Source organism: Gavia stellata, chromosome 28 (assembly GCF_030936135.1).
Source record: "Gavia stellata isolate bGavSte3 chromosome 28, bGavSte3.hap2, whole genome shotgun sequence".
Lineage (NCBI taxonomy): Eukaryota > Metazoa > Chordata > Aves > Gaviiformes > Gaviidae > Gavia > Gavia stellata.
This window is the reverse complement of record NC_082621.1, coordinates 1,450,567-1,506,921: the sequence shown is the minus strand read 5'-3', so window position 1 is coordinate 1,506,921 and position 56,355 is coordinate 1,450,567. Positions and strand designations below refer to the sequence as shown.

At 55.9% G+C, this 56,355-nt stretch overlaps 7 protein-coding genes across 7 annotated transcripts in view; 5 read left to right on the top strand and 2 right to left on the bottom strand.

Annotated features, from left to right (window-relative positions):
- Positions 1 to 5,610, top strand: part of ZPBP2 (zona pellucida binding protein 2) — a 6,161-nt gene extending 551 nt beyond the window's left edge. Inside the window, exons 2-8 of the mRNA XM_059830448.1 lie at positions 313 to 393; positions 937 to 1,062; positions 1,625 to 1,786; positions 2,730 to 2,948; positions 4,132 to 4,217; positions 4,803 to 4,980; positions 5,513 to 5,610. Coding sequence (XP_059686431.1) covers positions 313 to 393; positions 937 to 1,062; positions 1,625 to 1,786; positions 2,730 to 2,948; positions 4,132 to 4,217; positions 4,803 to 4,980; positions 5,513 to 5,610 — 950 coding nt within the window. The remainder of the gene's footprint in view (positions 1 to 312; positions 394 to 936; positions 1,063 to 1,624; positions 1,787 to 2,729; positions 2,949 to 4,131; positions 4,218 to 4,802; positions 4,981 to 5,512) is intronic.
- An 8,808-nt stretch (positions 5,611 to 14,418) lies between these two features.
- On the bottom strand, positions 14,419 to 15,201 carry LRRC3C (leucine rich repeat containing 3C). Its single transcript, XM_009818330.2, has one exon. The coding sequence runs from the start codon at positions 15,199 to 15,201 to the stop codon at positions 14,419 to 14,421; it is 783 nt and encodes a 260-aa protein (XP_009816632.2).
- A 10,582-nt stretch (positions 15,202 to 25,783) lies between these two features.
- Positions 25,784 to 28,348, top strand: ORMDL3 (ORMDL sphingolipid biosynthesis regulator 3). Its single transcript, XM_009809901.2, has 3 exons — positions 25,784 to 25,968; positions 27,428 to 27,579; positions 27,718 to 28,348. Exons 1-3 carry the CDS (start codon positions 25,795 to 25,797, stop codon positions 27,851 to 27,853), a joined length of 462 nt encoding a protein of 153 aa, XP_009808203.1. The 5' UTR covers positions 25,784 to 25,794; the 3' UTR covers positions 27,854 to 28,348.
- A 6,045-nt stretch (positions 28,349 to 34,393) lies between these two features.
- Positions 34,394 to 39,281, top strand: GSDMA (gasdermin A). Its single transcript, XM_059830446.1, has 9 exons — positions 34,394 to 34,607; positions 34,766 to 34,976; positions 35,534 to 35,699; positions 35,799 to 35,892; positions 36,727 to 36,774; positions 37,052 to 37,206; positions 37,633 to 37,783; positions 38,411 to 38,484; positions 39,045 to 39,281. Exons 1-9 carry the CDS (start codon positions 34,394 to 34,396, stop codon positions 39,279 to 39,281), a joined length of 1,350 nt encoding a protein of 449 aa, XP_059686429.1.
- A 1,200-nt stretch (positions 39,282 to 40,481) lies between these two features.
- PSMD3 (proteasome 26S subunit, non-ATPase 3) lies at positions 40,482 to 45,163 on the top strand. Its single transcript, XM_059830441.1, has 12 exons — positions 40,482 to 40,647; positions 41,376 to 41,566; positions 41,945 to 42,082; positions 42,312 to 42,448; positions 42,557 to 42,747; positions 42,942 to 43,045; positions 43,151 to 43,265; positions 43,529 to 43,648; positions 43,760 to 43,863; positions 44,181 to 44,336; positions 44,453 to 44,503; positions 44,637 to 45,163. The coding sequence occupies exons 1-12, from the start codon at positions 40,482 to 40,484 to the stop codon at positions 44,712 to 44,714; spliced, it is 1,551 nt and encodes a 516-aa protein (XP_059686424.1). The 3' UTR covers positions 44,715 to 45,163.
- A 2,675-nt stretch (positions 45,164 to 47,838) lies between these two features.
- Positions 47,839 to 49,577, top strand: CSF3 (colony stimulating factor 3). The gene is made up of 5 exons (XM_059830453.1): positions 47,839 to 47,854; positions 48,215 to 48,384; positions 48,814 to 48,921; positions 49,073 to 49,219; positions 49,407 to 49,577. The coding sequence occupies exons 1-5, from the start codon at positions 47,839 to 47,841 to the stop codon at positions 49,575 to 49,577; spliced, it is 612 nt and encodes a 203-aa protein (XP_059686436.1).
- Positions 49,578 to 53,299: 3,722 nt separating this feature from the next.
- MED24 (mediator complex subunit 24) overlaps positions 53,300 to 56,355 on the bottom strand; it is a 19,214-nt gene continuing 16,158 nt past the window's right edge. Inside the window, exons 23-26 of the mRNA XM_059830438.1 lie at positions 56,100 to 56,199; positions 54,151 to 54,228; positions 53,832 to 53,980; positions 53,300 to 53,672 (exon numbers count right to left, since the gene is read on the bottom strand). Coding sequence (XP_059686421.1) covers positions 53,556 to 53,672; positions 53,832 to 53,980; positions 54,151 to 54,228; positions 56,100 to 56,199 — 444 coding nt within the window. The 3' untranslated portion in view covers positions 53,300 to 53,555. The remainder of the gene's footprint in view (positions 53,673 to 53,831; positions 53,981 to 54,150; positions 54,229 to 56,099; positions 56,200 to 56,355) is intronic.

Below are 56,355 nucleotides of genomic sequence, written 5' to 3'. Positions count from 1 at the left end.
CTGGTTCTCCCTGGGTCACTGTGAAGAGCCTTAGCCTTCTGGTTAGGTTTTCTAACTGTTTTATTGGCTTTTTGTAAGGAGAAAGGCTCAGCTGGGTTGGAACCTGCTATATGAAGTCAGATGTGCAACCTGGGCACTAAAGCAACAAAAACTGGCAAGTCAGCAACAAGTGAGAGCCCTTGTTTTTAAGAAAGGGTGTGGGGAGAAAGAAGAAGTAAGGCAAGGGACAGAAACTTGCTAGGACAAAATAAAAGGTTAACAATCACGCATTCAGATTTCTCTCTGTAACATTCTAAGTCCTTTTCCCTACAGTGAGAGCTGCACCTAAGGAAGAGCAACATTCTGTTGATTTAATAGAAAAGAATTATGTTTATGGCAATATCAAACATGAAGGTAAACTTGTCTTTTTTATCTTTTTTTTTTTTTTAGGTCTTACGAGACTTTTAAAATGGAGTTTTAAGTACAATGATCATTATGTAGACAACGCTACACATGGAAGTGACACCACCAAGCGTAGCTACACACAGTGCTGGAGACTCCACAATACGATCCTGATAGCATACAGTAACAAGGGGGGGTAGGTTTAGAAATACATTTGTCCCCTGGCACTACTATGAGCGCTTCTGAAAATTTAACGTCTAAATGAGGGTCCCACTCTGCAAATGGCTCAAAATCTGGTGGTTTTTGTGACCCTGCAACAGGATTTGTGTGGGACTCAAGCGTCTCCTGCGCACAGTCAGCACCAAGCACGCTGTGGACAGTTCCGTGATATTAATAAGAGCAACTGGAGACAAAAGATTAACCTTACACTTTTTCAAGTCCCAACATGAAAGATAAACCTAGCATTACATTAAATACATTTTTGAAATTAGTATTTTGGTGATTTCATTCAATATAAGCATTTCACGTCATTTACCTTATTCTCTTGTGTTGCAGTTAACGTGTATGTTAAGGTGTTTACAAATAGCCCGTTTCTAGTATGCATGGATTTGGCTCGTTCTCAAGAAGAAGTAATAGATCCCAAGTATTTGTGGATTGGTCCAGATGGAAAAAATTTAGAAGGTTAGTCCCTTTGTTCGGACTGCAAAGGATTTCCACTCTGCCCGCCTTAGCCATTTTTTCCCCAGTCACTAATAGAATAGGCTTTGTACAGTCCTTTTTCACAAACTTAGAAACAGCCTCTTGCCTCGGGGGGTGGGGAGCCAATCAGGAAAATATGCTGAGATAGAGAAATAGTTTCTGTTTTCTATTTACAAGGGGAAAAGTCAACCACAAATGGCTAAGTAGATTACTGTACATGAAATCACATATTTTCCTTGTTTCTGTTGATGCCACCCTGCAATAGGATGGTGCGTCCAAATAGTCACTTGGTCCTTTGTCAAATTTTTCCACGAGATCTGACATTAGACTGCGTTTCTCTTCTCCCTCTAAAATTCTCTAATGTTTGAGACAGAAGGAAACTTGCAATACGTCCTAAAGGTCACAAATTTTAGACTGTCTCAGACTATCGTGAATCAGTGTCATTATGTACAAGAGCGAGATCCCATCTTCAAATGTTCTAAATCATCAGAGCATCAGAAACCGAACATTTCCAGTAATCAAGTATTTCCTGTTTCTATTCTAGGACGAATGTATGTGAATCTTACAGAAACAGGAGAGCTGATGGTGATGGGTTTTAAGGAGTCTATGTCTGGAGCCTACACTTGCACTCTTTCTCACAAAATCATAGAAACCACGACACAAGAAGAAAGAGAAATGTTTGAGGCATATAAATTTATGGTGTACGGTAAGATTGCTAACTTACTGGTAAGCTAATGCACATAGGCTTTGTAGTTTGGTGGGTTTGTGAAGTGCATGTTTACTGCAAGGCTTGAAAAAGAGAAATAGTTGACATTTTCTCCCAGAATAGAAAATATATTTTTTATATTTATACACACACACACCCCCTCCCAGTTTTGGGAGAAGTTTTACATAACTGCTACCAAGAATATATGACCACTCAAAGAATAAAATAAGCTCTACCTTTAATAAGAACAAAGCAAACTACAACAATTCCAGTGATATCCAAGATCTGAAAGGGAAGCTCGTGTCTGAGTGCAGTCTCCCACGAGAGAGATTACTAAACCGAACATACGCCGATGCAGAATGAGCCCTCTGCCCCAACTGCTCGAGCTGCACACTCAAGCCTTCTGCCACCGTCTGTAACCACCGTTCACCAATATCACCTCCCCACCTGCAAAATAACATTCCAAAAACGCTGGAGAAACACTTACTTTTAAAAGAATTTTAGAAAATATTCACTCCTACCCCATAATTGCATAGAATGTTTTTGCATAATCCCAATCCATTTTGGTTACACAACTTTGTAGACATGCTAGTTCTGTGTTATTTTACTGTTTGCCCCCTTTTTTGTTTTAATATTTGGGAGCAGAGCCTCGTAACATAAGCACATACATTCCTGTACATTTCAAACTAAAATGTCTCCTACTAACATAAGCACATACATTCCTGTACATTTCAAACTAAAATGTCTCCTACTATTTGAGTCAGCTCTGGCAAGGATGAATTTGTTCTGTTATGGTTAATAAGTAAGCTTTATTTATTTGTTTACTTTTGAATAAGAGCCCCTATTTCAGATACAAAGTACACTGATACAGACGATAAGGTTCTGTATAAGATTCAATCTGTGATTACACTGCAGAACTCACACACAAACTATTTTCTTAAAGCATACAGGGAAGCTGACCATACGTATCAGGTATTTGTTCGCTTTACCACAAAGGAATGCAAGCTAGCAGCTAACGGCCAGTTCTTTGAGGAACTAAAGAAAGTCTTAAATAACGTCATCTCTGATCTGACGTGTCACATCATAGAGTCATCCTACAAATGCCATTCTGTCAAGATACCAAAACAAGGCCTCCTGCATGAACTATTTGTTAGTTTTCAAGGTAACAGATTTCAGTGTTAGTTTGGGAGGGACCATTTATTTTTATAAACAACCTGAGAGTGCTATAAACAACATCTGAAATACATTAAAGTCGAGTATACCTTCAGAAGTAGTTTCCCTGCTTTCTTTCTGAGTCCCTGTATTTTTTCTTACCAGCCCACAGATGGAGCTAAAATGCAGTTTATATGTTGAATTTGTAGTATCGTACTTCTTACAACCTTAGCAAGAAATGTTACTTTTCAAGGTCTGCAGTTGGAAGGATTGTTGAAAAGAGAAAGCTGAAAAGATGCCATAATGATTTTTTTTTAAAAAAAAAAAGGAAAATGATCGTATTTGGTTTTCATAATTTGATTTTTAATAAGTCTGTGACCTCTGTGGTTTCGCTTGGTTCTAGGAAACTGCACAGAGGTTAAAAGCAAGAGCCTCACAGTTCCCTTACGGTAATACTGATGTGGCTGTATTGCCTTGCAAAACAGGTTAAATCAACCCTGATGGCTGCCCTAATTTAGAGATGTTTTATCACTGAGGAGAGGAAGTTATTCATTAATGCTTTGACCACATTCTCTCCTGTATCTGTTCTCATCATCTGCCAAGCGGGACCATCCAACAGGTTATGGAACAGTTTTGTGGCCATTTTCCCCTCAGTGAAGTCAAGAAACATTCAGAACAAACTGAGGACCCAAAGGTTTTAAGTTTACGTAAAACTTTAGTCCTTTCTGTAACCTGAGGGTACTGTGTGAGAATTTGGTTCCATTCTTCCTGTCAGCTTAGCATATTTTTCCCCCCATTATTTTATTGGTTGACCTCCAACTCTTACTGGAACAAAGCGATTTAAGTAACTGGGTAGAAACCACCAGGACCGAATCTGGTTTTTCCCCTTTTATCGGTCACTCATTTTTCATCATCCACGCGTGCCCAATCAAAAGAACTGTTTCCAAACATGATCTTGACTGCAGACAGTGACAGGTGAAAGAAAAAAACCCCACATCATTCTTCACAAATTAGAGGCAAAATTAAGAGGGTATGATAGGATGAAGTGAGCACCGTAAGATGCTAAAAGCAGTAATGCATTTTATTTGTCGATGTTTTCTGAAATGAACCTGGAGATACCTGCTGGAGATATTTGAGTTCACTGTAATATATTCAACATGTGTACATGTATCTTTTTTTCCCCCCACCCACAGTAAATCCTTTTGCACCAGGATGGGAAGAAGTTTGCCACCAGGTTCCTTACGATTGTGAAGATGCAACAAACATGAGAGTTCAAGAGGTTCTGTGTCAGCCACCCCTGGGTCTTCTCTGCGTATTTAACACAAATCTCTGCCTTAGCATCTACAGATTTGACTGGTAGTAATCCAGCTTCACCCAGATTTCATGGGATTAGTATCATTGTAAATGACAATTCGTGGATTTCAAGTGATTCAGTTCAGGATGGAAAACCGTTTTTAAAAGTCAAATTGATCCAAACAGTTTTAAAAAATAATAATCAGGCTCATTGTTTCCTTTATATTTACTTCTAAGAATAAAGAATTATACACATTAATATTCATGTTAGTATACTGAACTGCCAGTTCTCCAAGTCTTTGATTTATGATTTGGTAGATGGAATACAATACAAAGTCTACCATAGCTGATTTTGAAGATCTGTTCTCTCTGGCTTCTTAATGTTAAAAGACGCTATCAGATTGCATGCTGGGTCTGATCCCAGGCCCCCTGAAGCCAAAGGAAGACTCCCAGTTAAGGTGACAGGTCAGTGGGGGCGAGGAAATAGGGACTGTGAAGTATTTACTGACATTTTTAAATCAAGAAAAAACAACTGACTATTTTTTATTCTTCTGATGTTTCTGAATTTTAGGCAAGAAATCGCATTGGAGAGTTTTTCAATAAACAGATGTATGCTTTGAAGCATGAGTTTCAAACTGTTCCTACAATCCACTATGTGGACAACAGTTTCTCAGTTACTCGCATTGACAGTTGTCGACCAGGTTTTGGGAAAAACGATATCACCCACAAGAACTGCGCTAGTTGCTGCGGTAAATATAAAATACATTGATTTAAATATAGTTTATTAGCTCTGATCACAGGTTTCTCTGAAGAGTATTTGTTAAACATCGGTGTCAAAAGTAACGATAGTTCCATTCATCTTTTGGAAAGACATTAACATCGCAGATTTAAAAAATCAGGTAGGAACAGAAAACAAGCTGGCAGTGTTTGTTAGCGTGCTCGTAGGTGTAACTATTTCCAAACAGAGTAAGCGGAAAAGTGTTTTTTTTTTCTTCCAGGTCGCTGGTGAGTGACTGCTCAGGATATAGAGCGAATAAGAAAGAATTACCTCAATGGTAGTGCTGCTAGGAAACACACAGCTGTTTTAAAAGGTGTTTTGCCAGCAGCACCTACTGCTAGTTCTGGAGTTGGGGGTATTTAGGGAGAGGGAGGCTCAGCGAGCTTGGGAAGGACGAGATCTCACTTACGGCGTCGGGAAGGCATGTGGTGGTGTGCAACGGATCTGGTGCTGGCTGAGGCAGAGGGGAGCTGGATGAAACACTGACTGTGTTCTCTTTGCAGTGGTTTGTGATCCTGGAACTTACAGTCCTAACAACGAAGTGACCTGCCAGATTTGTACAAGGCCTCGAGTCAAAAAGTACGGAGCAAGGTCTTGCTAATAAACTGACGACAGAAATTGGAAAACCGAAGAGCAGCTGTGAAATCATTATTGGTTTTGTGATGTTCTTTTCATTTTTAGCTACTAATTCTGGAATCCTACATTCGTCTTTGAACAATAGCAAAACATCATCGTTCATGCACCCCTACATTTTCTGTATTCAGGGACCACTTAGACTGTAAAAATGATGCATAAAATGAAGTGTTCACCCAAGGTAAAGTAATTCAATGAAACAAAAAAGGATGTTTGTCATATGGCTGTTAGTGCAAAGAGTTTGTTTCTTGGTGGTGCCACCAGACACACGACAGCTTTGTGCTGCAGTTTCCTCAGAGAACGTAAAGGAGCTATGAACAATTTAGGGAAAGATGGCAGATAGTTGTAGTGGAATTATGTGCCGTAATGATATATGCCAGAGTCTCTATGAGCAATTTCTAGCAGATATTAATAGAAGTATTTAATCTTTGTGATTTAAAAGCATTAAATGCCCTTCCCTTTGTTTCTCCCTGTTTCTTTCTCTGTGTCCGAAATGTTTCAGCCTGCCCTGTGCAAAATTGTACAATGCACCAGTTAACGGACTTTGATGCGCTCAGGGCTTTCCGTGTTGCTCCCCCAGTGGAAGCTCTGCTGATAGGCAGACACCAGCAGAGCGGAAAGTGAAATCGCGTCTCTGAGACAAGAGAGAAGGTTAATAGCAAATTCTACAGCCCAGCAGTCAGAAGAATTAAGGACCCAGCTTTTAGGGTTCTCTTCTTGTCCGCTGCTCCCCAGAAAGAAGCGGGTATGTCCTGGGGAGGGAAGTGGAGAGGCTGCAGACCCTCCTCCGCCTGCTTGCTGCTGCATCTTTGCCTTCAGCTGCATCAAATCCTCATGGCAGAGCTCTGCTGGCCCCAGGTGCTGTGCTGGACGAGCAGATGATCCTCTTACACCAGCTGTAAACTCCCGTCAAGTTCACCGGATGAGTAACAAGTCAAAACACAAATTGCCAAAGCGCTGAGATAATGGGAAAGGTTTCTTTCCAGAAAGACTTACTCCGATCTGCTTTTGAAGGAAAGCTGCTGGATCTGCAGCAATTGATCATTTTGCTCATAAAGCACTATTAGTAAAGATGATTTTACTACTTTCAAGAGCTTGACAAAAACCCTGACTTCTCACCAGCCTCTGTAAGGTGTAGAGCACGGGCTGCATGAGCCCACCAGAGCAGCCAGTCTGCTGCAGGCTTCTGAGGCCACAGTGGAGCTACCAGAACATGGGCTTTTTAAAAAAAAAAAAAACACCTTTGTTTTAAGCTTTGCAAGCTGTTCCCTGATGGGAGCTGCTCCTTCCAGACTTGGTCACTTTGTCGAGGGACACCAGAGAACTCTCACCCTGCTTTCCCTTCAGCGCAACCGGCCGGCCAGCGCAATCCCTTTTGCAGCCGCTTACGCAACGGTGGTGTAACCCCCCGCAATTCGAGCAAAGGGGACTCTGTGCCCTGCTGCCTGCGCACACACAGAGCCACAGAAAGCCGTGCCCGGCTTCCCGGCGCAGAGCCATTCCTTTCTTTTTTGTGCTATGTAGGACTAAGTCAAGCAAAAGAGCACCTCCTACTCAATAACTGCAACTTCTTATGGCATCTAGAAAGTCCTTGGTGGGTATTCATCCAAAAATCGACCAGATTCAACCCAGTTTAACTTATCCATTTTGACAGGAACACAGCAGGAGACGGTACAGGCACAGACCACGCTCCGAGCTTTTCAGAATCATTACTTATTAAATACTGACGAATAAAATGTACTGTAACGAGCATTTAAACTGCCTGTAGGCTGATGATCTTAGCTGCCAACTGGACACTGTGTGCACGGTGCAGGCTTATACAGATTAAACAGACGGGCTCAGTGATTGCTGCCTGCGTCTCTCGGCCTATTTCACAACAGAGGAATGCCACATGCATGAATTATTAGGGAGAAAAAAAGCAGTAAGTAGGTACGAAGTGCAGTGGCAATCGAGTCACAAATGAGCACTTACTCCCTCCTCCTTCTAAAAACTGGAGGTATAGGAAGCTCTTATAGTGCCTCAACTTTTTCAGTGGGCCTTAAAAGTAGAAAAATAGGTCAAATATTTCAGTATTGCATTGCAAAGGAGTTTGTGTCATTAATTCTGTGGAGACTTTCATGAAAAACTGATGTGAAAAGGCTTTGCTCTGACCTTTCCTGTGTAAGTTCTCTCCACCCAGCTGGAGCTCCCCCCCTTCGCTGCCTGTGACAACCCACATGCAGCTGAATCTTTTATTTATGACGCACCATCCCTTGCAGCTCGCTCCCTTCCCTTCTCCCGAGCCGCTGAATCGCTGTCACACTTCAGATTTTACAAATCGCTGCCATCAGCTCCCGCTTCGCCTCACCTTTACTTTTTATGATCACTCTCTACCTCCCCCAGCTGCAATAGCTCACAAGGAATTGCAAGAGCCTTCCTCGCCGCTTTAAATCCTCTTTTTTTGCTCCACTCTGTTTTTACACACCTTCCTCTTGGAAATGTGGGCTGTAGCCAACGCTCTCGGCGCAGCGGGGGAAACCCCTGGTTACTCCTGTGAGGCTCAGCCCTTTAAGGCACTGCTTTCACCTGCCCCGACCACGCAGCTCTAATCCTGCTTTCTGCAAAGGACGGTTACAGCACCTCAAGAGCAGTGAGGAATTCTCACAAATAATAAATTCAGAGCTTAAAACTTCCTGTCCCCTTCTCCGCACAGGCCTCCGCTAACGCAGCCCTTCCCACAGGCTGCGTACCGACAGCACACCAGCACTTTTAAACATCCACGAATGACAAAAATAATCTGCCAACTGGAAGCCGCAGCCCATTGTTTTAACATCAGAGCTGCCTTTTCCCAGCCTGGAACAAACCACTTGAGAAACACTTAACAAACACGTGTTAAAGCACTCACTGCAGAGCTGCCGCGCCAGCTAGCCGGTTACGGGACCACGTCCGCTGCCAGGGTGATGGTGACACCTCCGCTCCGGTGGGAAGGTTGTCTCATAGCTCCCCGCAGCATCTCTACAAACCCGCGAGTGAGCTGTTCCTCTAAATTTAAGTCAACAGGAGCTGAACGGGTCACAGGGCTGCCCGAGACACCAGCACCACAAGCTGCAGCTTGCAGCTCGCTTTGAGGTGCCGGAGAACATCAGCCTGAGGGCATGTGATGAGGAGAGGGGCTGTGGGGAGGGAGGGCAGGGAGGAGCAGGACCAGGTGCCCTGGGATTGGCACATCCTGGGAACTCATCGCACCTGGGACAGGGCAAGGGGCGAGTTCTGAGCCAAGGAAATGCTGGGTGGAGCCCTGGCTAATCCATCCTCCAGGAATTCCCCCAAGGACCCGGTCCGAGAGTCGCTTTTGTGGAAAGTGGCTTGAAAACGAAGCCTGGCCAAGAGTCAAGGGTGTCATTTCTGTCCCCAAGAACCCCCAGCTGACACTGCAGGTGCTCTGGGCTGGGTGGCATGGGGACGTCCCGGGATGCAGCTCTGGGCCTCGGGGAGGACGTGTGTTAGGAGAGATGAAATCCCACGTGCAGCTGTGCTCTCGAGGAGGCCGGAGGAGGACCACGACATTGCGCTCGAAGGATCGGCTGTTTTGCTGAGTCAAAGCCAACGGCTGGGAGCCGAGGGGCTCGTGTGCAAGGCAAAGTCTATTTAGGCACAGCAGCCACCGTGAATTCCTCGATGCAACCGATCGTTTATATAAAATTATGCGTATTTTCAAGTGCTCTGCTGAACTGGAACTGGGAAAAAAAAAAAAAAAAAAGAGCTTGTGCTGCTTTCTGGCACCTAAATCCTGGCCTGGAGCGAGGCCGTGGGCAGGCAGTGGGTGCCACAGCCACAGTGCCCAGCCCACCGGTGCTCCCATGGGAAGGACAGGACGGACACGAGCACCAGCCCCAGCCCGCGGATGCTGATGGCCCCACGTCTCCCGCCGAGGCAGGAAAGGTGTCCGGAAAAACGATGTTTCCCTCTGAGAGGGAAAGCTTTGCAGGTCCCCATCTTTTATTACCAGGCACAACCTCGTCTTAAAAAAATGGCAATCGGAGGAATGAGCCCTCTGCCCAGCGATGCCCAGCTTGCACGGGGGACAGGAGGGAAAATCAACGGCAAATCCGAAGGGGAGCCTGCGGCCGGCTTAAACGCTGAGCTCTTAACCACACACATGGGAAGAAATGTTGTGATTTTTAGCTCTGCTTCAGTTTCCTCTCCACTGAAATTAAATTTCCTCTTGCCGAAGTCCAGTGACCACATTTTCTGCACAGCACCGTTCCTATAACAAGCAACATCACCGGATTAATGAGTCCTTTGCAGGCAGTGAATAAGTATGATTCATTATTGGCAGCAATGCCACTGTAAATGGATTTTTTGTGGTGAAAATAAATAAATAAGGCTACATAACTGAGGGGCCGTTGATGAAGTGTAGACCAGCTTTAATCACAGTGTAATTGCTGCCATCAGTTCTAATTATTTATAAATATTTTTATAATTGTGGAAATTAAACAATTAGACATCCTTCCTTCCCTCTTCTAAATCTAATCAGTTAAAAGTTCAGGATGTGGTCTGGGGCCGCGACTGCTGAACACGCTTCATTCACGGGCTGAGAAAAAAACATTGCTTTACCTTTCTTCTAAAGCACAAACCCCTGCAAAAGCAAACGCTGGCCCCTGGCATGGAGCAGAGCCTCCCTCACGGCTGCTGAAAGCACAGACCAGCAGCCAGACTGCCCGCCAGCGAGCTCAATAAATGGTCGAATATCCAGCGGAGCCGGGAGCAACGCGGAGCCTGGCTTCCCGGGGAGCATCGCTCTGTCCCCGAGCTCCCGGGGGCTTTCAGGGCCAGGCGGGCAGAAGAGGCGTCACCGCCAGCGAGGACACGGTTCTTAAATCTTGCCCCAGTGACACATTTTCCTCCATCACCGAGAGGAAGAACAGCCCTCCCCGGGCAGGCCAGTTAATTACCCACTTGGCGCGGGTGGGCAGAGCACCTTGGAAATTAATAACAGAGATTTACAGGCGTGCTGGAAAGGTACGGAAGGAGGTCACGCTGCTAATTCTCCCGTTGCTGATCCCAGCAGATAAATCTACAGTACACCAAGAAACGAATTACCCAGAAATGCAGTATTAAAATTGACAATTATATTTCCTCGCTTAAGGAAAAGCGTTGACTTTAACGCTGAGCACCCCATAGCCACCACCGCCGAGCGCCGGCTCCCAGCTCCCCGGCAGGAGCTTGCCCGCAGCAACTTGCTGCTGGAGAGTAAATAGCGAGATGAGGAAAATCCCTCCTTGGGATGGAGCCGTCTGAGGTGCCTGGCAGGCTGCCGACGCAGACCTCCTCCTGGGCTCGGCCAGATCCCCCTGAGACCCCTCCGACACCCCGGCTCGACCGCAGGCACCTGCTAGAAATATTCCCGTAATCCCAGTTTTCTGCTCTTCCCCATTCCCTGCAACACCTGATTAAATACCCAATGATACTAACGGCATAAATCCAGTGCAATTCAGCCTGTCCCAGAACAAATTATCTTCCCGAAGCTTATTGCGGATTTTTATGACGCAAGAAGGAACAGAACTGGGGACGAGACCTGCCAGGACACCAGGCAGTGCTGGCCCTGCCACGAGCCCTCGCTGGCGTCCCGGGGAGCAGCCACCTGCGTTGGGGTCGGTCTCGGGGGACCTCATGCAATTTCCCAGCCATGGGGCTGCAATCGCCCCCGGGGACGGCTGTGGTTGTCCCCTCCCCAGCCAACTCAAGGCTCTGAGCGGCTCGGAGACACCTCCCTGGAGTCCCTGGGGGCTCGGTGTTATCCAGCTCCGGGGGGGGACACCGGCAGGACCCTGGGGAGCCACAGCCCTGCAGATGGGGTGGCAGCCGGGGCCGCCCGTCCTGCTGCACCCCCCAGCCCTCCCCAGCTGCTCCCGGGGCTGCGGGAGGAGAGTCCCCGGGGAGCGAACCGGGGCGGGGGACGGCAGCCATCTGCTCGAGAGCCCGGGGTCTGCAGGCTGTCGTGGCCGCGCTGTGCTGCGCTGCATCTGGAGACAGCCAAGTGACAAACGAGGTTAATGTCCCGCGAGTGGAAGCTGTCACTCTGTGTTAGGTCCCGGGTTTCACCCTTCGCGGCACCACGCTTCAGCATGCACTGCGCAGGGAAAGGTGCCGGCAAACCGGCACGGGGCTGCTGCAGATGCCGTGACTGAAGAGGCAGCTCGTGGGGACCAGGGGGACCACGGGCATCGGGAAGGGCTTGTCCCTCCCGGCCGTCATGGCCCCTGCCCCATGTGCCACGCAATGCCCAGGTCTGGTCCGGTCCGCTGGGGACAGGAGGGCAGGGAGCGGAGCCAGGCCCCGGCAAACTGCTCCACAGGGTCCCGGCACGACGCGGCTCAGGGACCGGCACAGCGCCAGTGACCTGAGCTGCGCTCACAGGAGCTGAGCCACCGGGTGTTCATTTATTGAAGGCGAAGGCAGGGTTACCGGAGGGACCAAGTGTCGTGTTTCTGAAAGCGCCAGCCCGGGAGCACCCGGCAGAGCCGGACGTGGCTCTGGGAAGACATGGAGTGTTGCAGACGCCCTTCGTCCTTCCCTCGTGGCCAGGATGTCACCGAGGACCAGGGTGGCCCCGGCACAAGGGGATGCCACCCGCCTCGGCCCAAAGCTGCAGCTGCCACTGGAGCAGCGCCCTGTGCCCCCCGCAGACGCACACACAGCACACGCCGGGCACGGGCTCCAAAGTAAAAGCCAACTTTATTGTCGTATAAAGAACGTAAAAGGTCCCTTAAACAAAACACATATTGGGTCAGATGGTCCCGGGTGTCCCCACACGCTGCAGGCACGAGAGTGGCTGCCCGGGGGTGCCCACGGGGGAGCAGCACCCGGGGCCACGGTGCAGCCGCTCGCTGTGGCTCGGTCCGGTCCCCCCAGCCCCTTTTCTCCTCAGCTGGTTGAGGGGGGGGAGCTGCCGTGGGGCTGCGGGTGCGGGGGATGCCTGGATTGGAGCTGGGGCTGAGGCGCTTGTGCGTTGCAGAGCCCCTGGTCTGCGCTGGGGAAGTAGGCACTTGTGGAAGGGCGCGGGCGCCGCTCCCGGCCAGCTCCGTCCCACGGCTCCCACCGGCACCGGGGTGTGGGAGGACGGGCAGCAGCCAGGGGCCGGAGCCCTGCCTGCGCCAAAACGCGCTGCCTGTACCAGGGTCCGAGGTCAGTCCTGGCAATAAGCCCCGGCTGCACTGGGGCAGCCGGAGATGGGTCTGGCCCGGCACAGAGGGTGTTCAAGCAGCTTTGGTTGGTGCTCTTGGTGAATTAAGGCAATTTAGCTTCAGTTGGTTAAAAAGAGGGCAAAACCGGCAAAACCAGCTCTCTCAGGGGCCAGACACTCAGTTGGAAGAGTCTGGGTCTGCTCTGGCTTTGCTCTGAGTCGCCACTTGGACCCTGCGCGCCCAAAGGTGGGCACTGACCCCCACCCACGCTGGCCCCCGGCACCCCGGCCTCGCCTCTACCTACCGACACCAGGAACCCGCAGCCCAATACTGGAAGTGTGAAGAAGGGACTTTGGGGCATTTTAGGGGAGATTCAGGCTCCTGCCAGCGGCGCGGGAGTGGGGAGAGGGCGGAGGAGCCGCGGTGGCTCGCTCCATCCCCGCTTCCCGTCACAGTGACCGGTCGGCAGCCTTGTGAGTCCTCGAGTGGGAGCTCTCCTCTGGCAGCAGATCGGAGCAGGCTGGTGAGGGGTGCTACCCGGCTGCAAACACCCACCCGCGCAGTCCCCGGGGAGCACCGAGGGGAAACCTGCTCCCCCCAACATGCCGGCAGGGCTGGACCCACTGCCTGGACCCCACAGTTCCCCTCCATTAGCACCCGCATCCCTTGGCGGCCCCGGAGGGCTCAGCCCCGGGGGAGCTCATCTCCCATTTGCTTCTTATCCCCCATTTGCTCATTACAGGAACGGTGCGCTCCGAGGGGAAGGTGCTGGGGGTGCCCACCAGCCGCCCCGTCCCCGAGCAGGGACCCCCACACCCCTCGCTCCGCCTGGCCCAGGGGTGCCGGGAAAGGAGCGGGGAGCAGCGGGAGCTGAGACGGGAGATGGGGCGGCACCATCCAGCACGAGAGCTGGAGCAGGGCACTCCCGGACCTGCCTCCTGCCTTTCCCAACCGATGTGTCCCCACCTTCCACCCCGTCCTTCGGTCCCGCCGGGCTGGGGGTCACAGCCCGTGACCCCCCCGGGGCCGGCGACCCGGCAGGGCACTGGCCTCACGGCCGTACCACTCCTCCCTGCGGCCCAGCGCTGCCCGCTGCCCGTCCAGGCAGGGAGCCAGGCCCAGGCTGCCCCGCGCTGCCGGGAACATCCCTCGGGCAGCCGGGGGTAAGCCGGGGAGGGATTAAAACACTGATTTCGTTAATGCCCCAAGGGATCTCTGCAAAGGAAATATAAAAGTTTTAAATGAAGTCTGAATGTCCAGGTCGGTCGGAGCAATAGCCGCGTGCCGGGGGGATGCTCGGGGTCTCTCCGGTCCTTCGTAACGCAGAGGCAGCGGGCAGATGCAGTGGGCAGATGCCGCGGCCGCTCTGTGCTTGTCACCGATAACTGCCCCCGACCGCAGCCGCTTCGCCCCTCGCTGTGCCAGAGCCAGGCACTCACTGGCCGCGGCTCCTGCTGCCAGATGCTGCTTCCCCAAGGAGAACAGAACAAATCCATGACTATTTCTGTGCAATGACGGTGGCTCGTGACAGCTCCTGCAGCCATGGCAAGCCTGCGGAGCGGCCGATCCCCAGCTCCGCGGGTCCCCGTGTCCTGCAGGATGCCGGTGCCTCACACCACGGTGCTGATGGTGGACGACTCCTCCGACCTCCGCTGCTTGCTGGGCAGGGACTTGAGATACTCCAGGTGCCGCCGGGCGTCCTCCTGGTTCTGCCGCACGTAGTAGACCAGGTAGGAGATCACCATGGCGAACCAGCCGAACATGGTGACCAGCATGGCGATGTCTGTGGTCTTTTTGTACACGTTGCAGAAGTCCGTGTTGGCGATCACCTGCAGGAAAGCTTTGCCGATGTGCTCCTCCTGCGCGGAGGAGTCGCACACGATGCCGCCCGAGGAGCCAGCCGCCAGGTCCACCGTGCGGATCAGCTCCTGCAGCCGACAGTCACACAGCCAGGGGTTGTTGGAGAGGTTGACCTTGGCCTTCAGGTTGCTAAAGGCATCTTTGCTGACCGACACCAGCCTGTTGGAAGACAAGTCCAGAGAGTGCAGGTGCTCTGCCAGGCCCCGGAAAGCCCCGCTCTCGACGCTGGCAATGGCATTGTGGGACAGATCCAGCTCCAGCAGGAGCGGCAGGTCCTGGAAGGCGTCACGGGGCAGGAAGGGGATTCGGTTGGAGTCCAGGTAGAGCTTGTTGGTGTCGTTGGGTATGTCTCTGGGGACCTCGGTCAGCCGAGCGTTGCTGCAGCGGAAGGTCTTCAGCCCCTCCTCTTCCGAGGGGTAGCAGCCCTTGGGGAACGCAGCAGCCGAGCGGAGGCAGGAGGCCAGGAGGAGGAGGCTCTGCAGGAGCAGCCACATGGTCACCGAGCGGAGGAGGACCCGCTCTGCCACAGGCATGGTGCTGCGCTGGCTCTATCACACGGCCGCCAGCCGGGTGGCTCTTGCTCGGGGTGGTTTCTGTTGGACTCGGCGCATCTGAGACGGAGAAGGCAAGGGGACAGCGTCAGACCAGGGGTGCCGAGAGGCAGAACCGCCGCTGTGCCAGCTGCGAGCATCACGCCTGCCCCGGCGCAGCCTGGCCGTGGGACGGGGACGGGGACAGGGGTGCGGACAGAGATGGGGACAGAGCCAGCTGGCAGGGCTCACGCATCCCCCCATCCCCTGCCATCAGAGGCCTCGCTCAGCGTTCCTGCACGGCAGGATCAGGCCCCAAGGGGCCGAGCAAAGGCACGTCTCCTGCGTGCCGGCAGCTGGGCTGTAACAAACGGAGACGGCTCCGGCTGAGCCAGAGGCGGGGGTGAGCTCCCGCCCTGCCAAGGTCACCGGCGGTTTGCTCACTCACTCGCAGGCGGCCAACACATCCTGCAGCGGCGGCCGGCGGGACGCACCAGCAGGCAAGCCCTGGCTCCAGGCGAGCAGCCGCTGCAGGCAGCCCCTGGGGAAGGCGATGGAAAACACGTGTGGGCAGAGGCAGAGCAGGTTCCCACTCCCCGGCAGCGCCCGGGGCACACACAGACACACGCCGGGTTTTCCCCTTTCGAGGGGGCCGGTGCAGGCGGGTGGCTGGGCACCGCTGTCCCCTGCCTGGTGCCACCCCGGCCACGGGGCCTGGCTGCCCACACCACCCCGTAACCATGGTCCCCAACCAGCCCTTTATTCTGGAGGGGAAAAACGTCAGCAGGAAAGAAACAAAAACAGAAAAAGGAAATTCACTGGAGCTGAGCGTGTAGCGAGTTCCCAGGGTGGTGGCAGCAGATAAGAGCCACGTCCGAGCCCTCCGAGCGCGCTGCCCGGCTTTCTCAGCCGTGGGTCCCACCACGTCCAGGAGCCCCAGACCGTCCCTGGCAGGGCCGCGGTGGCGGAGCCGTCAAGGCAGGATGCAGGAGCTCTCCCACCATCCCACGATTAAAGACACCAGTGTAAAAGGACACCCCGCAGCACCCCGTCAGGCAAAGCTTCGTGCTGCGGAAAGCCCCGTGCTGTGCCGCCCGGGCACCTCCTGGGCAAGCCTGCCCGCTGGTCCCATCACCCAGCTCCCCGGAGCACCCTGCCACCGGCAAACCCGCTTCGGGGTGCCGACCGGGACTCCCCAGCGAGGGGCAGAGGTGCCACCCTAGGGTGGCCCTGGTAGCGCAGCCTGGGCGAGCGCCCTGACTGCTGGGCACCGTAACGCAGCCCAACCGTGCCAAAACACCCCAAGGTCGTGCCGCTGCGGGGCCAACCCTTGCGCTCCTCCAGGTCCCCGCGTGGGGACCGGGGCTCAGAGCGGCCGAAGGGCACCAGGAACCCCAGCCCCACGCCGGCACATCAGTGTGGTGGGGGGACCGGCCCCCCAAGTCTGCTAGAAGTAACCTGGGGCAAACACTGCCCCTCGGGCACCCTCCCGCTGCCGGGGGCGAGCGCAGAGCCGCCGGGCTGAGCCGGGAGCCGCTGGCCCGGGACGGGGGGTGCTTCGTCCGCGGGACGCGGGGGGCCCGGGGACCCCCGCGGGCGGGATGCGGCTCTCCAGGGCCCCGCCGTGGGCTCGGCCGCTCCCCGGCCACGGTGCTCCGGACCACGCACCAGAGCGAGGACGGGCACAACCGGTCCCCTGCCCCAACGGCGGGGTCCCCTGCCCACCGCAGGGCAGGGGGTCCCCCCGCCCGAGCCCGGGGGTCGCCGCCGGCCCCGGGGAGGGCGGTTGAGGGGCCGGGTCAGGAGGGGCTGCCCGCGGCGGGGCTGTGCGGGCGCCGGGACCCGCCGTGCGCCCAGCGCAGCCGGGGATGCCCGGGGTTCCCCCGGCCCCGCTCCAGCGCCGGCTCCGCTCGGCACCGGGGGCGTTGCGGGCGAGGGAAGCCCCGGTGCTTCCCCGGGGGAAGCTCGGCTCGGCGCGGCGCTGCCGGGGACCCCCCCCTCCCCGCCGCCTCCCGCCCTGCCCGCTCCCGGCGCCGGGGGCCGGGGGGGTCCCGGTGCGGACTCACCTGCCGTGTGCAGCCCCGCGGCGGCGGAGCGGCCCCGCGCCCCGGGCCGGAGCGGCCGCGCCCCGCGCAGCGCGGCGGGCCCGGAGCCGGCGGCGGCGGCGGGGCCGGTGGGCGGGATCCTCCGCCCGGGCCTCCCCGGGGCTCCCCGCCCCCGGCCCGCCCCGCCGGGGGGGGCCATTCAGCGCCAGGCACCCCCGGCCCCGCACCCGGGTCCCTTCCAGCCCCCCGGCCCCGGGAGAGGCTCTGCCCCGGGGCCGCGCCCCCCGTCCCGCCGCGTCCCCCCGACCCCGCCTGGGAGCACCCCCGGCCCCCGCCCGCCCCCCCGCGCGCTGGGCACCCCCCGGCTCGGCCCTCGCCGCCCCCCGCGGCCCAGGGCCCCCCCGCCCCTCCCCAGCCCCTCGGGGAGAGCGGGACCCCCCCCGCCGGGCCAAGTGCCCCCTCCCGCCCGCAGCCTCCCCGCCCGGCACCGGCATCGCTTACTCGGGGAAACCCGAGCCGCGGCGGGCGGCGGGGGGGCAGGAGCCTGCCGGCCCCGCGGGGGGGCCGGGGCGGACCGCAGCCCGGCCCCGAGCTGCCCGGGCCGGGGGGGGGGGGCTCGGCCGGGCCGGGGCTCGGCGCCGCGCGGGGCCCCGGGACACCGGCGCGGCCGGCTCAGCACCATGGAGAGCGGCCGCCGTTACCGGGCCGGGCCGGTCCCCGGTGCGCCCGGGACCGCCGAGGGGGGCGAGGGCTCCCGCTGCCCCGGCCGGGCCCCCCCGCGCTGCTCGGGGCCCGGCTGGGGTGCTCCCCGCAGCCCGCCAGCACCGGGGCTCGCCCCGGCGGGACACCGGGCACCGGGGCCGTGCCCTTGCCGTGCCACAGCAAGGACGGCGGCCGCCTGCGCCCCGTCCCCGGTTCTCCTTGGAGGGAGAGCCCAGCCCCGCGCATTGACATTCTCCCGCTGCTCAGGGAGGATAAACCGTTTACGAGGCGCCTGGCCTGGATCTCGGCTCAATTAGGGGAACGAAACCTGACGGGAGAGGCGCAGCCGGGCAGGGCCGCGGCCAGACGCTCCCCGGGGACCCCCGCGCTCCCCGGGGGGACCCCCGCCCTCCAGCGGGGCCAGGCGGAGAGGACGGGGCCAGGGCCGAGCCGGCGGTGCAGCGGGGGCCCGGCCTGCCCCGGGCTCCGCACCTCGGGGTGCTGCAGCCAGCGAGGTTTGCCAGGCCGGAGGGTCGGCACACGCCAGGGCAGCCGTCGGTCCGGAGGGGCTCTGGGGCTGCCGGCGGCGGCCGCGCTCAGGATGGTCCAGCCGGTCTGTCCATCGCTGGGGCTGGGACCAGAGCCGAGCCCAATGCCGGGCTGGGGCAGGGGGTCACCCGGCAGGGCTGGCCTGGGACACGGCCGGGAGCCTGGCAGGCAGCAGCCGGGGAGCCACGGCCAGCGCTCGTGGGCACCTTCGCTGGCGTCTCCCCATTTGGCCAGCGAGCGGAGAAGCCCTACGCTGCCCGTCACCGGTCCCAGCGCCACCGCAAGCTGTGCACGGAGCGGGAGCGGTGCTGGGGCCGCGGCAGCATGGGGCTGGCTGCGGATGACACAGCCGCCTGCCACGGGACGGGGCCTGCAGGCATCGAGGGGCCGAGGCGGCAGGCTGGGGCCTGGGGTGCTTGAGCTTTCGGCAAGTCCCGGCTCACACCGCGACCCAGAGAGGTGGAGGGTCACCACGGCAGCGGGCAGAGACCCCAGGAGCGGGAGCAGCACCAGGGCTGCGCCCCACCGGGGTCCCACATGCTGGGACATGGCACCCACCAGCCCAAAAACCCAGTGCCTGCAGTGCAGCACGACCCCGTGCGGACCCTTCCCCGCCGCAGCCGCAGCAGGGGTGGCTAAAAATAGCCACACCGGCTCCTCGCTGCCATCACGGTGCTAAATATAGCTGGTATCGACCAGGCAGCGGGACCGGCAGCCTGGGAGAGCGGGAGGGGAGCGCGGCCCCCCAGCACGGGGGGAGGCCAGGAGCGAGGGAGGCCTGGGAATCCGTATGGGAACAGCCCCACCGAGCACTGGGGAAATGCTGGTCCGGGCAGCTGCCGGCCTGGGCTGCGGGGGGGGCCGGATCCCCCCGGGGGAACCCCCCGCCCCCGGTGCCGGGGTTCCCTGAGCGGGTGAACCCGGTCCGGGGAGCCCAGGGAGCGGGTGCCCCCCCGCCTGCGCTCGCACCGGCAGCGAGAGGCTGCCTGCTGCATCACTGAGAGGGATTAATATTTATGGGCGTTTAAAAATAGCTGTCGCATTGTGCTTCCCCCTCACGTGCAGAGTCAGCGGGGTGCGGGGAAGCTGCTAAATTAGATGTCACCGTGCGGAGGGAGCTGCTCAGTCAGGCAGGAGCAGGGATAAAAATAGAGCCTGCCGTGCGTGCGTGGCTCTCCTGCAAAGCAGGGCCAGCTCCCGCGGGATCCCCCGCCTCCGCACGCCGGCATCCCTGCACCTTGCCCTGCGGACAAGGGCACGCCGGAGAGGCCAGGTGGCAACTGGGTTCTCCTGGCCGCAGCCGCAGCACCCATCGGCGGCCCTACGGCTGCATTAAGCACGTGTGTGTCCCACGGCACCCAAGGCTCTCCGGGAGCAGCCGCCAGGAAGCTCTGGCTCCGGGAAGCAACCATGGCCCTGCCAGCAGCACGGTGCCAGCGCATGGCACCCAGGCAGCCCCAGCCCAGCAGCCGGCAGGGTCTCCATGCCCTCGCCGTGCCCAGCCGGCACACAACCACCCGCCGAGAGCCGGCTCAGGCCTGGAGCCGGCTGCGCAGCTGGTGCGGAGGCCAGATGGATGCAGACAGTGTCAGGATGCAGAGCTCAGCCTGGGGACGCTGGGGCCCCCACCTCCGGGGAGTGCCGGGGGAATCCTTGAATTCTTCCATGCAAAGCAGCGCTGCGAATCCAGCTGGGCCAAAACTGAAATCGCACAAACGGGCTTTGCCGAGTGGCCAGGGAGGGCTGGGAGCGGCCGTGCGAGGCCGGGGGGCTGTGAGCAGCACTGGCAGAGCTGCATTTGCGACGTGGGGCAGCTGGGGAAGACCGTGCTGCCGGGCCCCGCACACAGAGCCGGGGGCTCTGCTCAGCCCAGGACCTCAGCGCAGCTCCGGGTAGGGGGTTTGCAGCACAAAGCGGCTTCGCTTGGGCGACGGCTCTGCACCCTCCGCCACTCCCAAGCAGAAGAGCTGGCGGCGGCCGGCGCGCACAAAGCCCTGCACAGATGGCTGCGCGCACCGAGGGGCCGCAGCAGCAGCACCACGCTGTTAGCTTTCATCGTCGTGCAAACAAAAGCGGGGCCAGATGGTCTCCCCCCGCGCCCCAGCGCAGGAATCCAGCGCTCCCAGCCCCTGACCTTGGCCGGGCGTCCCGGCCGCCGGCCTGCCCAGGCTGTGTGCACAAGGCCGGCTGCTGCCCGGTGCGCTTCTCTGCTGGCCAGAGCCGCGGGGGAGGGAGCCCGAAGCGCCTGGCTGGCTCCCAGCCCCCGAGCACTCTCCTGGGGCCGGTTCCCCAGAGGAGCCACCGGCCACGGTGCCGGTGAGGGGCAGAGGACCCCCCCTCGCCCCCCCGGGGTCGCCCCCCGCTCCTAAAGCGGCCCCGCCGGCCGGCCGGGCAGCGCACGGTAAGCACGGCCCCGTCGCTGGGCCGGCCTCTCCCGGGGGCGGGCGGCGGTGCTCGGCGGTGCCGGGACTACAGCTCCCGGCGTGCCGCGGCGGCGGGGCGGGCCGCGCCGAGGTGCCCGCCGGGAGCGCAGCCGGGGCGGCGGGGTGCGCGACGGAGAGAGCCCCGGCCCCGCTGAGCCGAGCCGGGCCGGGCCGGGCCGAGCCGGGCAGAGCAGCGGTGAGTGCGGGCCGGGCGCGGCGGCTCTTCTCCGGCCTCCCCCGGGGGGGTACGGGGCCGGCGCGGAGCCCGGCGGGCCCAGGCGGGAGGCCTCGCCCCCTCCCCGGGAGCTGGGGGCGGCCGAGCCCCGTTCCCGGGCCCGCGGGGGCAGCGGGAGCGGGGGAAGGTGCCTCGCGTGGGCCCGTCCCGAAAGAAAAACACCCCCAAACCCAAAAAGCAGCTGCTGAGATGGAGCCAGAAAGCTGCGGGGCGGGGGGGGGGGTCCCCGCGGGGGTCCCCACGGTCACGCTGTGCACGGCCGGGCCGGGGGGACCCCGGGTGGGAGTGGGTCCTGCCCCAGCACCCCGGGGCCGTCCCGGGTCTCTCCGTCGAGGAATTGGGGTCCGGGCCCCCACGTGTGTCTGGAGAAACCCAAGGCACAGCGTTCCCTGCGCGCCACAACTCTCCCTCTAAATCGAGCAGGAAAGGCTGAGCGGAGGCAGAGCTCCCGCTCCCCTCTGGGACGGCTCCCACTTCTCCTCCATCCCCGTGTCCGGGCCCCGTTTCTGCTCGGCAGCCGCCCCTCACCGCTCTCCGGTCGGCTCTACCAGCTCCGGGACCTCCTGGCTTGCCGAGGAGGAACCTGGCAGCTCCGGGGCTCAAGTCCGTCAGTGACTCCGGGCTGGAGCGGGACACAAAGCAGCGCTGTCGCGGTCTAACCTCTCCCTCGCCTCCCCTGTCCGCTGCCTCTAAACACAGCCCTGTTCGCTGACTTCTTTGATGTACTCGATGCTCTGGTTCAAACGCTGATGCCATCTTGCAAAGGGTTTAAAATATTTATTTACTTGGGAGATGGTGATTGCTGTTGCTGCCAGAGATAGGGATCTCGGCTCCTCGGCGGCTCCGTGGGATCATAATCACTTGGATTCTGGGAACATGTGGGAAGATCGACCGAGATAAGCACCTGAGCCCTCCTTCCCTCCGCCAGCCCAGATGAAGTTCCTCCAACGGGCCGAGGCAGAAGGAGGTGGCGGGCCTGGGGTGCGATCCTGCAGCGCCCCGGAGAAGGGCTGCGGGAAGAGCAATGTCACTGCCAAGGACCGATGGGGTCGGAGCGCTGCTGACACGCGAGGGGACAGGAACAGGCGGCGGTCACGCGTCCCGGGAGCGAAAGCAAAGTTGGGGAAGGAGCTGCATCCCGAGGTGCCGGCGGCACGGCTGTAGTCAAGAGGCTGTGGGTCCTCCAGCAGCGGATGGGTGACAAAGCAAGTGGGAAACTGCCGATGTCCTTTTGTTTCCCCTTTCCCCAGAAGCGGGGAGATGCTGTCGGGCCAGACGCTGAGCTGGCAGCCCCGCTGCTCGCTCTGAGCCCCAGAAGGAGTCTTTCCCAACAGAGCCGTGGACAGGGAGCTGGCACAGCGGCAGGCGGGAAGTCGGGAACAGGACACGAAGGATCGGGCAGAGGAAGGGCTCGGCTCCGCCATCACGGCATGCCGTTTGCCTCCGACCACAGTTACGACTTTTCCCCTCCTTGGATGGACACTGTCCAACGTCAGCGCAGTCCCGACCTTCACACTGGGTCTGGTGAAACATTAAAAGCTTTTCTGTCCCAAAAAACCCGCTGCGCAAGTGGGAAAGCAGAGCTTCGCAGCCAGCTGCGCCGGGGGGGAGCTGGAGTCCCTCCCGCTGTTGTGTTTTGCCTTGTTTTTCCTGCAGGTGAAGAAATCCCCGGTGTAAAATCGGAAAGCAAACAACACGGGATCTGGGATGGGGGTAGGGATGGGAGCTCTGAGCGCCCGCACTCCCTCAGCCAGGCTTTTGCGACACTGCGCGGAGCCGTGTGTGCAATCTGCAGTGAGCACAGAGCTTGGGCAAGGGCTGCAAACACCAGTTCTGAAATGGGAAAGATTCGCAGATGAAATATTTTTAAGGTGGGGAAGGACAGAATTGGAGAAGCACACAGAACTATCCTCATGGTAGGACCTAACACTCGACATCTCCTATCTCCCTTGCAAGAATCAATTAACCTCTTGTACGTTCTAGCGTTTCACCCGTCTACTCATTTTTACAAGCAAGGAAACCGAGGCACAGGCAGCAGAATTGCTTCACGTACGGCTTCTAAGTTTGGCCCTTTGCCACCCAGCTGCAGGTTTGCAACCACCCTCGTTTGCAGAAGGGACCAAGTAGAAGTTGCTTATTAGTTTTTGGAAATGACACTCTTGGTGGTCCTCAAATCGAAATTCCACTTTATTACTAGACAGGCAGGGCGCGCCTCCAGCTGCAGGGATTGCGGGAAGGTCTGCTAGCTTCTGTAGCCTTTGAGTAACGGCATCGTTTCAAGAAAAGAGGGTCCTGAGGAGCCCACCTGCCCCTGTTTCAAAGAGGAATCAATTTTTTCACTGTTTATGAAACTTGATGTTAAAGCCTCCAGCGAGACCACCGATCCCTTTCCGCAGGCAGCCCCTTCCAACATAGTCCTTCTGTGTTACCGAGTTGCTCCGAGGCTCAGTCGTGCAGTTAACTCCACGGCACAATCTGTCTCCCTTCTCAGCGCAGCTATCTGTTAAGCGTTTGAGAACTATTCCTCATGCCTCTCTCCAGCGTTCCCTAGACTAAACAAACCCCTTTCCTTCAATCTGTCCTTGCAGGTCATGTTTTTCCTACACCTCTGCTCATTCTCACTGCTCTCCCCTGGCCTCCCTCCAGCTCCTCCCAGGACTGGACAGCATTCTAGCTGAGGCCTTACCAATATCAGGAATTATTTCCCCTGTCTGGCAAACAGCACTCCTGTTTGTGCATTCCACAGGGGTGTTTGCTTTTTTTTTTTCCTGGTTGCAACAATATGACTTTTTTGACTCCTCTTACACCACACCGCAATCCCTAGATTTCCTTCTGAAAGCCCTCAGGAATTGCACCAGATTAAGGATGGAGCTGCCCCCCCTGCTAGGGCTGGAGTGCTGAATGCTGGCTCCAAGTCCTGCTTCCAGACCAAGCTTTTCTCTGGAATATCCAGTAGCCGATATCCTTTGACCCAGGAGATGAGCGACAAGAAAACGAGGACTCCGCAGACCTGCAAGCGTTTCTGGTAACAAAAACCTTCTCCACATACAAGCCCCCTGATTAACACCTGGGCAGCAGAGGTAGGTGAGCATCTGTTCAGCTCACCCAGCAGCCCTGCCTCACCAGAGCTGCCTGCAACACCGAGCAAAAGCCGCCTGCGCGGCTGAAAGAGGCTTGGAAGTTACAGCGAGCGTCCCAGGAGCTGCGGAATCAAGCGTTCACTTTGCATCCCAGCCCTGGGCAGGAACAGGGGAGAGAGCCAGCTTCTGAAACAAGCCAGGCCCAGCACTCTGCAAGGGAACTCGGAACAGCTGGCAGCGACACACCGAGCGTAATGTTAGATCTGGCTCGGACTCGCCTCCCGAGACCAAAGACTGTGAGAGCTGGAGAGAACAGCAAGGCTGTCTTCCAGCTGTGGGAACCAAAGCAGCAAAAACACAAGGCTAGACATCAGGAAACAGCCCTCGCCTTGGGGTCCTCCGTACAAGGAGGGACAGACCATAGGATCTAATACAACTACATTTCCGTGGGAGACGGACAAAGATGATTTTACACAAGAACTTTCCCAATCTCAGTGTAAAGATACTCAGCTTTACAGCTGTTCTAATTCACGCTGTTTCTTGTAGTCCCTGGAAAGAGGTAAACCAGAGCTCTCATCTTCCCAGAAAGCCATAAAGCTGACTGGTACCTGCTGCTGCTATCAGCGCGGCAGTCCAAAAAGCCCTTCCGATACCTGCGCTGTCCGTAGGGCACCACTCCAAAGACTTGCTCTCTGAGAGGATGACGCTGTCTTGCTTCCTCGCCTTCCTGGCATTGTTCAGACAAACATCGCTCCAAATTCCTCCTACGTGGCAGCTGTTCTTTCCAGGTAGGGGAAGAGCCATCTCCTCTGCAGCTCTTGCTACTGAAATATCCTCCCCAATGCACTTTTCCTTGTTATCTCTAACTTTTTATGTTCCTCAACAACAATCTCACTCCTTCCCTGCAGGGGAAATTTTTTGCCTTATTTTTTTTTTCCCCCTCATGAGTCTTAAATTGAAAGGCAAAACATGTAAGGAGACCAGCAAGCCTCTAGAGCCATGCAGAACCCTGTTAATTTAGTTGAACCAATCAGATCTGTCGATACAGAGCTGCCGTGCCTTTACGCTGCAAATACCTGTGTTCTCTTTTGGAATTTAAGGTATGCTGAACGCATAACATGTAAGAAGCTTCATGTGCCGAGCACTTCCATGATTAACACTCTGATGATGACTTAAAAAGCGCTTAAAAATACTCGTTTGAGTCTTGTTAGGCAATCATGGGATTGAACCTTGACTTCTTGGTTCCAGGAAAACATTTCAGCAGATCACAAGTAGCTTCTGTCACAGCCGGGCTTCCCACACATTATTCCCAAATCTCAACCACTCCCAGATTTAGCTTCCCCTCAGAAACGTCAGCTCTACGAACGGAAATAACAAGGTGCAGAGAAGTGAACTGACTTGTGATTTTTATAGCAAACAACAGATTTCAGGTTTGCTTAACAGCAAGACGGTGCTCGACGCCCGCTGTGCTTACCTGAGCAATTTCAATGGAGGGCTACCGCACTCCGAGTACTGACCTGACTCTGCTTTAGTTTCAGGAGCCGACACGCACAAGAGCCAACATGAACGTGGGAACAGCACACAGCGAGGTGAATCCCAACACCCGTGTCATGAACAGCCGGGGCATCTGGTTGTCCTACGTCCTTGGAATCGGCCTGCTGCACGTCGTGCTCCTGAGCATCCCCTTCTTCAGCGTCCCTGTGGTTTGGACTCTAACCAACATCATTCACAACATGGTAAGGGAACAGCGTGGCTGGCTTGACTTCCCGGGGCATGGAGACGTAATCTCTCAGCACCAGCTGTTCTTTTGAGAGCAATCTAGTAAGATTCTTGTTGAAACAATTCCTTTCTCTGTATTTCCAAAGATGTAGGGTAAGTTACTCAACCTCCACCCCTCAGACTGCACCTTTGGCTCTAGGTCATGTATTTAAATCCAGCCTAGGTACTGATGAGACAGCAAACACCTGGTGAGGCTGCTCAGAGGGGACACTGAATTCATTTGCCTGCAGGGTAAGTCCCTTTGTCATGTCCCCATAACAGAGGAATAGCTGTGACAGGCCACAGAAACTGGCAGGGCAGCTTTCACTTCGGTTGATACAATCTGAATTGGCCTCATCAGAGTTAAGAAAACAAGATTAAAACCCAAACTTTGTTCTACTGAAAGTAAAAGATGAGTCCAGGAACAGATTCTCCCCTTCCAAGGCTGAGGTACCCAGATGAACGGGCATCAGGGTGCTGTGCTAGGGGTGCACAGGTAGGCACAGCACACGTCAACAGACGCATGTTCCGGGGATGCAGGTCCCGCTCAATTCTGTGCCTCCGCAATCCCACTGCGCAAGTTGCAGCATGCTTGGGTCCTAGAGCTGAGGGGCTGACCTCTCGGCAGCCGTTCACCCTCAGGCATAGGGGACAATACACTTCAGCGATGCAGCAATCAATTTTGTATCCTTTATTTTAAATAGTATCTCAGGCCGAGAACATTCCAGAGATAAAAATTACACCCTTATTGGGGACACTTATGCTCATGTTACTGACTTCTCTAGCGGGGGGGAAAAAACCTGCCCACAAAACCACCAACTAGAGCTGCTCAGGGCTCAGTTCACAAGCTGCCTGCTTTTCATCCAGCTCTTTTCCCTTCTCTGGCAGCTTAAACGATTAGGTCTGGGGAACAGAAAGGAGTTTAAAGGCCAGCAATGGCTATACTTCAGACATTTAATGTAGCCAGACACTTGCTGTTTATCTGTGACTTGTGTTCCGCTTCAAGAGGTTAACTCGCAATCAGAGCGGTAACAGACCCTCACTGCCTACAGCTCTACCAGCACCTTTTTAGAAAGCGGTTAGCATTGCTGTTGCACGGTAGAGCGAGTCCACGCTAATCTCCTGATCCCAGAGATCTGAGGGCTGTAATCTTGCAACCACCTTCTTGGCTTTTGCCCAGAAGCTGAACGAGAGGCCTCACGTGTAAGAGCCAAGCCTGAGCTAGCCCCGGCTAGCGGCCTTCCTGCCTAACTCTCGCAGCTTCATTAGCCGCTGCGAGTTTTCCAGCAGCGACGATGCGTCCCTCTAGCGGACCAGCGCGCTGGTGCAAGCTCCCGCAACTCTGCCGTTCTTGCTGAAGTTGAACGTTTCTGGTGGCGTGGCGAGGGGCGTAGAGAACGTTCTGTGTGCTTCACACCGCGTCTGTATTTACTACAGAGTATGTACATCTTCCTACATACCGTGAAAGGAACTCCTTTTGAGACTCCAGACCAGGGGAAGGCTCGGCTGCTCACGCACTGGGAGCAGATGGACTACGGCGTGCAGTTCACGGCATCACGCAAGTTCCTGACCATCATGCCCATTGTCCTGTGAGTACTTCGGGGCAGCTGAGCTGCCTCGCGCGCCCGTACCGATCACCGCTTCTGCTGCACGTGCTGTCCTGGGAAACAAAAAACACGACGCGCTGCAATTCAGTTTCCCTCTCTCTCTGTTACCCTCCTTTCCAGGTATTTTCTAACCAGCTTTTACACCAAGTATGACCGGATACACTTCGTAATCAACACCATCTCCCTTATGAGCGTCCTGATACCCAAACTGCCTCAGTTTCATGGAGTCCGGATCTTTGGGATCAATAAGTACTGAACTGCGTGGCTTGAGGGAACGGAAGAGGAGCAGGGAAGAGGGGAAAGTTCCTTCTCTCTAGTCCTGTTCCTTCACCCCCACGCACACTGGGATATAATTTCAGAGCGGCTGTTTAAATGCAGTATCCAATAGACATATACCGCATGCTGGATCCTCATGCCCAATAAATCTAAACAAGCTCCAGAGTAGAGTTTAGTGCAGAGCAGGATGCACAAGGCTGGATTTCTCTTACTCCAGTGTCATAGACGCAGATACACTGAGACTTCAAGGTACAATGAGGATGAATTCTGGGGAGATTTTCATCTGTCCCAGACATTGAATGATGAGAATAGGGATGAGGGGAAAAGCTTTTAGTGCTGGTACTATTGCTGTGGTAAATGCACTTTAAAATGTATTTCCCTTTCTGAAGCTAGGTGCTTTAAGCGATACATGGGGGAAATTCAAAGGGATACAGCCAGACTTTCCCAATACTTGATTGGTTCGGGGTTTGAGTTCCATTTTGGGGCGGGGGAGTGGGAGGGGGAAGAGGATGACAGAATTTTATTTTGCAATCTTTTACGCCACTGAGAAAGGAAGTTCTTTTAGTAAAAACAGTACAGGAAGGAATGACCTGCAGTTTGACAAAGCTTTCAGTTTTCTGCGGTACCATTTGTGTGGTTCAGGGAAAGGGTCAACAGATCCTAAATCATACTTGTTATTTTCAGCTTACACTAGAATCTCTCTGGGTAACTCTGCTCCCCACCCCAAACCGCTAATTCTGAAGCGTGCTCTGAGCGCTCAGGCAGTACAGCGTTTGGATTAAGGGCTGGGGTGCAGGTCATTTTAATGATCGACAGCAAATGCCACTGAGCTACTTGGTACACGGAGACTGCACAAGCATGGGAGAAGCTGAAGACTGATAGGTATAGGCCAAACGAGAGATGGATGGCTGCTTGCTGTAATCAGTTACCGACTATAATTGGAATCTTTCTCCTCAGTCCAGCTCCTTGGTCTCTTAAGTCTGCGTACGTGTCACCGGGATTCACCAGTGGACTTAACTCAGTATCTGACTCAAGGCAAGCGAGCGTTCGATTTCTGGCTCGCCTGGAAGTCTGTCACTCGGCTCCACGCACAAGTGCTGTGGCAGCATCCCCTGAGCCCTCAGGTGATCACTGGCAAGGGTGAGGGAGCTGCAGGAGAGCGATACTAACGAGCAGCACTAGCAGCAGACTGAAGTGACCAACAGAAGGATGCAATGGGTCACTGATAACAGATTATTTAGTATAGGAACAAAACTGAGCCTTTTTCCCCTAAAATTACCACCTAAATAAAGTAGGCTTGCAGGTCTAGATTTCCTGGCTGAGATAGCTTTCTACTGTTCAAAATAATCGTTTTTTCTTTTGGGTTGTGTGCCGGATGAAATGTGTTCTTCCTCCCTGTAAACTCATGAAAGCCTGTATTTTTGTTGTATTAGTGCTTATATAGTCCCACACTTTTGACAATGGTATAAACATTTTAAATATGCTATTTTTGTTCCTGCGTTAGCCAAGTCTAGCTTTAGAGGTCATAGTGGATATTGCCGAGTTGTTTGATGGTCTGAGCATAGGACATGGATAGGGAAACTTCAGGTTTGCATATAAGATCTAGTACTACTCCATGCATAATTTTAGGCAAGCTGCTTTACTTCTCTCTCTCAGACTTACTATTGGACTGCTGCAGAGAAGGGAAAAACACTTAGTGTACCTCAGAGAGCTGCTGGAATGCACAGCGAATCATTACCTAGTATGTTTGAAAAGTGGAAGTATTTTAAGGGAAAAGGAAGTTTTCAATAAGGTAGAAAGAGAAAAAGAGTCTGGCTTGATACCCGAGTGCTGTTCTCCAGCAAGGGAGTTGGACAGATGTGCAATTTACTTGATGGGGGGGTTAAACCTTTTAACTACCACGACGTAAGGACTGCTGCTTTAGTTAAGGTACTATATACCCTAAAGCAAATATACTCTTTAAGCTACTAGACAATGACTTTAAAAAAAAAAATTTCAAAATAGAGCTATTTCATCAATCAGCTAAATACTTTTGAAATGACTAAGAAATCAACAGCGTCAAGGCCCAGAACGCTTACGGAAGGGCTGCTGCCCTCAGAGCTGTGGCACGTGGCCTTCGCAAGGTGGCTGAGGCTGTATCTGTCATGCAGACTGTATGCTGCTTAACGGATCTGAACATCTGCCCGCAGATGCAACTTACATGCCAATGGTAAATCTCCAGAGGAAGGAAAACTATTTATTTATTTTGTTAGAATAGGAGGGGAAAAACAACAACTTTTTTTGCAACAGAAACAGTCACTATATGCTTAAAAACATTACTCCTATAGACAGACATCTACTGATAATTTCTAAGTATATGCACATTACATAAAGTCAAAGCAGTTTTGATATTTTTAGCATAAGCATACATTGAAGGTGGGGGTCAGCTCTTCTCCATGAAGTACAGCACTTCACAGAGTTTCCTTGAAGGCCGTGGCATTACAACAGCTGAGGGTTTGAACATGTTATTTGTGCTGTTAACTGACACTGTGGACATCTGATTCTGTTTTGTTAAATTAAAGATCAGCTGTAAAACAGAATGGGATTATCAGCTTCTCAAAAAGGCAGGTTTAAAATCCTAAAGTCCCAAACTTCTTGTTAGGCAAAGCCTTAATTATAATAGTAAGCTCTTCTGACTTCCTTTGTTCACACAAGTTATTAAAATAGCCATTACACAGATAGGTGTTACAGGGCAAATGACATTCCTTACAACACAGGGACAGCGTTTTTGCCATGGAATAACTGAAGTTAACTTGGACTCATACAGTTAATCCAATCAAAGGAAACAAAATGAAAACTGGAGAAATATGGAAAGAAGTGAGAGAGTTGAAGGAAGATTTCATGTTAATAATGTGGTATGTTAAGTATCTACATAAGATTAATAATTACTTGAACAATTATACATCTGATAGTATCTTTCTTAAGATCCCATCTTAAGGGTAGGTATCAGAATTAATCAAAAATAGAAAAGAAACCAGAATTTAACTGTAATTAAACCACAGTCGCAGTTGCTACTCGTTAGGTACACCTGAGGTAGTTTGAAGTGAAAGAATTTTGGGTACTGCTGGTTGAGCCACCCTCACAGGCCAGTCGTGCGGCTCCTTCCTCTCGGCGTCGCAGGAGCGAGCCGTACCCGACTAAGTTTCCACTTGGAAACCACCACTGCAGTGCTGTAGAAGTAACAGACACGGTTCTAGGTCTCCTGGAACTCTGTACTGAAACCACTGCTATTTTATTGGTGTTTGTTGAATTCACACAGCAGTGAGTTCAGCACTCAAAGACTAACCTTGCACACAAACAAGTTAAAGAGTGTAGTGAAAACACTATCATTCTCATGGGATAACTCATTTCTGAGACAAAGAGATCAGGACAGCGTGGGCAGGATGAGAGATGTTCAGACACGTACTTGCAGCAATCCAGGGGTGAAGCCTGCCTTTTGTGTGGAGAGCCCCAATGTGAGTGCAAAGATTGTCTGTTCATTCTTTCAGACTGTAGAATTTTCTCCATGTACCTGTGTGAAGGAAATAATTGATCATTATTGATTTTAAATGGGATTTTGATCACATCACGTTGACAGATTTTCCTCCGAAACTTGCACTGGCTTCCTCTATAGTGACTAGGGCATCAGCTGGAGAATTAAAGGTGGGCTCCGCCCTGTGACTGAGAAACAATTACTGGATAAGTAGGTACTTAAAATGCTTTTCTTTTTTGTTCTGCAATGAATGGAAGAAAAGCTTTTGAAAACCACCACTTGAACCGTTCACAGGCACTGGCAGAAGCCATCCCTCTGCCCAGTCTTGTCCTGGGCAAAGCCTCTAAGCCACTGTCAAGACCAGGCGTGTATTCACACAGTACGGCAGTCACCGCACCAGGACAGTCAGAAATCAGTCAAATACAAACAGCCTGATGCTTCTGAAATAGGGATCCTGTCTTGCGATTCGTTTAACATAGCTAACAGGATGTCATACGGCCCAACCCTTTGCAGGAAAAAGCCTTTAAAGAAAAGCCTGAGATTTAGGGCTACTTAATTCCTGAGTACTTTTTTTTTTTTAAATCATTGTTTAATTTTTTGTTTTAATAGAAGCATGGTACCGGCCCTTGAAGAGGGGACAGCAGCTGGTTACCATCGTTAACATATTAATATTTCTCATTGTGACTTACATTGCTTTATCATTGCCTATAATATCTTTTAAGCATGCAAGTGTTTGTGTATACGTATCCTCCTTGGATCAGTTTAAGTGAGTTAAATTAGTTGTGTTGGTTTTTTTTTAAATGGAACATTCTGACATTGTACAAAGTTTTAGGTTTTTTTTTCCTGGTAGCCCTTCTTTTTGCTGTGTATACAGAAGTCTCATGTAGAGAACTTTCTAAAATAAAGTGTGAATATTTTTATTACTCCTTTGTACAGTATTCTAAGAGAAACTAATAAAGTAAGTATTCATGTAAAAACTTGTGTTTGATTCCTTGAATTTTTACGTGGAGAGGTTTTGCTTTTAAACAAGCATGGCAAATGAACACTATACGGCCATTCCAAGCCCACCAAGTGATGCACTGCAGTAAAGCAAAGAGCTTGCAGCCCAACGCGTGGATCCCGTCCCACAGTACCACACCCGTGAGTCACACAAACCCTCTGCTACCAACCACGAGCCATAAAGCATGGAAACATGCGCATCACTGGTCAATATAAGTTAATAGAAGTGCCTCCAGAAACATAATATTGTCCCCTTGTCTACAACATGCCCAATTAGTTAGTGGTCTTACAGGTTTAGTGAAATCCTAAACCGGAACACGCTGTTCCTCATCCTAACAGATGAGAAGTATACATGAAAACCAGAACACGCTAGAAATTAAACAAAACTTATAGGAATGATAGATCTGTAGAACAAGTTAAAGTTATCCACAGCCACTGTAACAGATCACGACAGACTGATTCATGTCAATGACTGAAACTTTTTGGAGGAAGAATTATGCAAGCAACAGGCTTTTTGCACCCTGATTTAGCAGATGCTTCCGGATCTCCTAACAGAAAGGCAGGGACAGAGCATTTCCCTGGCCCTGCTGCTTTAAAGGGGCCATATCGCTTCAGAAGCACAGCGGACTGCTCTGCACGTTGCCCACCGACAGCGGACGAGAAGCCACAAACAGGCAAGTACATTTTTAAGAGCTTTTGGTATGGAAGGGGGGTGGAGTCTATTAAGTGTTCTTATTTAGTTTTTATCTCTTTTTGAAGTCTCCCCCAAGGGAATGAGTCCTGTAGATACTACCAAAATGATCCCAACATTAAGCACATGAGACTATTTCCCACCCCCCAGCTCCATCGCGTATGACACACCATCCTTTGCGATGTGACAGTCTTTCTGGAAGAATCGGACTAAGTCTCGTTTTTTCAGACCCTGTGGGACATTAGGGAGAGGGAAGATATCCCCCCATCCGCTCATCTCAACTGTAAATGGGAATCAGCGTCTCCTCTCTAACACAACTTGATAAAAGTAGGGCACAGAAGACCTGCACGCTTGTCTTCTCAATAAGTACAGGAAGTTTTTTCATTTGTAGATCAAAATTCTTCTCCATCTCATTCAGTACGCCAACTGAAGCAAGAAGCAAAACTGAAACTCTGGAGTAAAAACAAGCTGCAACAGGAAACTAACAGTGATTTTGTTTCTGCCTCTCTAACACCCAGCTCTCCTCTGCGGGGGATACAAGCAGAGCACCAGGTCATACCCAAGCAGCTGTGCTGGGATGGGGTTTTTTTTATATTTTGGAGGAGATTCGCCATAGAACAAGCTCTCTTACTTCCCCCCTCAGCCCACTGTTCACTTCTCAGCACTTTCACTTCCTTGCAGTAAGACTTCGACAAAATCATTTTCCTAATGCTCTATTTCAAACCAATGCTGTCTGCCAGGCAACAAGACGCACAGGGAAAACACTGAAGCAGGAAAAAAAGCAAGAAATTGCTCAAGCTTTTTTCTTTCCATCAGGGCAATGCATTAATTAAAGATTATAGCATTTAGGACCATGATAGGTCCTAGGTTAAGGAGCAATATCTAGTTTAGTAATGAAATTTATGGTATGTACTGGTATATGCAACGAATTATCATAATTGAAAGAACACTAACGACTCCAGTGCTGAAGATCAGGACCCTCAGAAACTGCCAGCTGCATTCTCAGTCCGCATGATGACCGGGAGTTCATCAGTAAAGGGGGATGAGTCTAAACAAGCCTCGTGAGCAAGCCACAGCTCGTACTCCTACCTCTCCAAGCGCTTACCTATACACAATCCTGTGAAAGATGTGTCCTTGTACTAATGGGGGCTTTTTTAGGTTATTAATTATTAAGAACTTTTCAAAAATCCATGAAGTAACCTATTTCATTACAACCTTCTGCTTGTATGTCAAGGAAATTTTGCTTAACTCGTCTTGCCTCTTTCCTAAGGTACAGGTACACTTCGCTTTGGTTCAAAAATTCATCCTGCCACAGCAGAATGTTTAAAAAAGTCACCCAATCTATAGTAAATCAAATGGATCCAAAAGGAGACCTGGTCCCAGTTCACAGCATCTTAGACCATGAACATTTCAGACCCCTCTGCCTAGTGAAAAAAAAAAAACCAACCGGATGCCGGTCATCTCCCCGCTACAAACAGACATGGTACAGTCTTGAGGATGTGCTGCTGCCTGGAGAAGACGCTAAAAGCACAGGTAAAGCCCACATCTATCAATCTTAAGCTCACAATTTCCATAGACAAAACATTTTGATCGTTTGTGGTTGAACTCTACCATGCCTTTCTTGTGTGAGCAATAGTTGTAACATCGAGCCTGCATATTCATGCTTAAGCTAACGCATCCGATTATTTCAGAGTCCCTCTTTCCCAAAGGAGGTGGTCAAGATTCAAGGCAATTTACACTCAAAACACACATCAGTGACAGAGTTGATGGGAGTCTAAGCCTTTGTGTTGACTCTACAAGCTTAGCACTGAAAGGAGCTGCCTCCTTGTCCAAAGGGTGGTCCATCAAGCTGGAGAAGAACCACATACCAGTACCAAAGCTTGCGGCACTGAGAACAGAAAGGTAAGGCAGACACAAAGCAGTCATCCTCCTCTACCCTGTGCCAGGTCACGCAATGGGTTTTCAACAGCCGAAACCCAAGATTAAAACCCGAGAGCATGCATTCTCCCTAACTATGCATACTTCTGGAAGACAGGAAAGAGAGGCGATAAAGATTCCTCACACAGCTTTGACATGCTTACAGATTTCTTTGTAATTCAGAAAGGGAGAACACCTCAACACTGAGTCAAGCCATCTCATCTCAGGGTGTGTACCCAGAGAGGAGCACACAGATCAGGGCAGATCACCTGTATGACCTGCCAGGCCACGGCCTCGCTGCCCTGGTGCCCCTCAGACATAGAAGGGGAACACGCTGAGGACAAAAAGAACTGCAGCCCATTTTTCTGCCACCTTTTTCCCCCCAGAAGCCTCTGACATCGTGATATTTACATGTACTCACATAATGCGAAAGGATGCAAGCATTAAGGCTTTTGGCTCTAAGCAGGCTGCAGTATTTCTCTCACAACTCACTGAAAAACAGACACTTTTAGCCGGCATATTGCATCCTTTTTCTCTTTCAGAAAAATTAATGTGAATCACTCCTTCATTCAACAACTACAGAAATCACAACAAAATTTATACGTGGTTCACGAAACGATAGAAACCTCAGAGGAGGCCAGCTTCGAGGAATCCACCAAGGCAGAGGGGAGCTTCATCACCCAGCTTTATGCCAAGTTTTGTGCGAAGGTTTGATTTCTCTTCAGCCTCAGGAGTCAGTCCTTCCCCAACATCTGCACGCCATCCAGGCCTAGTAACAGATTTTTTATTTTTTTTTCCATCAACCAGGGCACCAGAGAGAAACAACAAAGCATAACTATACCCAAGGGCTGCACCCTGGCGTTCAGGGCAATCCAGCTGATTGTTGAAGACGGTTCATGGGGTAAGTAACTTTCAGAAACTACCAACTCCTCCATTCAGGAAACAACACAAAGAGGAAAAACATTTTCTGAAGTATCATTCAGCCTCATGGCCACCCTTAGCACATTTGCAAGGACCTGAATGCAATACGAGTGACAGAAATCACCGGGAAAAGGCCGTACATAGTACTTAAGTTAAAAAAGCTACTTGGGAAAGAGATGCAGTTTCGGGGGCAGTTGGTAAGGAAATGAAAGAGGAATACTGGAAGTCTCACCACTAAATTTCAGGAACCGCAGAGGTCCTGTTGAAAAATGGCACAGAGGGCAGAGGTTTGTTTTATTTTCTTCTCTTTTCCTACTCGGAAGAAAAGAGCCTGGGAGAAAACAGGATGGCTGATCCTTCAGTGGGAAGACTGGCGTAAAAGACACTTTATGCTAGATAGGTAGAGAAAGAGAGGACTGAGATCCACAAAACCTGCTGCAGGATTTTAGAGTCCACATTTGGCTTGCTTCCCCTATGCTCTGTGCTTCCCACATCTGCACGGACCTTGTTGAGTATAAGTTGTCATTTTAGTCTACTTGTATTTTAACACACGTATTGGCCGATACAGACCCTAACATATGGCACGTGACAGTAGGGAATGAGGTCTAGGAATAATGAGTTTTAAATGAACGGGCAGAAGACAGATGCACTGGAGAAGAGTGCAAACACCAGCCTGACCTACTACTAGCACACGAGACTTCAGACCTGAGATACCGGTATCTTCAGCCTTAAAAACAACAATCCCGGTAAAAAAATACCTATCCTGCTTTAAGTAGTTTTCTAAATCAGCAATGCCCTTTTTATCCTGTTACAGATCTTGAATATTTCCCAAAAGAAAACAGATCAATGTTCGAATCTGATGGTAAGCAATGTATTTTACTACTTCCGCTCTGACTACTTCTACCCTCTTTGGGTAAGATGGAATCCCTCAGGATAAACACAAACCACCAAAAGCCATGTGTTTACTGTAGAGTACTGCCTATTACCCGAGATGCGACAACTGTCCAACTCAAAACTGCATACTGCTCTCGAAAATATTCATAGAAATGTTTCAAATCCTAGATTTAGGGGTGCCAGGGAACTTCTTGTAGGATTGCCTAGTTTACAAGTGACATATTTGCACTCTTTCCGGTTTTCAGGTTTCTCACAAGGAAAATTAGGAGCACTGGAGGTAGAAGTTAAAGAGAATTGTCAAATTCTCTCCAGATTGCCTTCTGATCTGTTAGTCGTATTTTTAAAAGCCATCAAAGCTGTGATGAGAGACAGGAACCTCTTTCAAGAACTGACCCAAAAAGTAAGCAAAGTCTTTCTTACTACCAGGATTTATAAATACAGAGACATCCATGATCATACCTCTTGCCCCAGAAGTCATCTCTCCTGTGCCACAACCATCAATCCAAAAATCCTTCACTCACCTCATCTGTCTGGTGTCCACCACCACACAGAGAAAGAAGGTGCTCAGGATAGAGGCATCTGCAGAAATATGTCCTGAATACAGCCTAGCAGATTTACCTGAAGGTATCAAACTATTTAAATTTTATATTCTGTCTTTAACCGGAGCCGGTGTGAGTGCCAAAGCCTCAATTACAGCCTCATAAATAGCTTAAGGAGGGGAGACACAAATCACATGACTGTTGATATGCTTCTGTAGTTAGACTGCAAGGGACTGTCAGCAGCCTCTTCTCTTAAATCCTGATGTTTCTTTTTCTTATCCCCCTAGATGGAAGCAGTTCTTGACGAAACTGGTAGTTGTGAGCTGAAGACAGAAAGCCCGGACTTAAAAGACCTGTTGAGCAGCTTACAGTATTCTTCAAGACACCTTCTCCTTAAGCTGGCAGGAGCAATCACCTACACTCTTGACGCATTAGATGGTAAGGCTTTCTGGCCATTTTAATAGAGAAATCCGGTAGCACCAGAATATATTATGAGCATTCCTACTGACAAGACTAGCAGAATATAGAAAACTTACAGAGCAAAAGAGACTTGCAGAGGTTTTACATAAAACAATTTCTTAGATTATGGGAATGAAGGTGGTTTATGCTGACCACAGACCTGTCCGTAGCCGCTGCTGTTCAGCGACAGCTGGAGAGTCGCAGAGCAGCGACTGCCAGGAACGCAACACCGAATCACCACGCTGTCCAGGAACAGCGTGCACAAAGAGGGCTCGGAATCAGAATTAAGATGTCGGCAAAGATGGCAAGATCACCTTACAGAAAGAGCAGTGTAAATTCCAGGGTTCTCTTCCCTAGGCTGCCACAAAACATGGTCTGAACTTCCCCTTGGTCCCCACACTCGATGTTATCATCTCCTGTACAGAGTAACAGCTGCATTCATCTCACAGGGAGGCTGCACTAATAATTTAGCTTAAAACATCTGAAGAACTTTTGACCAAAGAGGCATTCCCTGCAAGACGGTTGATGGTCACCCTTCACATCTTGCCAGTTGTCTCCAAAACACTGGTGGGGGTTTTTTGGTACAAACCTGTTTTCGTTCTGCAGAGCTAATGGAGGATCAGCTGCTGCTGTTGCTAGAGTCCTTGGAAGAGAAGATTGTGTCCCAACAGCTTAAGCTGGTGAGGAACATACATCCCATTTGGCTCACAATGAAGGCGTGGCAGGGTGTTGTTTCAAGTAAAGCAACATTTAGATGATGATCTAGGTAGCAGTATCACAAGATAACACTGGGAAGAAAGGAAGGAATAATTGCTTCAAACTTGGCAGGGACCAAAATACTCACTTAGAGAGAAATCACCACAAGACATGAAGCCCTAATTTTAACAACTGTTTTGCTGATAATAATCATTAAATTGGACACAGCTGACTACCATTTTTCTTGAAATGGCAGTCAGAATTTCCTGGCTTCTTTGGCTCCAGATTTTAAAAAAAAAAACAAACAACAACACAGAAACACATTACGATTTTAATATCTTGGATATAACTAACTCAGAAGAAACTGGGAACTGAATACACAAGCATGATAATCTTTCAGGCAAAAAGTCCCATATGCGGATTATTTAGTGTGCCTGTAAGACAGTAAAGCACTACACAAGGCAAAGAGATCATTTACTTAATGACTTCCACAGATGGGAGTATTAAAATACTGATTTTGCTTTCTTTTGTTGTTGCTGAGAAGGTTGGGAGCATCTTGGAACACGACATAGAACACAAGAAGGGGCCTTTCAGCGTGGATGCTGGCTTACTCTCCTTCTCACAAGAGAAGGAAGAAAATTTAACCATTGCAATGGTTGAGATGAGTGGAGTGAAGCTCCAGAAAGACGGCTCTGCTGTCTGTACCGAAGAAGCCTTCTCGGCCGTAGCAGCCCTGTATGTTTCTCTGTACGTCCTCGATCTTCTGAGTAACTCAGATTAGGTTACATGTGTCCTCCTGTTAGGGATGGCTTAGAGGGAATCACTTGGCAATGTATCTGTAAGTCTCTTACTGCAAACCAGTTTCTCTCTCCAAACTTTACCCCTACATAGGTGAGGCATTCCTTATTAATGCTTTTGAAATTAATGATTTGAAATTAGTAGGAAAAGCAGGCTTAAGACAAGAAAACTCCTTATGGAAGCCAGATGCCAAAATTGATTTTTCTTTCCCCCCATATGAATGCAGACTGCCAACTGAAAAATCCACTAGCCCAAATAATCACAAGCCTGTTAGTTGCACTTTATGTGATACCGGTTTTAAAAAAAAAAAAAAAAGCTAGCACATGCAACTAATAAGGCACAAAGGAATAAATCAGCAATAACTCACTTACCCTGGTCACACCTGTGATTCATGTGTGACTCAGTAAGCCGCTAAGTGTTAGAAAGCTGTAGGATCGCAGAGCATTTTAATGATGCACGCCTGGTAAACCAGCACCTCCACCACACCATTACACACCCCACCCGCAGCAGCAAGGAATAAATGACAACATTTCAGAACAATGTTACAAATACTTTGATGACTGCTTCATAAATAAAGCGAATAATTTCTTACTGAATAACTGGATGTTCTTAAAGGCAATTTTTTAATCTGCAGGCTCTTTCAGTCACCCAGCAGTGCTGCCTGCCTGCAGGCCCAGCTCCCCTCAGGCTCCCAGAGGAAAGGGGTGCCCTCAGCAAGGGGCAGCGCTGCTTACCTGGGTGATCACCGACGGCTCTGGGGGCACCACCAGCACAAGGGCCTGGCTGTGCTCTGCACTAGCTATGAGGGGAGCCCGGCCCCGGGGCCCTCAAAGGCCGGGGGGGAATGGCGGCCGCTCCGCGGGGCAGCGCCAGGGCCTCACACCTCTCCTCAGCGCGGCAGGCGGGAAGCGTCCGCGCATGCGCCCGCGGAACGGGCGGGAAAAGCTGAGCGGCGGGCAGAAATCCCCGAGCGTCCGCCGGAAACACCCGAGAGCGTGGCGGAAATACCCGAGCGCCTCTCGGAAACACCCGAGCGGGCGCGGCGGAAGGAGCCGACCGCTGTCGTGCTCGGCGCTCGACCGCACGGGCCTGGCGGCGAGGCCGGTGCGGCTGGTCGGGCCTGGCGACTCCCGGCGTGCCCCGCGGTTGTTGCAGTGTCACGGCCGGCCCGGCGCGCCCGGCCATGAAGCAGGAGGGCGCGTCCCGCCGCCGCGGCGACAAGGCCAAGGCCCCCCCCGACGGGCCGCCGCCCGCCCCCCCCGACGTGGAGATGCAGGAGGAGGCAGCGGCGGCCGAAACGGCCGGGGAGCGGCAGCCGCAGCGAGAGCTTGACGCCGTCACGTTGGAGGGTGAGGGGGGGGCACCGGGGCCCCGGGCTGAGGGCAGCGGAGAGGGGTCCCTGTGGGGGGAAGGTGGCTGAGAGGGGGCCCTGAAACGGGGATCTGCGGTGGGGCGTGTCGGTTGGGGGCTCAGGGGGGAGAGAGGGACCAGGGCAGCCCGGGGAAGCCTGCGAGAGGAATCCCCGTAGGGGAGGGGGCTGGGGGGGGGCTGGGGGGCTGTAGGGAGCCCGGGGGGGGGATCCTGGTAGTGTGGGGGGGCCTGCGGGGGAGGGAAGGTGGGTGGGGGTGTCTGTGGGGGAGAGGTGCTGGAAGGGGTGTCGGAGGAGGGGAATGGGGGGATGACTGAGGGGAAGAGGAGTTGGGGGGGCTGTGAGGGAAAGGGAGGTGGGAGGACGGGTTGTGAGGGGCAGGAGGAGCTGCAGAGGTGCTGTGGTGGGACCCGGCGGGGCTGCAGGGAGAGGCTGGAGCCCATAAGGGGAATGAGGGGGAAGGGACCTCTGGAGGGCTCTTCTCCAGCCCCCTGCTCCAAGCAGGGACGGCCACAGGGTCAGGTCAGGTCACGCAGGACACTGAGGCCACACAGCCCCGGTGCCACGAGCGGACAGAGAGACCCAACAGCAGCGGGACAGGGCAACTCGTACCTGGAGGGATCCCAGTGCCGGCTTCGCTGTGGTGCATTCTTCGGCAGAGGTCTCTGCGAGACGCGTGCTGACGGCGCGTCCCTTGTGCTCCCGCAGATATCAAAGAGCACGTGAAGCAGCTGGAGAAGGCTGTGTCGGGGAAGGAGCCGCGCTACGTCCTGCGTGCCTTGCGGGCTCTGCCCTCCACCTCCCGCCGACTCAACTCCAACGTGCTCCACAAAGCCATCAATGGCTTCTTCACCTCCAACAGCACTATGCGGGACTTCCTCCTTGGCTTCCTGGAGGAGGTACGGCGGCACGGGATGGGGAGAGGTGACCGGCTGTGGAGGGGACACCTTTCCCGCACCGAGAAGCCTCCAGAGTGCCGCTGTGCGGGGCAGGAGGGCACCGGGAACAGCAAGGGCTTGGGGACACTTGGGACACGCAGCCTGGCTGCTTCGGAGCACGTCTGAGATTAAATGGGTCGCTGCAGCTCTTGGCAGGGATGGGACTGTAGTGCCAGCAGCCCGGGTTGGCTCTCGTGTCACAGCTCAAGCAGAGCTGTCACCGGGGACAGGCTGGGGATGGGCCTCGCCGCAGGCAGAGGTGTGAGGAGCGGTGGGCGGGTGGCAGCGACACTGGTGAGCCAGGAGGGACCGGGCTCCAGCACGTCTCTCTCCCCCCAGTCCATGGACACGGAAGCAGAGCTGCAGTTTCGCCCGCGGACGGGGAAGGCGGCCTCAGCCCCTCTCTTGCCAGAAGTGGAGACCTACCTCCAGCTGCTTCTCGTCATCTACCTGATGAACAGCAAGCGATACCCGGAGGTGAGATTCCCTCAGCTGACAGCTCTGAAGCCGAGCTCTTCCTGTGGTGCTCCTGCACCAGGCAGGGTCTGGAGAGCCTCGGGTACCGGCCTGTCTGCGGCCCCACACTCTCTCCCTTGTTCCAGCTGTGTTTGGAGGCAGCCCCGGGCTCAGTCGCACAGTCCTGGCAGTCTCTCTGCTCTTCCTGGGCAGCAGTTCCTCTGCTCTGACCTCCGTTCCTCTCCTGCAGGCTCAGAAAGTGTCCGACGACCTGATGCAGAAGATCAGCTCCCAAAACCGCCGGGCCCTTGACCTGGTGGTGGCAAAATGTTATTATTACCACTCCCGCATCTACGAATTCCTGAATAAACTCGACGTGGTCAGGAGGTAGGGTGGGTCCCGGGTGGGCGCTCTCCCTGAGCTTGGTCCCGTGCGCCCTGGTGAGCAGGGCTGTTTCTTTCCTCCTCCCTGACACGCTCTCTGCCTTTCCTGCAGCTTCCTGCATGCCCGGCTACGGACAGCCACGCTGCGCCATGATGCGGACGGGCAGGCCACCCTCCTGAACTTGCTGCTGAGGAACTATCTCCACTACAACCTCTACGACCAAGCAGAAAAGCTCGTCTCCAAATCCGTGTTTCCTGAGCAGGCCAACAACAACGAGTGGGCTCGGTACCTCTATTACACAGGTGAGGTGCAGAGGGTGCCACATGGCGCTGGCAGCTCAAGCTGCACCCAAGATCGAGGGCTCTGGTTCCCCAGAGAACCTCTTTGAGCAGCTCGAGATGGGGCTTCCAGGCAGGATTTGAAGCTCCGTCCAGGTGGATCCAGTTGGATTCACTCGGTGGCTTTTCCAAACGTCTTCTGCCCCGTGTGAACGCAGGGCGCATCAAGGCCATCCAGCTGGAGTACTCAGAGGCGCGGAGGACCATGACGAACGCCCTGCGGAAGGCACCGCAGCACACGGCCGTCGGCTTCAAGCAGACGGTGAGCAGGGATGGGAAGCTTGTGGGGTCCGGTACCTCCTGGCTCCCCGGGGAAGCTGCCTGGGGCTTGGGCCCCACGGGGACTCACGGTCTCTCTCTGCTCAAGGTGCACAAGCTGCTCATCGTGGTGGAACTGCTGCTGGGGGAGATCCCGGACAGGCTCCAGTTCAGACAACCCTCCCTCAAGCGGTCGCTCATGCCATACTTCCTCCTGACTCAGGGTACGACAGGCTGCTCCTGCCCGCGCTCGGTCCCTCTCCGGTGTTGTGGCACGATGTCCCGCGCTTTGAGGGAGCGGGAAGCTGTGGCGGGGGAGCAGTGGGGGTTTCTCCCCTCGATGGGACCCAGTTGCAGACCCCGCTTTGGGAGGAGGAGGCAGCTCCTAAGAGGAGGGGACAGCAGGCGTGGGAGTCAGCCCTGCCTCGCCTTCCCCACTGCGCCCCGGCCCTCGCTCCTTCCCCCGTTAACACATTCTCTCCTCCAGCCGTCAGGACCGGAAACCTGGCCAAGTTCAACCAAGTCCTCGATCAGTTCGGGGACAAGTTCCAGGCCGACGGCACCTACACCCTGATCATTCGTCTGAGGCACAACGTCATCAAGACAGGTGGGAGACCGCCCCTGTGGTGTTTGGTGACCCTGTCACAGCCAGTGCCGTGGGCTCAGCGGGCCCGGGGCTGCCTGGCCGGGGGGCTCCACTCTCGTTCCATCCCCACAGGTGTCCGTATGATCAGCCTCTCCTATTCTCGCATCTCCCTGGCCGATATTGCCCAGAAGTTGCAGCTGGACAGTCCAGAGGATGCGGAGTTCATCGTCGCCAAGGTAGCTGCCTGTGAAGTCCTGTCCCTCTGGGTCCTGGGCTGCCCGCAGCCCCTGGTTCTCGCAGCTGCCCTCGCTCTCCTGCCAGGCTGCCTCTGCCCGGTGCCGGCAGCCCTCCCTTCCTGCGGCAGCCGCTGGTTTTAGGTTGAAGCCCCTCCCGGGGCTGCTGGGGACACTCAGGGCACCGAGGCCCCTCTCTGCGCGCTGTGTCCTGAGCCCACCGCTCCTGTCACAGCAGTCAGCTCCTCCCTTCACTCTAAACTGCTGCCTCAGCCCTCAGAGACAGCGGGTGCCCTGACCACGTGCCCTCCGGCTTGCAGGCCATTCGGGACGGCGTGATCGAGGCCAGCATTAACCACGAGAAGGGCTACGTCCAGTCGAAGGAAATGATCGACATCTACTCCACCCGGGAGCCCCAGCTGGCGTTTCACCAGCGCATCTCGTTCTGCCTCGACATCCATAACATGTCCGTCAAGGTGAGGGCGGCAGGTCCCCAGGCGAGGGGCTGGCATGGCACAGCTGAAGGGGACAGTGGGGCAGAGTTGAGGCGTTTCTCAGCTCAGAGCTTCTCCTCTCCCTTCTTTTTTTCCAGGCCATGAGGTTCCCACCCAAATCTTACAACAAGGACCTGGAATCTGCAGAGGTGAGATCTCATCTGGGTCTCTGCAGCCTGCTGCCAGGAACCGCTCGTGCCGCAGCCCAGCGGCCACTGAGGCCGCGGGAAGGACGTGGCTCCTGTCCCCCGACTGCCGCCAACCTCTGCCTTTGCCTTCCAGGAGCGCCGGGAGCGCGAGCAGCAGGACCTGGAGTTTGCAAAGGAGATGGCAGAGGACGATGATGACGGTTTTCCGTGACCCTCTGGCCTGGCTGTATTTTTTTATTTGTCCCTAGGGAAGATGCTGTCTGAGCGGAGCTCCCCCACGCAGCCCCGGTCCCCCGTCTGCCTTTCTTTTATAAATACCTGCATGTCTGTACTGTGGGAGGGGGACACGGGGGTTCCCTGGGCCCGCAGCCACAGGCCCTGCTCTCCCGTCCCCCCGCCACCCACGGCGGGAACCCCCTTCCCCAATAAACAAACATTCTTTTTAAGGTTGCTTGTGGTCACGGTCGTCGCTGAGCCCAGCGGAGGCGCAGACGAGCCCATGAACTGGGAGCTCCTGGGGAGGCAGGGCCAGGGCAGGCGGGGGGCAGGAGCCCGGCTCCCCAGGGACCCGCGGGTGCCCCCAGCTCTCACAACAATAATGGGGTCAAACTTTGTTAAGCTTCAATTATGACTTTTAAAATAAAAGTTGGAAAAATGCCAGCCTGGCCTGCTCCTGCCGTGGGTTTGTTGTTGTGGCTGACTTCTCTCGTCTGCTCCCGTCCCCAGAGTTGGGGGCTGGATCCAGGGCCAGCTCTGGCCCAGACCACCCCCGGGCGCTGGAGCTGGCACCCTGGCTGTGCTGGGGCTGGCCCCGGTGGGGTGTTGGGGGCTCCGGGACCCACGGGCAAGCCTGGAGCCGAGCACGGGCCATGTGGGACTCGGTGGCAGCAGCTGGGCCGGGCAGGGAGCGCCTTGGCCCCTGTCTGCTCCAGCCCGTGGATCCTGTTTCCCAAAAGCCGCTTTGTTCTGTGGCTGCAGGCAAGGGCCAGAGCGGGGATTGCTGGGATCGGCACCATGTGCGTGGGGGGAGAGGGCTGAGCCCCGCCACCCCCTCACCCTGCTGGGAAAGGCATGGGGGGCAGGCAGGGCCCTTCTTGTGCCCCACCGCCTGCCCCCAGCCCCACAGACACTGGCCTGGGGGAGTGATGGGGATGGGGGACATGCAGCCACCCCGGGTGGGTCCTGCCAGCATCTGGGACCAGCTGGGCTCATTCTCTGGGGAAATCTGGGAATCTCCCTGCAAGCCCAGGCCAGGCCGGAGGCCAGGGGCTGAGGGTCAAGTGTGGGGCTGCCCCAGGGCGATGGATGCAGCCTGTCCATGCTCCAGGGCCACCCCTGGGGCAGACCGGGGCGGAGCAGGGAAGGCGAGAGCCTAACCAGTGCCAGTGGGTGCTGGATCCAGCAGTGGGGACCCAGGGATGCCCTGGAAGTGCTCCTTTGTTGGCAGACGCCGGAAAGGGGCTGAGGGTGCCCGGGTCAGGCCCTGCGGAGAGGAAGGGTGGCCACGAGGCAGAACCACAGCGGGGTGGGTGCCCTGGACAGTTCTCAGGGCCAGGCCAGGCAGCTCGGGCTGTGCGGCGGGGGTGGGGGGTTGTGCTGGGCCAGCTCCGCCACCCGCACCCCAACACCCACGAGGTTTCGAGTCCGGCCACGACTTCCTTCCTTGGAAAGCTGACGGGGGCTTTGGGCCCCACCAGGCGCTGATTCACGTCCCGTTCCCCCCCACACCCCGATTCCTGAAAGCACCGACCTGCTGAGATGGCAGCTCCACTCTGGGGAACAGGCGCTCGGGTACACCACGCTAAGCCCCCTCGATGGCCACCCGCTCCGGAAGGGCCCTGGCTTCCCCTGGCTCCAGGGAGGGCACACGCAGAGCTAGGGCAGGGTGGGGGTGGAGTGGGATTTCTTGGGAGAAATCCCATCAACAGGCTCTGCTGTCAAGGTCCTTTCACTCAGCCTGAGGGCAGAACACTTAGTACTGCCAGGTCCTGGGAAGGGAAGTCATCATTAGGTTTCAGAGTTAACACCTGCCTCGTGCTGGGTGAGGCCCTGGGCGGTGCTCACGGATTGGCTGCAGCTGCTGGGGGGGGTTCCTTTTCCCAGCTGGAGGTGGAAGCAGCTCCTGGGGCTTGGGGCTGGCTCTGGTGGCTGTACCCCGTGGGCTGTACCCCACCGGGTGTGCAGCCTGTCCCGGTGTGCACCAAGGTCTGCGGTGTGCAAGGATGGGGGGTCCCCGTCCCCATGGCCTGCAGGAGGGTGGTGATGGGACCCAGGCCAAGGGTCAGTGGTGCAGAGTGAGACCTCCTGGCTCAGCGCTGCCCCAGGGTCGCCCTGCCCAGACCTGTCCCCCAGGGCTGTGGGTCGAGCGGGTGCCTCCCACGCCGTGGCCGGCCCGTGCCGGGCAGGAGCCGGCCCAGCTGGCACCGACCCAGAAGATCATCATGGAAGCACTTGCGGGAACCAGCACGAGCCAAAATTCCCACGTCAGCGCGGTGGGGCCGCGGCAGGGCAGTGAGCAGCCGACCCCCGCTCTGGGGCTGCCCTGGCAGCCGCTTCCCCGAAGGGGCAGGTGGGGGCAGCCCCTTGCTGGGGGGTGGTTTGGGCCCCCCGATGCCGCTGGGTGCTCGGCGCTGCACACGGGGATGCTGAGCACGGCCCAGCCCTGTGGCACCCAGCAGGGCAGGATCTGGCCCCAGGGTGCTGAGCCAGGGTGCCGCGTCCCTGGGCAGGTGCCTGGACGGGATCTCACCTTGGCCACCTCCGGCCGGTCCCACCACTGTGAAGGTCACACCGCCAGTGCCCGCCCTGCCGCCGGGGCGAGGGGCTCAGGCAGCTGGCAGGGGACATGTCCACATGGGCTGGGGACGGTGACGATCCCAGAGGGCCGCCGGCTGCGACAAGCCACCGTCCCCTCGCCCGGTCACCCGCGAGTGACGCTGCAGCGCTGGCACTGGCCAGCCCGGCCGGCGAGGTGGGAGCCCTGCGAGCGGGTTAATGAGTCACCAAGCCACCACCAGCACCATCCCAGCACCCGTCCCGGTGCCAGGGCTCCGCTGGGCGCCCGCCGCCGCACCAAGGGGCACCGCTGCCCGCCGGCCGCGGGAAAGCCCCACAGGCAGCGAGGTGTGGGCAGCGGCCGGGAGCACCCGGCTCCCAGGATTTGCATGTTGGTGATTAAGACAATGAGGCAATCGGCACTGTTGCCACATCAGTGTGAATCCCCGGAGCCCGCTATAAATGCCCTAATCGATGAGGCCGCGCATTGCCGTACCAGAAGCGAGTTGTGCCGGGCTGGGCCGTGCTTGCAGAGAGGAGGAGACGCCGAGACGTGCACCATGTGCTCCCTCACCCGTGAGTACCCACAGCCCCAGCACCCACAGCACCCACTGCTCCCACTGCCCCCACTGCACCCAGAGCACCCATAAAACCCACTCTGCCTGCAGCACCTACTGCACCCGAGCACCCACAGCACTCGCTGCACCTGCACACCCAGAGCCCCCAGCCCACTGCGCCGTGGCCCCGACACCGTGGGGCTGGCGGGACACAGGGAGCAGCCGGTGCCTCTCCCCCTTTTGGGGGGTCCCTGCCCCTTCCCCAGGCTGCATTGGTGCCGCCAACCCCAGAGGGCATCTGGGTGCTGAGCCCAGACCCCGGCGCTGGCTTGGGGACAGGGGTGTCCCCGGGGTGGGCGCTGAGCCGCTGTCCCCGCAGGTGTGCTGGTGCTGCTGCTGGGCGCGCTGCTGTGGGCGCCGTGGCGGGCGCTGCACGGGGCGCCGCTGGCCGAGCTCTCGGGGGAGCAGGACTTCCAGCTCTTCCTGCAAAAGAACCTCGAGTTCACCCGCAAGATCAAGGGGGACGTGGCTGCGCTGCAGAGCGTGGTGGTGAGTCCCGGGTGCCGCGGCCGGGGGGACGGTGGCCATGGGCGCTGTGGGGTCACAGATAAGTTGACCTTCCCCTCCCGGCCTTATCAACACCGCAAGGCCAGGAGCCAACGGCATCCCCTGCGCCTCAGCCTCCCACTGCGCTGCTCAGCCCCGGGGTCCTGGGGCACCCGCAGGGGCTGTGACCATGCGCAGCCCCGCTGCTCCCTCGGGGACGCGTGGGGACCTCCCCGGGACAGACAACAGCCGGGGCACCCGCGCCGCTGTTTCCTCTTGTCCTGTCTCCATCTCGCTGGGTGCCAGGTCCGCCCCGTCCCCTCCCTCCTCCTGGCTGGGCTGTGGGGGGGGTCCCGCACCACAGGGATGGGGTGTCGGGGGGCATCGGGGTCCTTCGGCCACCCTGACCCCGTCCGTCCCCCTCGGCCGCAGTGCAAAACCTTCCAGCTGTGCAAGGAGGAAGAGCTGCTGCTGGTGCGGCAGGACCTGGGCATCGTGCAGGCGCCGCTGGAGCAGTGCCACAGCCGCACCTTCCAGGCGGTGAGTGCGGGCAGCACACCCCTGCCACGAGCTGGCCGGTCTCAGCCCCACCGGCTTCACCGCTGCTTGGGGCAGCCCGAAGCTGCTGCGGCTCTGGGCGCGGTGATCGGGCTGTGCCGAGCCCCGCCAACCACGCTGTGCCCGCCTGCAGGAGGCCTGCTTCAGCCAGATCCGCGACGGGCTCCGCACCTACCACGGCTCCCTCGCCACCATCCTGGAGCTGCTGCCCAGGCACGCCGGCCTGGTGGAGACCCTGCAGCTGGACACGGCCAACCTCTCCTCCAACATCCAGCAGCAGGTGAGGGGGGGACGGGGTGGGCGTGCGCGGGCTCTGCGTCCCCGGGGAGATGGGGAGGGCACGGCAGGGACACGGGGCTCTGCATCCCCGGGCTCGCACCAGCTCCGCGGGCACTGCCGGGATGCTGCTGCGTTCCCGGGGCATCTCTGGGTGCAGAGCTGATGCCTCTGCCTCTGCCCGCCTGCAGATGGAGGACCTGGGCCTGGCCACGGTGACGTACCCCGCGGAGGGCCGGGGCCCCCTCCCCGCCTTCTCCTCCCGCTTCCACCAGCAGGTCGGCGGCTTCTTCATCCTGGCCAACTTCCAGCGGTTCCTGGAGACGGCGTACCGGGCGCTGCGGCACCTCGCCCGCCTCTGATGCCCGGCCCTGCACCACCGCACCCTATTTATTTATGTCCCAGCCTGAGCAACCTTCCCCGGGCACGCCCGGCTTTTCCGCTTATTTAATATTTATCGCTATTTAATATTTATCTGGCTGGGGATGCTCCCCCCCATCGGCCCCCGAGCAGGGCGGCCGGCCCTGCGGTGGCATCCGTGCACGGGTGTCTGTGCACAGCATCACCCTTGTTTAATATTTAAACAAAAGCGTATCTCTGCTACGAGGTTCGGGAGCTGGGCTGAGCCCCCACAGCTGCTGCGGGCGCGGCGTGTGCCTCGGTTTCCCCACGGCTCGCACAGGGCACTGCGGGCACCCCTGCAGCATCCCGCCTGGCCAAGGGGAAACCATCTTCATCCGTGGATGAAGATGCCTCAGAGCAGCATCTCCCTGCCTGGGCTGCAGCCTGCAGGGACAGATCTGACGGGTGTTATTTCTATTAGGCATAGTTACATTAATTAATATTTATTAGCTATTAGGTAAGAGGGAGGGAGGGGAGGACGGAGGTGCCGTAGGCTTTTCCCGGGGAGCCCCTGCACCTTCGGGGGGCTGCGTCTCCGCTCTGCCAGCGCCCGTCCCCCTTCCCTGCTGAACTCAGTGTATTTATTGCAGTTTAACTTATTTGCACCCATCTCCTGGCCCGGGGGAGCCGCTCGGCGCTGCCGCAGCGAGCGGGGCCCGGTAGGACGCAGTCCTGTCCGCCCCGAGCCCGGCACAGCCCCGGCGCAGCCCCCCGTCTCGTGTCTGTGCCGGCAGCTCCCACCGGCCCACGGAGCCGTATTTGCGTATTGGAAATTTCACAGCCCGCCTTGGCCGGGGCTCTCCAGCCGTGAGTTTTGTACTGTTATTTATTGCTGCAGCTGGGTGAGCCCCAGAGAAAGACATGCTGTATTTTTTATATGCGATAAAAATGGAAATAAACTCTATTTTTGCTCTGAAGTCCTGTCTGCCTTTCCTGCTGTCTCCCGCCTGCGCAGAGGGGACGCTACGTGGCTGGGGCGTGGGGACACGGGGTAATAGGCTCATTTCCACTGCAGTTGCTGGCGTCGGCTCAGCGGTGACCAGCCCCGGTGGAAACCAGCACCCACGGCCCTCCTGCCCCTGCAACGCGGCACAAGCCCCCCGAGGGCTGGGAAGCACCCGCAGGGTGGCCGGGTACGGCTGCCCGGGGGCGGCAGCTTCCTCCCACACCCGGCAGCGCCACTTGGGCAAGAGTCGATTCCTAGAAAGCGCCAGAACCCGCCTGTGCCGGCAGCGCCGAGCCGAGGGCGGCAGGCCGGGGCCACGGGGAGCAGCCCTGGCACTGGCACCACACCAGGACACACCGGCAGCTGCTGTGGGGTCTCACCCCGATGCCGGCAGCGCGGAGCATCCCCATCCTGTACTGGGAGGGCGAGCACAGGTGTAATGCGTGCTCAGGGCTTGGCGGCGGCAGCAGAAGAGCCAACCTGGGTGCTGTGCCCTCACCGTGGACCCTGGGGTTGGTGGCAGTGGGGGGCCTGGCCATCCCTCTTATGCTGCTGCCGCAAGAGGAATCTGCCCCAGAGCTGCCCGGAGATGTGCCTGGAGCCCTCCCGGAGCCGCCACGATGGGACAGGACTTCCAGCAGGGAGAAAACCCAGGCGGACGGACAAACGGCTGTACCCAAGTGAAGCCGGCAGAGCCAGGAGACCTGGGCATCTCCCCTCGCCCTGCCAAGCCCCCGCGGCCATCCCCAGCCAGCCCACAGCCTCTCCCCACTCCCCTGTGGGTGTTTGGCCACCCTGGGCTGTCCCTGCACTCCCTGGCTTGCACCAGCCCCTCTTTTTCCCCACAGGTCCCACGCTCACATCCCATGACCGCGGGCATCCCCACACCACACTCAGCCCGTCCACAGCAGAGACAGATCCAAGATCCGGTGGGTGCCAGGGGGTCCCTGTTCCTGCCTTCCCCCAATTTCCCAGCCCTGGGAAGGGGCAGGCGCGAGGCTGGAGCCCCACTGCTGCCCACCACCCCGTCCCGGACCATCGCCGCCATCCCGCCGCGGGGAAGCTGCTGCTGCCCGTGCTTGTTTGGCCACACACCCTGCCTGCAGCAGCTCCCAGGAGAGCAACGGCAAGAGCCATTGCTCCTTCCTCCCCCGGCTTATCAGCACTTACAGGAAACCCCTTCTCCCGCTCCAGCCCTTTCCTGGAAGGTGAAGCACCGGGCGCCAACGCCAAGCGTGGGGCTGCCCCCAGCAAATATTGACAGAGCTGGGAAGGCCGAGAGTGTCAGGTCCTGCTCTTTGCTCTGAGCTAACGGTAAAGAGCTGCCCCTGGGAGAGCAGGAGCTGCCACGGGCCCGCGGCAGAGGTGCCTGGGCAGGTCGGTGCCAGCTCAGCGCAGGACAGTGCCAGCTCAGCCCAGGACTCATACCCGAGTCAAGCCCGGTGGGGAGCAGTACCGGCTGCGGCACAGCGCAGGCACTGAGCCCTCCGGCAGGGCAGCTCCTGCCCCGCTCACCGTCCACCCCACCCCAGTGTGCGCAGCAGCTCCTCCAGCCACTCCACCCAGCCCTGCGACGCGCTCTCCATCTGCCTGCGGACCGGTGCGTGCCAGCCTGCTGCCGGCTCAGGGCCAAACTCACAGGAGGCAGCGGGAAGGGGTAGGATGCTCTGGTCTGCGTTGGCCGAGGACCGGCCATCACCCACAGCCACCCTGAGTGCAGCAAGGCTCCTCCGCCGACCGCAGCGGGGTCTCTCCCTCCAGCAAAGCCCGTGAGCAGCCAAGAGCTGAGCTCATCCCAGGAGCAGGCAGGGGTCAGGCAGGCCCTGAGTCACCATCCGGATGCCTTTTCCCCAGCCGGCATTGACCCAAACCCTGCGGCACCGCTCCGGGGCCCCAAAACAGGGGCTGTGAACCCCACTAATGCCGAGGAGGGGATAGGAGGTGCAGCCCAGCCCCAGGGATGCAGCAGGGATGGGGCTCAGAGCCAAGGCACCCTGAGGGGAAGGCTGGTGCCCGGCTACCCCATGCTCCGCTTCCCCCTTTCTCATGAGTCAAGCAGAAAACATAAATGAAAGGAGCAGAGGCAAAGCTGCCCCGGCCCTGCCACCCCCTCAGGGTCGGGGTTTCGTGACGGTTACAGGCAGATTCACCACCGAAGCAGCTGACTGGGTGCCGGGACAGCCCCGCCGAGGAGCCTCTCCCAGCACGAGGCTGGGGCAGCGCTGGCGAGGCCGCAGTTACTCACTGGCCGCTGGGTGCCGTGCTGACAACTGCGGACGCGAGGTGAACTCATGCTCACGTGGAGGAATTTCCAACAAGAATTTGCTTGCAGCTTACAGCGCGGCAGGAAAGCATCTCCGCTCCACCCAGCTGCACATCTGCAGCTGGCCGGACGCAGGCACCCGCTGCCCAAGCAGAGCATCACGGGCAGCTCACGGGCAGCTCACGGGCAGCTCACGGGCAGCTCACGGGCAGCTCACGGGCAGCTCACGGGCAGCTCACGGGCAGCTCACGGGCAGCTCACCGCCCTGCCACGCTTCTCCGGGGTCAGGGCAGGCGGATTAGGGACAGAGTGAGTGTGATTTCCCTCCCCTGCCCAGTGCAGGCCTTGGCCACTTACTCTCCCATCACTCCCCACCATCAAGCTCACCCCGAGGTGAGGGTTTTGGGGAGCCCCAGGGTCCCCAGGCTGCAGTTCAGGAAACCAAACAGAAATGAAGCAAAGCCTGGTTCTACAAAAGGACTGAATTATTTATAGAAAAGAAGTAGGGGGTTTGCCTCAGTCTCTGAAAGCCCATCGCGAGGGAGCAAGGGGGTGCCTCTGGGAGGCAAAACGCAGAGGGAAGCAGCCCCGGGGCAGGGCCAGGCCGAGCCCACAGTGACAGAGAGGCGTCCCAGGCATCCCAGTCCCAGCCAAGCATCCAGGTTCTCACGGATTTGCCAGCAGCTGCCCCGCAGCCCTCTCCTGCACGGCAGAAGGGAGGTGCCCCACTCACAGCGCAGCAATGGCCTTGGCAGCGACACGGCGGCCCAGGGGCAGGCTGAGATCCGTGATGGCCAGGACAATTTTGGGACTGGACATGGTGGACACTTTCACCAGCTCCGAAACCTGCCCGGAGAGAGGAGAAACACAGCTGACTCACAGCAGCACTGGAGACACGAGAGCCAGGCAGCGGGACTCCGCTGGACATCCCTGTCTGTCCCATGGGACCAGCGCCCCAGAGCACCCTGCAACCAGGGAGAAGGACGTCATGGCCGCGGGACTCACCATGGTGAAAGGCATGAACTGGAGGATGCTGCCGCGGCTGCCCTGCTCCAGGCAGTCCACGCACTCCTCCATGAACCACTGGACGAACTGGGTGTGGGTGCCGGCCGTCTTGGCCCCCAGGATGGAAGAGATGAGCAGGAAGAGGTTTGCTGTGGAGACAGGGAAATATCAAAAGCCAGGCCAGCTCAGGGAGGCTGGGGGTGGCCCAAGCCTCCCGTGCAGGGGACAGATCCCCACCGATGTCTCGGCGTGGTGGGATCTGACCCCACGGCCAGGCCTCGCTGCCGGGTACCCCCCCGGGATCCAGCCCTGCCGTTACCTAGCACCCTGTTCAGTGGGTCCCTCATGCTGACGGTGTGAAGCTGGGAGGCGGAGAGTGAGCTGCTCATCGAGCGATCTGTTGGGGAGGAGAACATGTGTCAGGCTAGGGGGAGGCTGGAACAGCCTCTTGGACCCCTCAGCCGTGCCAACATGCCCACACTGGCCAGCTCTGGCCGTTCGAGCTCGCCCAGCCCTTGGGCTCTAGGAGGGCCTTTGCTGTGAGCTACCCCGCGGAGTGGGAGCGGGTTGGACCGTGGTCCTTGGCACCCTCCGTATCCAAACGAGTGCAGTCTTTGCCGCTCGGCACACCAGAGACGTGCAGCAGGCTGACGGTCTCTGCCGGGGTCACTGTCCCTCTCTGCCGTGGTGCGGGGAGCCCTGGCAGGCGGCACAGGCCCACACACGCTCCAGACACGACGGAGTGCGGCAGTCCAGGGAGGGCTCCACACGCTGCCACGGCTGCTCTTGGGGTGTGACACTTCGCTCTTGCACAAGCCAGATTTATTTCGAGTCTGACCAAGTTTAATGACATCTCCAAAGGGTAAGCGTGAGCGAGACCGTGAGTGTGCCTCCCTGCTACTCCCTGTTCAGTTTTAATTGCAACAGTGACTCGTCCCCGACGCTCCGCGAGGGCACAAGCAATGTAACGCAATGTCACGATCAGGAAAGGAGAAGAATAGCACTCTGCCAAGGCAAAGCGACACGCACGCTACACGTCCTGCGCACGCTGCATGCAGTGCAGCCGGCTGGGCGGAGCGAGCCAGATGTTCAACAGCTGCACAGCAGCACTCAGATCTCACTCTCAGGGTACAATTTAGCTACCAGAGCTGAGTTATGTCCACTGGACTAGCAGCAAATCTTGGGACAGACCAAGGGGATTTATCTGACCCAAACCGTGAAGCACTGCTGGGTGCTCCTGCGGGAGAGGGACTGGGCCATCTCCGGTCCAACGGGACTGGAATCTCCTGGGAAGGTTCTTGGGCAGACCCCACAGTACACAGCCACTGCCAAAATCAGCAGGACCCACCTTATACTGCTCTGAGGATGCTCACCAAAAAAAGAAAGCCCTCCCACACTTTTCTCAGGAATCACATGAGTTACGTTGCTGCTGCAGGAAGCAGCATTTCCACATCACTACAGCAAACAGCCCGAAAAAGTCCTGAATGTCACTGGAAAGAGGTGGGACTGCCTCAGAAGTTAAAAAAAGATAGCAAAATGAAGGGAAAAACCCATATTTCAACAGTAATGAAACCAACAAAAACCGCAGGTTGATGGATGTGTTGAAAACTAATAAATAACGAGTAAGTTAGGATAAGGGCATCAGGAGAAACAATGAGCAAGGAACATCCTGACTCACTGCCCAGGAGTCCAGACAATGTATGTGGGAGCCATGACAGCACCCCGCCACGGCTGAAGGGCACGGACACCCCCCCGGCATGTCCTGCCGGAGCTGTCGCAACCCGCGGCACCGTGCTGCGCGGACACAGAGACGTGACTGTAGGGACTCATCAGCTCCGCTCGCTGCCTTGTTAACAACAGTGGAATTTCAGGATTTAGCCACAGACATCAGGGAAGTCACCTCCTGCCACTCTTGCTGCAGCACGTCAGCTCTTCGGTCCTATGCAGACTGGCTGTGGGTGACAAGGCTCTAACAAAACCTCCCTGAGCCCCTCGCGCGTGATGCACTGGGTTGGGTGGCAACGTCACGGAGCGGAGGTGTAACCTCATCCGCTTTGCTAAGTTGTTCCGTGAAATAAAGAGCTTGACCTTCTCTAAATGCAAAAGCTCCAGGGTAACTCAGCAAGACATGCTCAAACACTCTAAATCTTCACCTGGCCAGCTTGGGAAGAGAAGCGTTTTTCTGCCAATCCACATTTCACACCCAGAAAGGAGCAGCGAGGCAGGACGGTGCCTTCCCCGGGAGCCACCCTCCCTGCCCGCACTTACTGGGGCTGGAGAGGATGTTGGAGTCTTCCTCGTTGGAGCTCAGGAGGCGCATGAGCTTGGAGGGCTGTGTGTCATCCAGTGGGAACAGGCTGATATAATCCTGGGGAGGGAAAGGGGGTTCAGCCCCACCAGCCCCTCTCTGAGGGGGGGATCCTGGCCCCCCTCCCCGGGGCTGATGACCCACCCTGGGCTCTGCACAGCCCCACGGCCCAGGACTACGATCCCCATTCACCCAGATCATCTCAGCCTGGGCCCA

Coding starts and splice junctions, on each gene's coding strand:
- PSMD3 (XM_059830441.1), top strand. CDS start 40,482: ATGAAGCAGGAGGGCGCGTCCCGCCGCCGCGGCGACAAGGCCAAGGCC. Junction 40,648..41,375: donor TGACGCCGTCACGTTGGAGG/GTGAGGGGGGGG, acceptor GTGCTCCCGCAG/ATATCAAAGAGCACGTGAAG. Junction 44,337..44,452: donor TCCATAACATGTCCGTCAAG/GTGAGGGCGGCA, acceptor CTTTTTTTCCAG/GCCATGAGGTTCCCACCCAA.
- LRRC3C (XM_009818330.2), bottom strand. CDS start 15,201: ATGCCTGTGGCAGAGCGGGTCCTCCTCCGCTCGGTGACCATGTGGCTG.
- GSDMA (XM_059830446.1), top strand. CDS start 34,394: ATGTTTAAAAAAGTCACCCAATCTATAGTAAATCAAATGGATCCAAAA. Junction 34,608..34,765: donor AGAAGACGCTAAAAGCACAG/GTAAAGCCCACA, acceptor CGATTATTTCAG/AGTCCCTCTTTCCCAAAGGA. Junction 38,485..39,044: donor TGTCCCAACAGCTTAAGCTG/GTGAGGAACATA, acceptor GTTGCTGAGAAG/GTTGGGAGCATCTTGGAACA.
- ORMDL3 (XM_009809901.2), top strand. CDS start 25,795: ATGAACGTGGGAACAGCACACAGCGAGGTGAATCCCAACACCCGTGTC. Junction 25,969..27,427: donor CCAACATCATTCACAACATG/GTAAGGGAACAG, acceptor TATTTACTACAG/AGTATGTACATCTTCCTACA. Junction 27,580..27,717: donor ACCATCATGCCCATTGTCCT/GTGAGTACTTCG, acceptor CCTCCTTTCCAG/GTATTTTCTAACCAGCTTTT.
- CSF3 (XM_059830453.1), top strand. Junction 48,385..48,813: donor CTGCGCTGCAGAGCGTGGTG/GTGAGTCCCGGG, acceptor CCTCGGCCGCAG/TGCAAAACCTTCCAGCTGTG. Junction 49,220..49,406: donor CCTCCAACATCCAGCAGCAG/GTGAGGGGGGGA, acceptor GCCCGCCTGCAG/ATGGAGGACCTGGGCCTGGC.